This window comes from Oryx dammah, unplaced genomic scaffold (genome assembly GCF_014754425.2).
Source record: "Oryx dammah isolate SB20612 unplaced genomic scaffold, SCBI_Odam_1.1 HiC_scaffold_2, whole genome shotgun sequence".
In the NCBI taxonomy this organism is placed as follows: Eukaryota; Metazoa; Chordata; class Mammalia; order Artiodactyla; family Bovidae; genus Oryx; species Oryx dammah.
The window spans coordinates 59640778-59701725 of NW_024070186.1; the positions used below are offsets into that span (position 1 = coordinate 59640778).

Genomic DNA, 60948 nt, shown 5'->3' on the forward strand with positions numbered 1-60948 from the left:
TTCATGGCTGCAGTCACCATCTGCAGTGATTTTGGAGCCCAAAAAAACAAATTCTGACACTATTTCCACTGTTTCCCCATGAAGTGATGGGACCAGATGCCATGATCTTCGTTTTCTGAATGAGCTTTAAGCCAACTTTTTTACTCTCCTCTTTCACTTTCATCAAGAGGCTTTTTAGTTCCTCTTCACTTTCTGCCCTAAGGGTGGTGTCATCTGCATATCTGAGGTTATTGATATTTCTCCTGGCAATGTTGATTCCAGCTTGTCCTTCTTCCAGCCCAGTGTTTCTCATGATGTACTCTGCATAGAAGTTAAATAAGCAGGGTGACAATATACAGCCTTGACGTTCTCTTTTTCCTATTTGGAACCAGTCTGTTGTTCCATGTCCAGTTCTAACTGTTGCTTCCTGACCTGCATACAGATTTCTCAAGAGCCAGGTTAGGTGGTCCGGTATTCCCATCTCTCTCAGAATTTTCCACAGTTTGTTGTGATTCACACAGTCAAAGGCTTTGGCATAGTCAAGAAAGCAGAAATAGATGTTTTTCTGGAAATCTCTTGCTTTTTCGATGATCTAGCAGATGTTGGCAATTTGATCTCTGGTTCTTCTGCCTTTTCTAAATCCAGCTTGAACATCTGGAAGTTCATGGTTCACATATTGCTGAAGCCTGGCTAGGAGAATTTTGAGCATTACTTTACTAGCATGTGAGATGAATGCAATTGTGCGATAGTTTGAGCATTCTTTGGCATTGCCTTTCTTTGGGATGGGAATGAAAACTGACCTTTTCCAGTCCTGTGGCCACTGCTGAGTTTTCCAAATTTGCTGGCATATTGAGTGCAGCACTTTCACAGGATCATCTTTTAGGATTTGAAATAGCTCGATAGGAACTCCATCACCTCCACTAGCTTTGTTTGTAGTGATGCTTTCTAAGACCCACTTGACTCCACATTCCAAGATGTCTGGCTCTAGGTGAGTAATCACACCATCGTGATTATCTTGGTCGTGAAGATCTTTTTTGTATAATTCTTCTGTGTATTCTTGCCACCTCTTCTTAATATCTTGTGCTTCATATTATACTAATTCTATAGTACTGGATCTATTGCATCTCTGTTCTTATCTGATATTACCTCAAGGGCTTATCTCTACAACCAGCGTGTTAACTTTGCTCCAGGGTCAGAGGACCCCCTCATACCTGTGCATACACAGCACATTGCCAGCACAGTACACTTTGATGATACTGCTGGCGGAGCACATAGTAGGGGTTCAATAAACATTTGTTGACAGTAAAACAATTTACATTTTTGTCAGTTGGTTTGCATATATTTATTTTACATCCACAGTGTGTATTGTTACTTTGTTCTAAATTTAGGAAACAAGCTCCTTTACCCTCCCCTCCCCATTCTTTAGTTACAAAGTGTTGTACCACAAGTTCCAGCAAAGCCCTCAGGAGTAGTATTCCCTACCTATTCATCACATCTGTTGATCACAAATGTTCTGTGCTACATTGCGCTACCCTGACAAGATGAAAGTAAACATGACTGAATGCAAGCAGAAACAATCTGAGTGTGGGAAAGGAGAGATTTTGCCATTAGAACTTTATTCCAGTTTTTAATGTTTTTTTCCCTCACTGAGAAAGTAAGAAATTAACCTCAACAACCAGTGCACAACCAAAGCCTACTGACTTATTGCTCCCTTGTTTATACCTTTTCTGCAGTCACAGTTACCACCAGTTCTCAAATTCTGTGGTGAGGAACAGTAGCATGAACACACAATACCAGGTTTTCACACGTAATTACGTGAAGTTAATCCACTGGTTCAGACATGACTGACTGGACGGCCATATTCTGCCCAAAGTGAAGTTGTTCAGTCGTGTCTGACTCTTTGTGACCCCACGGACTGTAGCCTACCAGGCTCCTCCATCCATGGGATTTTCCAGGCAAGAATACTGGAGTGGGTCGCCATTTCCTTCTCCAGGAGATCGTCCCTACTCAGGGAACCTGAGTCTCCCACATTGTAGGCGGATGCTTTACTGTCTGAGCCACCAGGGAAGTCCAAAAGAACCCTTTAAAGATAATTGTTTACGAAAAGAGTGAAACTGTGCCATTCAAGAAACATGTGGTCCGGGGACTGTCACCTTGGTGACTAATGCAACTCAAGTTAGTGTGTCAATTTTCAGAGTAATTTGGCCATAATAAAATTTTTTAAAGTCCAGTTTTAGATACATTCTTTTAGACTTTGGGGACAAATATTAATTAGATATATGAGCATTCTTTGTAATATCTGGCCTTATATCCATTTTTACCAACGTTACCAAGGCTCCAGCTGTTTTATCTGGTAAATATTTTATAAAACCAGGAATGTTGTTAACTCACTTTAGTGAGGTCTTGTAAAACGGGGTAGTGTCAGCTAGATGCTGTGAGAAGTGTGATCCTAAAGACCTGAGCTCAAGATCACTCCCAGAGAAGAAATTTGGGGTCAATATAAAACCCTCTCAGATCAGTAATTAAGTAATGAATCTCACTAGGGGATTGTAAGTAAAGAAAAAAGTATGAGGAACCCCTGTAAATTAATGATTACTCAAGAAATAAGGCTTGCTTAGCCACAAACCCAAGCAGGCTTGCTTAGCAGCAAAACCACGCCAGAGAAGCATGAGCCATGCCCCAGAACAACAGAACAACAGAGGCATAAGACCCACATCCTGCCCAGTGAGCTCAGCAAGTTAATGACCCTTAAGACATGCTCTGTGTAGACATAAAAGTCAATACTTTCTAGAAAGGTGACATATCAAAGTGGAAGACTCTCATTGTACTGAAACATGAAATAATTTTTCCAGAGTGCCGGGATAGTCCTGGCTTGACCATGTAGGGATAAAACTCCCTCGCCCAACATGGAGGAGGAACTGACGAGGGAAGTATGTCTAGTCAAGAATGAGGAAGAAGGTGGGCTTCTCCCTCTCCCCACCTTTCCTTTGATTTTAAAACTGTATCCCACTAAGTTCTCAAGGTGAGGCACATTCTTGCCTGCCTGCTCATAAGCCTGTCCTAATAAATCTCTTCTTATCTATCACTTTGTCTCACACTGAATTCTTTCTGTGCTGAGACACAAAGAACCAGAGTTCTTTGGAGCCCCCTGAAACACCATGTAACGGTTTCACTTGGAGTAAAAATAATTCTCACTTTTACAGTGCTAAGATTTTTTTTTTCATTTTTAAAACTTTTTATTTTATATTGGAGTATAGCCAACTGGCGATATTGTGATAGTTTAAGGTGAACAGTGAAGGGACTCAGCCATACATACACATGTATCCATTCTCCCCCAACTCCCCTCCCACCCAGCCTGCCACATATCATTGAGCAGGGTTCCCTGTGCTGTAGAGTAGGTCTTTGTTGGTTGTCCATTTTAAATATAGCAGGATGTACATGTCCATCCCAAACTCCCTAACTATCCCTTCCCCCACCCTTCCCCCAGTAACCATACATTCATTCTCTAAGTCTGTGAGTCAGTTTCTGTTTTGTAAATAAGCTGATTTTTATCATTTCTTTTTAGATTACATATATAAGGGTTGTCATACGATATTTCTCCTCTGTCTGACTTACTTTACTCAGTATGACAGTCTCTAGGTCTATCCATGTTGCTAACAATTCTAAGATGTTATTTGCCTTGTTTACTCCTATACTCTCATGACTGGACATGATATGTGAAGTTTTCGAAAGACTATGTGATATGTGATGTCACAACAGATTGAATAAAAAAGGAGAATTCAGCTGCCTTTGTCTAAGCCAGACATTACAGAGGTTGGCAAAATGCAAAACAATGCCATTCTTCTCACTAATTTTTTTTGGAAAATATCTTTTTTGTAAAAATATGTTACTTATATTAACATGCAATGGGTTCATTGTTGTTGTAAATGAATTGATATTTTTGAAATTTTTCTGTAACTTCTAACACGGGAAATATTGACAAACACTCCAATTTGAACAGAAGTTTTTAAAGGCACCCAAAACATTTTGAGAGCAAAATGAATCCTGAGGCCAAAGAAGTTTGAGAATCACTGGTGTAAGGCAAACAGCTTTGAATTGATATATCCTGCCACTTACGACTCAGCTTTCCACACATCCCAGCTTGAAGAGTGTGCACATACGTACACGCACATGCACACAGCCCAGTCAAGCTCTTCACCATCTCATACTTAAGGGGGAAAAATGGCTTAATTCAATAAGTAAACATTAACTGACTCAACAAAGCAATTAAAAGAAAAAATTCCCCAAGTGACTGTTGAAGGTGAAGGAAAACAGAATAGGTTACCCCATATAGGGTTATAAGCTGTTACTCTTGCCCTACCTCCTGAAGTCCTAACACCACTGTTTTACTAATTTTCTAAATATTATTTGTATAAGATTATTCAAGTCCAAGCGCAGTATAGGATGTCCTTCAATGAAATATTAAGCAACGGAAATAAATCGAGTCCTCTATTTATATAGAATAATCTCCAAGACATATTATATGATAATAATAAAGCCTAACATATAATAGGGCTTTCTACATGCTAGACACTGTTCTGAGCATTTAATATACCTTAGAGCATTTATTTATTTATTTATTTACCTTAGAGCATTTAAACCTTAACAAACACTCATATTTTCCTCCATTTTAGAGGTTGGAAAATAGTCTCAGTGACTTTTGCCCCAGGTCACATTGGTGGAAAAATGACAGAGCCAAGATTAGAAAACAGGCTCCAGAATCTCAGCTTTTTTTCCCCCCAGTTTTATCAAGATACAATTGACATACAACACTGTATAAGTTTAAGGTGAACAGCATGATCATTTGACTTATATACCTCGTGAAATAATTACCACAGTATATTCAGTGAACATCCATTATCTCATAAAGATGCAAAAGAAAAGAAAAAATTTTCCTTGTGAGAAATTATTTCCTGTGAGAAAAAAAATATTCCATGAGAATTCTTTGGATTTACTCAACTTTCACATATAACATACAGCTGTATTAATTAGCATGTGGTACATTGTATCCCTAGGACTTAACTAACTTATAGCTGGAATTTTATAACTTTTGACTGCCTTCCTCCAATTCCTCCTCCTCCCACCTCTTGCCCCTGGTTACCACAAATCTAATCTCCTTTTCTATGAGTCTGTTTGTTTCTTAAAATATTGATATAATTGACCTACAACACTATGTTAGTTCCTGGAGATAGTGATTCAGTATTTTATACATTATAAAATGATCACCACAATAAATCTAGTTGCCATCTGTCACCATACAAAAATATTTCATGATTATTGACTATATTCCCCACACTACATTTCATCAGTCACTGTACAAAATGACTCATATTTTGTAACTGGAAGTTTGTATCTCTTAATCTCTCTCATCTATTGACGAGGAAGCCTCATCTTTTAATAGTGAGCTACACCATAGTACCTCTGCATTTCAAGGCACAGAATAGTTACCATGTGTGACTCTAAAAGGGGAGAAAATACCTACACATGTTTACTTATAGATGCACAAAATATATATGAAAAAATATATTAAAAGGCAGTAACATTGATTGCCTTTGAGTAGGAAACTTAGACTTGAAGGACAGGGGAGAAAAGAAGATCTTTGAGATCTTTGGAAATTTTGAAATTTTTTTAACATTGAACTATTGAAAATATTTTTTTATTTAAATAATATAAAATAAATAATAATTTTTTAAAAAACAACCACATGTCCAGCTTTTTCCAAAGTACCTCCCAGAAACTCAATACCAGATCCGTGTTGTGTAACATGGATTTGTGTAACAACTGGCATTTGGTTCTTGATTATTTTTCACGTACTCATCTTTCTCTACCAGACTATAAACACTTCAAATGAAATACCACCTTCATTCTTATAAGTCTTGGAGTTCCCTGAAGTACTCAGCACAGTCCTGGGCATTAGCAAATGCTTAATAAAAACTTGTTGATTAACTGGTAAGCCCGTTACCAAGAAATTGAAATCCTGGCATGAATCCAACTTTATGTGGCAAGTTGTCTTTTGTGATGAAAACCCGTGAGACCAGGTCAACCGAGGAGATGATCAGGCACATGCTGATCAGCAAAAAGAGAAGCACCAAAACTCCTCTCTTTTTTTCAAAAAAAGATACTTTATATTTGAAAAAATTAAAGTGGTCATCACGGGAAATATAAACACTTTGCTGGATTCCCTGTAAGCATGAGTTCGCATACTTGTTTACATAACAGTGCGCTGTTGTCTTTTCAAACCCTGCCTGCCATCTCCAGGCCTTCACGCACTTAATCTAGTTGGGAAATCACAGGGAATGGGAGATTGTTCCGTGATGATGTAGTCTACTCGTCGTCTTTTTGGATAAGTTGGTCATGCTGAACATTTGTAGAAAAGTCATTTAGAATCCCAAGGTATTTTACAAATGAAGCAGTAAGGGTGGTGGGTTACCATCACATAATTGAAGAGCTAGCCAGCCCTCCTAAAGGTCAAGGTGATTGCGACAAAATAAAAGCTCAGGCCTCTTCTAATTCTGAGAACTGAATTTTTGGGACAAATCTCTAGTATAGATGCTAAAATTGGTCAAATTTTATTTTTCAGTAAGAGTGATTGGCATTACAAAAAGAAGGCTTCATTGTTTGTACAGAAAAAGATAAGTAGGTGAAAAAATTTGCCATCATTTGAAGAGACTGTCACACAAAATTTGCAAAATGTCTCTACCTAGGTTCCTCCAATCAATAGGAAATCTGACACACAAAATGTTACACAATATTCACCCACAATATTCTGCTTCCTAGGGACTGCAAGGAGATCCAGCCAGTCCATCCTAAAGGAAATCAGTCCTGAATGTTCATTGGAAGGACCGATGTTGAAGCTGAAACTCCAATACTTTGGCCACCTGATGCGAAGAACTGACTCATTTGAAAAGACCCTGATGCTGGGAAAGATTGAAGGTGGGAGGAGAAGGAGATGGCAGAGGATGAGATGGTTGGGATGGCATCACTGACTCAATGGACATGAGTCTGAGTAAACTCCAGGAGTTGGTGATGGACAGGGAGGCCTGGCAAGCTGCAGTCCATGGGGTCACAAAGAATCGGACATGATGGAGTCAGTGAACTGAACTGAACTGAGGCACATTTGCATTCTTCTAAGGTCAGCAACCCTTAACTTACAGAAATGAATAAGTGAAGTCACTCAGTCATGTCTAATTCTTCACAACCCCAGGGACTGTAAGCCTGCCACACTCCTCTGTCCGTGGGATTTTCCAGGCAAGAATACTGGAGTTGGTTGCCATTTCCTTTTCCAAGAAATGAATAACTCAGGGTAAAATTTCAGGTGGTAAAACATTTAGAAATTTCTGCTTCTTCTTAAAGATGATCTTACTAAGTTCCTTTGCTACTATAGCAAATTATGTATAAAATTCCATGTTTAAATTTAGAAACTGTCAAAGGAGAAATTTTTATTTTATCCAAATTTGCTTTTAAACTTTTACAGAAAAGAGGCAGGGAGGGTGGGCTCCATTTCAAAAGCCAGATGCTGTTCTGAATTTTTTTTATCATTTTGGAGACTAAAAGATTATTTTTGAAGATATCAAAGTTGATTTTATGTTCAGACACATTGAAAATATAGCCACAGTTTCCTTTCATAACCACCATTACTTCCAACACCAGCCTGACCTATTAATGTTTCATAATTTCTAAACATGTTTCAGAGCTATTGACAAGTCTGAAGGTTTGCAATTTAGACCAATATCAAAACAATTTGGTAGTAAGAGAGTCCTCATAAACTGAATATCATAAAAGCACAACAGAGGAAATCTGCTACTTGGGATGGAACAAAATCTTTACTTGAGTCTTTGAGAGTTTATCTCAATCAGATTACTTAAACAAGCCCTCTATTTAGCAGCCTGAGTCATAAATGTATGTTTATTCTTTGGTTTTGTTTATAGGCATTGAAAGGCAATGAAAAAGTACTCTTCAGTAATTTGCTTTATCAGTTCTTTTTAATCAGAGCTCATTTCCTTCTAAAGAAAGTCACACTTTCTAACTTCAAATTTGGCCTTCTTGGAGAAATGGAGAGGATTCTCTTTCTACATTCGTGAAGCCAGCCTGTATGTCTCCTCTCCTGAACATTCACCCAGCTCAGGCCTGCTCACCAGATTGTTGGACATTGAAAGAGCCTGGTCAGGTGCCAGGACACTTTAGGAATCTCAGCTGTGCTCAAGTCCAAACTCTTGGCAGGAAACTGCGCTGAGCTTTCCAGGCCCCAGTATTGGTGGCCAGCAGCCTAGTGTTTTTTATGATGTTTGGCTTTCACCGGGCAAAGGTGGCGCTCTCTGCCATTGCCAAGATTCCTCCCCATCCAGTGCTGTTGTGTTGGCTAAAGAGCTACATCCAGTGATCTCCTAGCTGGCCATCATCTTTAAAACAGTGTTTGTTTCAAATTTATCTCATCATTTTAGATTTCTACTTGGGGTATCTTATTTTACACTGTAAATAACAATGCATGTATATAATTTATAAATAAGCATATCATGGTGATTCATGCTTGAAAGTATTTTCTAACGGGAATTCACAATAAAAAAGTTTGGACACCATTACTTTATGAGAGAAAGTTCTGGAAAGGGTCCCTATGCCCTTTTCCCAAAAGCAATAAGAAATCTTACATGCAAGACTTCAAGCATCAACTTGAAACAGCACCAAGAGGCCAAAGATGGGACAGTGAGCATTAATGCAAACAATGGATTAAGACATTAAAGAAATTTAAAAGTCATGGGTTCATAATAATATTTTTAAATAATCTCATTGGTCACCTGTGGAGGATGTTTGATTTTGAAAAGAAAATCAAGCTTGAATCTGCCTTTCCTGGATGAGCTATACCCTCACACTCAAGGAACAGCAGACTTAAAACATCATCATTTGGCAAATCTCAAATGAAATACAATCTAGGATATGACTATCAGTAGCCACTGACATCACAAGAAGAGAGAGAACTGAACATGACGTGCCTCCTGATGGGAGATCCAACCCCATCTCTGACAAAATTCCAAAGCTAAATCAGATAGGGCATCTAAATTTCATAATGAAATTTTAGGAAATACAGAGGGGGATTTCCCTGGTGGTCCAGTGGTTAAGACTCCTTACAATGCAGGGTTTTCAGGTTTGGTCCCTGGTCAGGGAACTAAGACCCCACATGCCCCAGGGCAGCTAAACTCATGGGTGCCTTGGCAGGAGGATTCTTTTACCACTAGTGCCACCGGGGAAGCTGTACAGTTTCAGGGGCTCCTGCTTATAATCCCAGGTATAAACTCATATCATTATCAGTTTGCATGCAAAAATGCAGTTCTTATTTTACAACACTGTTTGCTTCACCTTGTGAGTCATAGGATTTCATTAGACCCCACGGTGTTGACCAGACCTTCAGGGGCTCAAGAATTCTGAGATCCAGTCCCGTTCTTTACCTAAAGTGCCACCCAACTTGCTGAGCTTGCAAGGTGCAGAATCCCAGCAGCATCCAGGCGGGTCAGAAGCAGGTCAGCAGCCTGCTCTCCTACTTCTGAAGCCTGAACAAGACTTCCTCCATTTTAATTTCCCTAACACCACACCAGAAAAAAAATGTTTCTCTAAAGCAAGAATTTCAAAGGTTCTAGTGGAATTCAACAAAATTACATGAAGTGGACTGATCTCATCTCTAAGGAAAAGCCAAGAAAAAGAAGTCATGATTATCTTGATCATTGTTTCATACAGGATTTCCATTTTAGAAAAGGAAATCCTGCACCATGCTGTGCTCTCAATTAAATATTCCATACAGGAACCATCAGGTGTAGTTGAAAAAAATGAAACCTTGTTGTACATACACATGTGCTGAGTCAATGTTTCTCTCCACCAACACCTGACTTCTGGAGGACTGGCTGGGGCAACATGCTGGAGACAGGCTTCAGTGGATCCGTTCATCAAATTACTTTCAAAAGGAGACACCTGAGTGTTTAACCCAATTTTATTTGTCCTGTTTTTAAAATATTAATGGTTGTTGGGCATATAGTAGCTCCTATAAGTGTTCACTGAATGAATATTTGTGCATATAGTATTTTATAGGATTTACACTTGTTCTTCAGGGAAGAGGTCATTCTAGCCATTCATCAGAACGTGGTATGGACTGAGAACACAGTTGCAGGGGTTTAACCTCATTGTGATGGATTGTGAGAACCACTGTCCCTTTGGTTCCTTGATGTTAATGTTCCAATACCTGGCACTCTGAGGGCTTCACTGGATATATTAGTTTCCTAGAGCTGCCATAACAAAGATTCACAAGCTGGGTGGTTTAAACAACAGAAATTTACTGTCTCACAATTCTGGAGGCTAGATAGCCAAGATCAAGATGTGGGCAAGGCTGGGCTCCTCCTCAGAGCTGTGAGGATGTACTGGTTCCTCGTCTCTCTCCTCACTTGTGGGGGTGTGCTGACAATCTACACTGTGCCTTGGCTGGTAGGAGCATCACTCTGACTTCTGCCTTCATGTCCACATGCTGTTCTCCCTGGGTGCATGTCAGTGTCCCAAACTCCTTTTTCATAATGATGCAAGTCTTGGTTTAGGGCCCACCCTAACAACCTCCTTTTAACTAAAATGATTAGTAGGTCCTATTTCTGGTAAGGTCACTTTCTTAGATTCTGGGGGTTAAGACTTCAACACACAGATTTCGGAAGGACATGATTCAACCTATAACAGGGGGTAACCCTTATCTCCCCAGGCTCCCTGTCCTTGGGGATAATTATACTGCTTTGGACATTTTCCAAGGAAACCACGGAGCTCCAAGACTCCAACCTCCTCCTTTTCCTATTGGCTACAAGGCAGCCTTCCTGGTCTTGCTTTTGATACTTTCTAAACACATGAAGCTGTGGTTCATGTTGCCTGTTCTGGCTCTTAGTGGCCTGGGTTTGTGGCTACTACTTCCCTGTCATCGGAACATGATTCTCAGCTCTCTCCTTTCACTGAAATAATCCTTAAAGCTGTAGAAGAGTTTCTCCCCAGCCAGCAAACACAACTTTGGGGCCTAACTTCCAGTGGCCTGGCCTCAAACTCACTATTAAGTTCCTTGAGCCCCTTTAAAAAGTATCCTGATCATTTGAGGGACTTGGGCTATATTTATCAGATCTAGAGAGATATGAGCAAGTAATAGAGTACTTCTCTTCTGCCCTTGAACTCTTCTCCAGGGATCAATTTTCCTTCCTTCATTCAAGTCATTATACATCCTCTGCTTTTCAGGGCCCCCCAGGCCCCCTAAACCAAGGGCAGCCTTCATCACATCTTTGAGATTCATCCTGATGCTCTAGGGGTCTGTAACTTCCCCCAAATTCACTACCCCACTTGCCAAGACTCTGAGGGATTCATGCAAGCCGGAGTCCTAGTAACCTGCCAGGATACTCAAGATTTCCCATGGCCAGTTTGCAAATCAGGTATCCATCTACCTCTCAATATATGAGAAATATCATCACATAAACATCATTCCTGCTGTTTGGAACCTGTTCCCAGAGCAAGCAAACAAAGGAAAGACTTACTCTTTCAGCTACGTAAAGCAGAGCTCCAATTAGATTGGCTGCATTCTTAATCATAGTGGTTCCAAAATTAGAGCTGGGAAGATGACAGTTATGGACTCAAGTTCCCTTAACCAAAGAATGCCAAGCATCATTACATAAGATGTCAAGAAACTTATGTTCACTTGTGTTTTCTAGGAATAGACAGGTATGCTCCGGTCACCACGCAGTAGTAATAACTGCAAGCTGAGACCTCAATTGCAAGAAAAAATGAGTAACCTCAGGAGACAGGATCAGGAGCTGGAGAACCAATAAAAGGCCCAGAAACCCTGAAGGCTCAGTCTTGGGTGTAGAGATCAGAAGTGGAAGGGGGTGAGATCTGCTTCAATCTGCTCAACTCCCACCTAAGGTTGTGTGTGAGGGTGAGAAGCTTGTGAAGCCAGATAGACCTGGGTTCAAATCCCAGTTCTGTCTCTTACTAGCCTAACTGAATCTTTACCTCAGCATCCTCATCTATAAAGTGAAAGTAATAATAATAATAATCTGCCTCCCAGGTCTGTTGTGATGAATACGTGAGATAATGTGTAGGAAGTACATGGCATAGGGTGTAATACAGAGTAAGCATTCAATAAATGTTAGCTATCATCATCATTATCATACTAAGTCCGAGGTACCCTTGAACCCAAGGCTCTGTTCTGGTGAAGGAACAAAGATCACTCCTCTGGCCCCAGCTGCCTGCATTTATGGACAAAGAATTCCCTCTCTCTCTAAGCTCAGATTGGCCACCTGGAGGTCGGCGTTTTCCTATGAAAAACATGCTGGCATATTTCTCCTGAAGGCCAGAGCAGAACTGCCAAATTTCTTTGGCATTTTATAAGATGGAGGTTGTGTTCTCTAATGTTACATTTCATAGTCACCCTCTCTTCACAGCTCCCACTGTTTGATGGAATATGGCTACCTCATCGATCTTACCAAATAAAACAAAATGTCCACAAAACTGGAACTGTCTCCCAAAATGAGCAGCTCAAATCCAAAGGCGCTTTCTATAATTGAAAACAGGGATATGGACAGCCTTTTCCTCAAGAGTGACAGGGTGAAACTCTAGTAGCAGATGCCCAGGTAGAAAGGCAGTTGCCATGGTTTCTGAGGCAGGAATAGAGAAATATTTTGCATGAAGAGATGGAAAAGATAAGATCTCATCCTTGTTTCTCATAGTACATCTTTAGAAGGGCAACAGCAGGTGAATAGAAAGTAGGAAAAACTAGTGACAAGAAAAAGTGATGCATTAACCCTAGAGTCTAAAGAGCAAAGTTACTTATTTTTCTGTTTTATATGTCATCCCAGAAAATCACTTGACAAGCCAGCAGTTGCTTCTCTTTGCAACTGACTTCTTGTTTTTTTGTGTGTGTGCTCACTCAGTCATATGTGACTCTTTGTGACCCCATGAACTATAGTACTCCAGGCTGCTCTGTCCATGGGATTCTCTAGGCAAGAATACTGGAGTGGGTTCCCATCCCCTCCTCCAGGGGAATCTTCCCAACCCAGGGATGAAACTTGCATCTCCTGCATTGGCAGGTGGCTTCTTTACCAGTGACTGACTGGTTATTGCCCCTGAATCTTTTCTGGGTCCTCTCTCTGTGGATGAACTGGAGGAAGTCTTATTTCGTGGTTGATCCACACGGCAACCAGGTGCAACTTGTTCTCCCTCTGAAGCTCTTTCTTCTTCCAGTTGAGAGAACCTGGGTTTATGATACCAGGATATGGCACGAAGCATTTATCCTTGGTCAGGGTTTGTCCCTGTTACATCAATGGTGATTTTGCTTAGTTAAAAACTGAGAACATAAGATTATTAATGAGTGAATTTCTGCTACATTTTTGACTAGAGACCTGAGAAGGGGACACTACAAAAAAATGAAAACAGAACAGCACTTGTGCAAAATGGTGACTAATGTGTTTAAGTGTTTGGGTGTGTGGGTGGTGGGGGCTGGGGGTAGATGGGTACCTGGAAAGCGGCAGTGGTGCAACACCTTCCAGACACGTTTTCAAGCATTTCATCTCTAATTATTTTCCAAACCTACTCAAAACCACAAAGTATTTAGAACCTCCTTTTAGGTGATGAATTTTAAAACCTCCCTTATGTTGTAGGAAACATAGCTCTGACTCATGGACACGAGGACAGGAGGCATGAACATTGAGCTTGATTCTCCTGGTGTCTGAGCTCCAGTTCTTAGAACTATACCCAACATCAAAGATGTCACTTCATTTTGTGACATTTTGAAATACCCCTAACATCTTGAAGTAGAATTCCTAGATTATATAGCCCAAGATACTGTCCTTATGACAGCTTTAAAACCACATTGTAGGGACTTTGCTGGAGAAGCAGTTAAGACTTTACATTCCAATGCAAGGAGTATAGATTCGATCCCTGATTAGGAGCTAAGATTCCACATCTCTTATGGCCAAAAAGCAAAGCAAAACATAAAACAGAAGCCATATTGCTGTAACAAATTTAATATAGACTCTAAAAATGGTCCACATCAAAAAAAACTTAAGTAAAAAAATTGCATTGTAGATGACGCATAAGGCAAGCTCTCACTTTATTTGCCAAAATTTCTATTGTGCTTTACCCTCAGCATGATTTCTACATCCATTTTATCATGCATGCTACTACCTGACTTCAGAGTGCCTAATGCTCTGATTCAAGAGAACACAGATCCTGTTCCAGGGCTGCAAATACTCTCAAGGAGGGCAGGAGAGTAAGCAAAATCTGTTACACTGAAACAAAGGTTGTAGCAGAAATAAATATACTCTGAGTGATCTCAGGTAAGCCTGGTCTCACCCTCATCAGACCTAAAGACCTGTTCTCATAACAAACATTTTGGAATACCCCTTAACATCTTGAAGTAGAATTCCTAGATTATATAGCCTGCTTACACACTTCCAGAAAACCAGTGTAATGTCCTAACTATAATTATGAAGGAGAAAAGGAAAGAAACTAACCTAAAAAAAATCATATATATTTTAATATGGAAATACTCCAGCACAACTACACTACAAGATATATGAAAAGTCAGCTGCTACTTATACCCACTTATATTGAAAATGTTTGATTTAATTTTTATATGTTTATATTACTTTATTTAATACTTTAACTTATTATATCTAATAATATGTTGTTATTTATAGTAAATGTAATATTTTTGAGTTTTTAAAACATTTGACTTTTTGAAGTCAGGACTAAATTAGTATATTGTCAAGATTAGCATGTTATAAGATTTTATGTAGAGAGATAGATATACAATGACTAAGAAGGAAGAATGATATGATGTATTGCTTTAATGACTCAAATAACATGAAAGGCATTGCTGTGTACGATGTGATTATTTTTGGAAAGATGAGCAACTCCAAAAAATGTGGAACAGAAGAAAGAAATCTTCCCCCAATTTACATCGTAGTTGAATACATGGAAATTTTAGTGTATGCCAAAAATCACATAAGAGAAAGCTTCGCCTGTAAAGTGGACTTCAGTCCTAAGTTCTGCTAAGTATAATTCATCTTCATGAATTCCCAGTGAAACACTTTAAAATTATGCATGAGACAATATAATTCTTTGTTGAGTAGGTCTGTCCACACATTGCAGGATGTCGCCTATTCCTGGAAACACCCAGAAATCCCAAAGCATTCTCTAAAAACCTAACAACCCCAAACCCTCCACTGGGTTCCACAAAGCCCCCAAAGAGACACCATTGTCCCCACTGAGAATCCCTGGTCTAAGATCCCTAACATCCCTACTAGCTCTGAAATTCAGTGATTCTGTTCATATACTTTACCCCCCAAAGTTATTTTAATCCTTAGTATGTGCCTTTTCAGTGAGGTAAACAAAGGTAAACTATGTCTTGTTCCTTTACGTAGACTTTTACAAATTTATCCCTAATGCCTAACAAGCCCCTGACATACAGCAGATGCTCAAAGAATATTTTTGAGTGTATGAATACATATGGGGGGATATCAGAACATTTTAAAACATGAGTCTTTTCCTTGTTTTGTTGGTTGTAGACTTAATAAGGTGATGGCAAAAATGTTAATAATCCAAACAAAAACTTTCCAAGTGTGTCATGTCTCTAAGCCATTGCTTATAGAATAACAGTAAAAACTGAGGAAATATTCTTTCAGAATTTATCATTTTTTCCCATATTATTGAGGTATAATTGGAAAAATTATAAGGTATTTGAAGTGTACAACATGATGACTTGATATATAGGTATTTATTGTGAAAGTATTCCCCCATCAAGTTAAGTACATATACACTATCTCATATATTTACCTTTTTTTAAAAGAATTAAGTTCTTTTTTAGCACGTTTCAATTATAAGTCACAGTGTAACCAACTGTCATCACCATGTTTTATATTAGATTCTCAGACCTTATTCATCTTATAGCTGAAAATTTGTATTCTTTTATCAAACTTTCCTTAATCCTCTCTCGCTCAACCCCAGGCAATCACTTCTCTACTCTCTGTGTCTATGAGTTTGACTTTTTTTTGGCCACATGGCCTGTGGGATCTTAGCTCCCAAATCAGGGATGGAACTCATACCCCTTGTTTGAAAAGCACTGTGGAAGCACAGAGTCTTAACGACTGGACTGCCAGGGTTTAACTTTTTTAAAAAAAGATTCTACATACAAATGATAACCATCAGTATGGGAGAAAATATTTGCAAATCACATATCTGATATGGGCTTAATATCCAGAAAATATAAAGAACTCCTATAGCTCAACCACAAAAAATCCAATCCAATATAAAAAAGGGTGATAGACTTGAACTGACATTTCTCCAAAAGAAGATAGGCAAAGGGCCAATAAACACATGAAAAAATGCTCAACATCACTACTTATTAGAAAAATGCAAGTCAAAAACTACAAGATACCATCTCACACCCAATAAGTTGATAGTATCAACTAAAAAACAAAACAGGAATAACAAGTGTTGGCAAGAATGTGAAGAAATTGGAATCCTTGTGCACTGCTGCTGGGGCTCTAAAATGGTGCAGCTGTTATAAAAAATAATGTGGAGTTTCCTCAAAAAAAGCAAAAGTGGAATTACCATATGATCCAGAAATCCCATTTCTGGGTATACACCCAGAAGAATTGAAAGCAGAGTCTTGAAGAGATATTTGCACACCTGTTTTCATAGCTGCATTATTTGAAACAGTCAAAGGATAGAAATAACCCAAATGTCCCTCAGTGGATGAAGGAATAAACAAAAGATCATATATATATATATATATATATATATAGAGAGAGAGAGAGAGAGAGAGACAGAGACAGAGAAAGAGTGGAATTTTATTCAGCATTAAAAGGAAAGGAATTTCTGATACATGCTGCAACATGGGTGAACTTTGTGGACTTTATGCCAACTGAAATAAGGCAATCACACACACACACAAATCATATGATTCTACTTATATGAGGTACCCACAATAGTCACTATCATGGAGGAGGGGACTGGAGAGTTATTGTTTAATGGGTATAGAGTTTCAGTTTTGCAGGATGAGAAAACTTCTGGTGACTGGTTGCACAACAATGTGAATAAAGTAGCTACTGAACTGTGCACTTGAAAATGGTTAGATGGTGGAATTTATGTTATCTGTATTAAACTACAATTCAGAAAAAGATGTTTCATGCCATGTGGTACTCCTAAAAGTGATTCATTATTTACGTATAAAATACTGACATCCAAGCTTGCTCTGAATCAGGATACTGCTCACACCGGGACTCAGAGCACTGAACTGGAGGAGTCAGGCAGGGAATCCAAGGCCACTTCTGGTTTTATCACCGATCAACCATGAGTGAAATACAGGTGTTGCAGCTCCAAAAAATTGATACTTTCGAATTGTGGTGCTGGAGAAGACTCTTGAGAGTCCCTTGGACAGCAAGGAGATCCAACCAGTCAATCCTAAAGGAAATCAACCCTGAATATTCATTGGAAGGACTGATGAGGAAGCTGAAGCGCCAGTACTTCGGCCACCTGATGCAAAGAGCCGACTCACTGGAAAAGACCCCGATGCTGGGGAAGACTGAAAGCAAAAGGAGAAGGGAGCAGCAGAGGTTGAGATGGTTAGACAGCATCACAGATTCAGCGGACACGAATTTGAGCAAATTCCCGAAGATAGTGAAGGACAAAGGAGCCTGGTGTGCTGCAGTTCATGGGGTCACAGAGAGTCAGACACGACTTAGCGACTGAAAACAAAAATGACAACTTTTTGAGGATTTGATCATTTGTAAAATTACAGAGGCTCTTTACCAAAAAAAAAAAAAGAGAGAGACCTTAAGAGAAAAAAATATATCATTAGTGTTATTTTGCTAATTCCATAAACATTGTTGAAAGAAATCTGTTGATTGAACTGGTCTGTGCTAGGTATCTATTAATGACAGGCCCTTTGTCACAGCAAGAAATATTTAGTTTCCAGAAACCAATCTCTAAAAGCTTGCTTTGTACAAATGTTGAAGTCTATCATTACAAGGATTTATTTTTGGCATTGGATACTGTAGCTTTGGCTAATAGCAGTCAACTGAGGTAATTCTAGCTTAATTTTGCAAGTGTTCTAAAGGTAGTAAAAATATATTACCTATGAATCATGGTGACACTCAGCCCAAGAGCTCAACATTTTATAGGGGTGTAAGAGCACAGTAACTGTAGTTCTCATTTTTCATGGTCATTTTTTGTTGGGAATACTTTTATTATTTAGAGAAATACGAATCATTTGGGGGGATCAAATTCCACTACAATTAATACCCTCATAATAAAAATGTGCTCAGTTTTAGAAGTGTTTGTGTATGGTCAGATAATCTAGATTTAAATTCCCTCAAGGCATTTTTACCCTATGACCTTGGTAGCAAAGGAAATATCACCAGTAACAAACAAATGCTGTAGTTTCATGATCCTTTTAAATTAATTTTCCTGTTTGAAGATGAAATGTCATTTTTTTTCTGTTTGCTAGTCTACTTTCTTTCCTATACCTTGTCAATTAATTCTCATACTTTTTCTTATGCTGTGCCAGGAGTGAAAAATAGGAACAGGGGACTCATGTAGTAAAAACAAGGGTATTTTGCCATTAAAAAAAAAGTCATAGATTAGAAGCTAGAAGCAAGAACCATGCTTTCAGAATACAATTCTCATGGTGCTTGCCATTTTATGGTCATTAAAAATCACTATTTAAGATCAAATGATGTTTTCAAAGTACTTTGTGATACAGGAAATAATTTTTTAGTATTATTTTTATTTTCAGGGTTCATGGCTTTCTAAATCTTGATAAGATTTTATGTGATAAGATAATAATTAATTGTATTTTTGAATGGGATTTTTCTTTTTCCACCCCACAGTATGTGGGATCTTACTTCCCAAGACCAGGGAGTGAACCCATGCCCTCTGCACTGGAAGCACAGAGTCTTTACCACTGGACTGTCAGGAAAGTCCCTGAAATGGAATAATTAAGGAAAATGAGACTTTTTTGAATTAGGGAAATTAAGGAAAATAACAGTAAAACTAGTATCAAAAGAAACAAAAACCTCTGTTGATTGTCTTTCTTATCTTGCCATTTCCAAATTGTTGTCCACTTGTACAATATATATGAGCAAGAGATAAACCAAAATTCACTTGTTCAGTCATGTCCAGCTCTTTGCAACCCCATGGACTGCAGCAGACCAGACTTCCCTGTCCTTTACCATGTCCCAGAGCTTGCTCAGACTCATGTCCTTTGGGTCTATGATGCCGTCCAACCATCTCATCCCCTGTCGTCCCCTTCTCCTCGTGCCTTCTATCAGTTCATGATTCGATGAAATTGCCATTATAATAATAATATACTTTATAGATATAAATATATGCCAACCAACGGAAAATATGTTTGTTATTTCCAACTCAATTATTTCTAGAAGCAAATACTTTTATTTATTCCAAGCTTATACCAAACACAATCTTCTGTTAATTGTTAGAAGCAGTATAAAATAGCATATAACAATTTCAAAAGAAGATCTTTAATGCAATCATATTTTTAACAATGAATCATAATTTCATTAAGCTACAGATTCCAATTTTTTTACAAATTCAGCAGATTTGAAGTTTTTACAGTTTCCTTAGGTCATGAAATAATTACCATTGATGTTCTGGGCAAAGAAAGGGAAGAACAGATGAAGAAGGAATATTTCCTATTCTTTCTTTGGAAGTCTTCTGTTTACATGGAAAAAAATGTTCTTGAAATCAATCCTATTACATTTTCTTTCTATACTTACATGCTTCTATTACAAAAAAAGTTCTCAACACTACAAGATAAAATAATTTCAAGTGCATGGTGGATCAAAAGTGTGTCGGTATCAAAACAAATGAGGATATAAAATAGTTCAAAAGCAATCTTTATTTCTCAGTGTATCCTCACCATACTTAGATAAGTCAATGATAGTCAGTAAGACTTTCAGTGATAAACAAACCCTGAAAGCTAACTTTGTATTTTTTATTCAACTGATGGAGATGATACAAAGATGTAAGGCTAGAAACCAGCAGCCACTTAAGACCACTTGGCTGCAGAATCATAAGGCTCATTGACACAGGAATGGTGTGCATGAGAACTGAACTCCCATCCCCAAAGAATCAGGGGTGGTCTGGTGTTCAGTCCCACACTTTCTGTTTTCATCTGCTTAGTTGAGACATTTGTCCTTAAAACTAGAGTTAGTGGAGAGAGAATGGAGAACTAAAGTCCAGATCTTCTCTGTCAGTTAGCATAACACAAACCAGGACTGGAGGACCCGCTCACAGTTGTACACCAGGGAAATCCCAAGTCAGCAAGAAGGTGGCCTAATTCCAGAAGTGCCCAGAGTATTTCAGAGTGCAGGAGAGGAAAACAGTGTTAGATAAATAGAGGGGAAGCTAAGCATTGGGACCTGCTAGGTGGTATAGTTGGTAAAGAATCCACCTGCCAATGCAGGAGATTCAGGAGATGCAGGTTCAACCCCTGGGTCAGAAAGATCCCCTGGAGTAGGAAATGGCAACCCACTCCAGTATTCTTGCCTGGAAAATTCCATTAACAGAGGAGCTTGTGGGCTACAGTCCATGGGGTCACAGAGTCAGATACAACTGAGCAACTGAGCGCACACACACTAAGCTAAGCACAGAAGCATACTTGACGCACATCTCATGTCGTTTCCTGGACAAAGACTTCCCAGCAAGCTACCCTGAAACAACCTAGGATTGCCAGAAGGCCAAGTAGAGAGGGAGCTTGAGTTAGCTTTCCTTCGAAACCCAGAGTGATGTGGAAGGAGGTGCCTGCATTCCCTTGGGCAACAGAAGAGTAGCAGAGACGGTATAGGGAGCTTGCTAGGCTCGATCACCAAAGACAGTGCAAAAACAACTCTGTGGTCAAGGGCTATAGGAAGAGCAATCTAAACCAGGGGATAAACAGCCAAACCTCAGGGGCTCTGCTGTGTCAGATGTTGAGTCAGCAGGTGAGGGCTCTGGGTGAGAAATCCATAGGATGGTGTCCACATGAGAAATCAGCAGAGCCTCCAGCCTGAGCAGCCTCAGGAGAACCAAAGGACAGTGTGTGGCCCCTCTGTACTCTCCAGGATCCTTCCCCCAATTCCTCCCACAAGGACACAGCAAACCGTCCACCCCCTGACTCCCGTGCCATTTCAAGGAAGAAAGAAAGAAAAAAAATCAGAAGGAGACCATTGTACTTGGAGCAAACTAAGCTACCTAAGAAATGTCTCGTTTACATTTTCATATAGGTGTGAATTTACCAGATTGGACTAAATGTAATTTTCTCTCCTTTTATCCAGATATCAGGACTTTTGAAGGAGACTAGATCAGCTTCAGCAAAATAAAGAGGATTTTCTTTGTACTGAGTGCAGGGTGCAAATTTCCAACATTTCTCAATGATTAACAGATAATCTCTGAGGTCTTGGTGGTCTCTTATCCTCACTTGTTCCTCTCTTCCTGGGGAACTTCCTCTGACTCTTCCCCAAATATCCAGGGCTAGTCTTCCATTCACCTCTCCTGAGCAATTGTTGCTTTCAGAAAACCCACTCCTGAGCACTGCAATCTTTCTCTCTCACTCACTGGCAGTCACCTGCAGTATTGACCAGTCCAGATGGGCACTGGAGCAGGGACCTGGAGGCAGCTTGCTGTATTAGTTGTTGGTAGGGGTGTCTCAGGGGAGACTCTGCAGCAACTGGATCAAGAGAACTCTTAGGGGCTCAGGATGGTGGCTATTTCCTAACCAGAAAAGGAGAATATCAGTATTTTAACAATCAACACAGCTAGACTGGTCAAACAGCCAATTCTAAAAGAAATCAACCCTGAATATTCACTGGAAGGACTGATACTGAAGCTGAAGCTTCAATATTTTAGCCACATGATGCAAAGAGTCAGCTCATTAGAAAAGACCCTGATGATGAGAAAGATTGAAGGCAAAAGGAGAAAGGGGCAGCAGAGGATGAGATGGTTACACAGCATCACCGACCCAGTGGAAATGAATTTGAGCAAACTCCGGCAGATAGTGGACTTCCTCAGTACCTCAGCTGGTAAAGAATCTGCCTGCAATGCAGGAGACCCTGGTTTGATTCCTGGGTCGGGATGATCCCCTGGAGAAGAGATAGGCTGCCCACTCCAGTATTCTTGGGCTTCCTTGGTGGCTCAGATGGTAAAGAAACTCCCTGCAATAATGAGACCTGGGTTTGATCCCTGGGTTAGGAAGATTCCCCTGGAGAAGGGAATGGCTACCCACTCCAGTAGAATTGCCTGGAGAATCCCATGGATAGAGGAGCCTGGTATGCTGCAGCCCACGGAGTCGCAAAAAGTCAAACACAGCTTAGCGACTGAGCATCAGTAACGACAAGAAGACTGGTGTGTATTGACGGGATACCAGAAGCTCCCACTTCCAGTCAGAGCCCCAGACTCTCCAGAGACTACTGTTTCTCCTACTTCCCGCCTTGTCCCTGTCAGGGCTCCAAGCCTTCCTTCCGTCCTACACATAGTCTTGGTCTACCCTCATGGCAGGAGTTGGTACAGAGGAATACGAGGAATACAACAGCAAGTGAGGATCCAGGTACCTCGTCCAGGAATCGGGGGGAAATGCGTCATTCCTGAACCCCGCTGGTACTCTGATCACATTTCCAGAAAAGAAAAGAATTATAAATGATAGCTCCATATTGAAATGAGCACAGCTTATGCCTGGTCTGGGAACCTAATTACCCTCCAGGATGTTGCATATATGGAAACAAAGCATTTTAAGTTCCCACTGAGCAAAATATAAACAAGCCTTTCAGACACAAGCCCTTCTAATTTTAAGACTACTAGACTGATGAAAATCTATATGCATTCATTATTTGTTAACAGAAACTTCAAAACATGCATATAATGCAAGAAATAAGACATGAAGGCAAAAGGAAAATAATATTAGGAAAAAACAAGCCATAGATAATTTCTACTTTAAAAATGCAAACAAAAGCAGGCCACAAATTTGACCCTGAGCTTTCTAGCAGCTAATGAGAAAAAATAAATCACTAGTTACACAATTCTTGAGATTCTGTCTTGGCCGGATTTCTTAGGGAAAAGCCCATTTATTCCTATTTCTATGGGCTGAAAAAAAATGTCTCCTGTGGAATTCAACAGAGGACTTCATGGAATGTACTTATCTAACACATTAACTAACACTCAATAGGAACTATCCAGGTATTAATATTTTGCCTGTATTGTTACCTCACACCAGAAAAACTCTATGAGGCTCTTCTGAGATAAGGAAACTGAAGCTCATAGAAGTTTATAACTTGGGGAGATTGTGCAGCTCAGATACAGCGGGCCTAGGTCTAGACTGGATCTGTTAGTCATTTTAAGTCTTGGCTGTTGAACACTGTTTCATGAACAATCACCATAAAATGAAATCAATACATCCCATATTAAATTTTTTATAATGACCTCAATATCCAATGCTAAAAATGTGTGTCAGCAAAGCAGCAAATTATCTTCACACTAGAAGCCTAAAGCATTACGTGTAACACAACTTTAATTTTTTCATACTGAATTCTTATTTTGTACTGTCCACTGGTAAAACTGTAAGGAATGGTAAAATAAGGATATTCTTTTTCAAGACTTCAGCTGTTTCTTTAATAAAAGAGCAGGTCTATTTCAAAATTCCATATTTTCTCTTTCTATAGACTGCAGCTCTCATACAGATGATGAAAAATTTTTTCACTGTCTATAAGAATTAAAGTACAGTTGTCAGTTCTAGAAGCTTCTTCCTTAAAGAGGCTGCCATCTTTTGTTTAATCTTGCAGGTCTATGGAAAGTAATTTATTTTCCTTACTTGCAGAAGAAACTTTTCCACTCAAAACCTGTTGATGATATAAAGCAGTTCTGCTGCCATCAAAAAAAAGCTTATTATTTATTCACATAGTATTTTACTTTTGTGTCAAATTGAAAAGTAGCATTAACTGAATGCCCACAAAGCATCTTAAAGGCTAAAGAAGGATTAAAGTAAAGGCTAAACTCTGAGACAGGTTTATGTACACTATTGTGCATTTTCCTGGGGCTTAAAGTCTTTTCTCCTATCTGTAGAGGATATAGAGGGCAGCGTTTCTGTCGTGAAATAGGACTAATCAACTTAGTTGAGTTTGTATTTAAAGGAAGGTGAATTAATTGAGCAGCCTGACACCCTTGTCAGATGTGTTTTTCAGCCTGCAGTCAAAGAAGCTTCTGCAACTGAAAGACAGACAGTCTCTCGAAGTTTCTTCCATGAGCAATGTCTAAACCAAGACATCTTCTCAGTGGATGTAAGTACACAGGTCGACACACTGATTAGTCCAAACTGAGGCTAGTTACTTTCAGAAAAAATGTTTGCCTGTAAAATAAATGATCAACTTTTTCTTAAAAGGAATACCAGTTCTATGTTGGTCTAATGAAAAATGAAAACATAAGGAAATATTCTTGTGTTATTTTTTTATAAAAACCATCAACAACATTCCTCCTTGAATCACTGGGTGTACTGTAAAACACAATACGCTTGGGAAAAATAATTTTTTATAAAGAAGTACTTAGATTTATCTATAAATTTTATTGGTTTCATTATTAACAGTATGTTTAGCTAAAAAATTCTTATTTGGCTCAAGTTACTAAAGAGTAAAGTTGCTATACTGCTCCTGCCAAATAAATATTGCTTTGATTTAGTTTGTTTTTGTTTATGTAAAAGTAAAAGGAAGATTATTTGAAATAAAGTCATTTCAAAGTTGCATATAAATTTATTAAGTGTTTTATCATCTTTAAGTAGATTAAGTACCTGCTTCTGTGTGTTACTGCTGTATGTTTACTCCCCATTCTTACTTTAATGACCTCCCATTACTGCAAAACACTGTCATGATGTATGGACCATGAAATGACAGAGTTGAAAATCTGGGGGGAAAAAATCATTGAGGAGCAATCAGTGATAATCATAAAAAAAATCTCTTATGTTAATATTTCTTAACTCTTTTAAAAGATCTAACTAAAATATCTAAAATTCAGTTCAATTATATGAGAACTGCTAGAATTTCACTTTATGTAAAAATTTACATATAGTGGGGTTTGCTTCACAATCTTTTGAAGAAAACAAACATGATGTATATATACTATAGAAAGTGAAGTCGCTCAGTTGTGTCCAACTCTTTGCAACCCCATGGATGGTAGCCTACCAGGCTCCGCCATCCATGGGATTTTCCAGGCAAGAATACTGCAGTGGGCTGCCATTTCCTTCTCCAGGGGATCTGCCCAACCCAGGGATAGAACCCGGGTCTCCTGCATTGCAGACAGATGTTTTACCGTCTGAGCCACCATTCCTCTTCCCCATATAAACTATAGTAGCACTTAAATTATGTGGATTTCAAGAAGAAAAGACATTACATAATTTATACATGCTTAATGATGACAAAAATTTGCCCCTTTCCATTATAACACTTAAAATAGCCCTAAAACTTTTCAGTTCAAGAAGCCATGGATGGATCTGATGACAATGAGCTTCCATAGTGAAAAGAAATAGAAGGTGAGGACAGCATGCCCAAGCCATCTGTCTTCCAACGACTCTTTCTAGGGAAGTGCTGTGACGTGATGCATTTAGAAGAGTGCTAAAGTCTATGCCCTCAGGAGAAGTGAAATATACGTCAGGGCCACTGCCAGCTGCCTCAGTATGAATCGTTTTGTTGTCAGTGATACTTGCCACTATAGTGTTGACTCACTTTCATTTATCCTGTGCCTGTATAACAGAGAAAGTGCTTACGGTTTTTTAAAACCAAAATTAAGCCTATTGCCTTCTAAAGGAAGATGTTAGCAGCATAAATCAAACCAGTGGAAGAGAAATCTCTAAAATTCTCCCCTATCCTCAGCAAAGATGAGGAGGAGAGGAAGATATGAAGAGACCAGAGTCAAAAGCTCATGACAGAAGGCTCAGAGCTGACCAAGAAGCCAGATTTGCATTGTCAAAATTGCCCAAAGGAATGTTTCACGATGGAGAAGTCTAAGGTTCAGTTTTAAGTTGTTTTTGACATCCTCTCCCCAGTTGGCCAAGACCTCGGTAAAGTCAGCAACACATACGTTACCTTGCATGAGTGTTTTGGTGTGGATACTAAGGGAAGGGGACTGCATTCTGAATCAGTGCAGAGCAGATGGGAGAGAAAAGCTAAGGGAGTAGACAGGGAACCCCACAGGGGCATAAACTCAGAATCCGAGCACCCACCAAGATGAAATCTCCAGGACTGGGCAGAGCTTTGGGGAAGAGGTAGGGTGGGGGCTGAAGGTGACATCATCAGCTGCTCAGATTTTATGGAGCAATGTCATTCATCTTGTTATCAGTGAGCATGCTGCATGCTTGGGTTGAAGATATTTTAAATGTATTTCTTCTACTTCAGATAAGTGCTTGGATAATTTCAGAATTCCCATGTAATCTTCTCAGGAAATATGTGTATCTACATTTAAAAACAGTCAAATATTTTATGCCAATTATCCATCTAGTTTTAGCTTAAACTTTATTTCAATTAACAAATGTATTTTGAATAGCAATACAATTATTTTTATTTTATACAATTAAACAAGAATTAAATATTTTTTAAAAATTTTCCTATTTGTTATAAAAACAGACTCATTTCTATTTCTAACTATACTTCTAACTATGTCAATGAATACAGTTATATATATAAATGATATATATAAATATATCAATGCAAAGTTGCTATGATCTCTCTTCTCACAGCTAGGTTTTCTGCTAAAAGTATTTGATCATGAAGTGCTTTGGGGCAGCTCTCTTGGTCTTCTTAATTAAAAAAAAAAAAGACCTCCCATTTATTACTATAAAATACTGAAAATATACTTAAGGACATGTGAATTACACTTTAACATTAACATGCTTTTTAGAACTCACATTAATATAGGACACCTAGAATAGTAAATTTATGAAGCTACCAAGGATTGTTTTTTAACTTGAACAAAAGACCTCTAAGAGTATCTCCCTCTAGTTTTAGTTTGTATTTATTTTTCTCAGAATTGTAGAAATATTTAATTCAACTGATCACCTTTCAAATGTAAAAACTTACCGACTATAGCAGTTATTTAAAATTTAATTTATCTTAATGAGTATAAGTCCAGGACTCATGCATCATACATGCAACAAGTATTCTATATATAATTGTTCAAATTTTCAGTTTCAGTTCAGTCACTCAGTCATGTTTGACTCTTTGCAACACCATGGACTGCAGCACGCCAGGCCTCATTGTCCACCAACTCCCAGAGTTTACTCAAACTCATGTCCATTGAGTTGGTGATGCCATCCAACCATCTCATCTTCTGCTGTCCCCTTCTCCTCCCACCTTCAATCTTTCCCAGCATCAGGGTTTTTTCCAAATGAGTCAGCTCTTTGCATCAGGTGGCCAAAGTATTGGAGTTTCAGCTTCAGCATCAGTCCTTCCAATGATTATTCAGTACTGTTTTCCTTTAGGATGGACTGGTTGGATCTCCTTGCTTGTTCAAATTTAGGGTTGGCCAAACTTAAATTGTACTGACTTTAACAAATGGTCAGAGTAAAGCCATGTAAAGAAATGTAATGAAATTGGCACCTGGTTGCTGTGCACAGGCAAGCATTGTTGGTAGTAGGAGTACTCAAGTCAATATCTGCTGATTCGGCAAGGGCTTTAGTTCATGGAGTTCATGTCTTACTACTATTGCCCTAATCAGTTGAGACAGAATTAGCACTGGCTAAATCGTCTGTGTGCTGCCTGGAGGGGTTTGTTGAGGGTAAGAGTCTGAAGACAGGGATTAAGGAGTCTTCATCCTCCTAAAGTGCTGGGCATCCAGGATTAGAGCTCTAGGTCAAAGAAATCCAGCCCGAATGCAAACCTAAGCATCAGTGCATTCTCACATTGGGGATTATCAGACACGCTCTGCATTCAGAACAGATATCCCAGTCTATACTTTGACTCAAGAGCATTTCATCTGCCACAGCAAAGTGACCTTGGTTCATAAACTGTCTACCTGTAGAAGAAGGTACCCTGAAAATGTGAAAGTTAATGTTTAAAGACTCAGGGGTAGATCCATGACTGAGGAACTCCAAAATGGTGAGTTTGTAGAAACACACATTTGGAGTTTCAAATATTTATCTACCTGGCTGGTAAAGTGAAAGATATGGTCAACCCCAGAATATTTCCTTAGAGGTGTCCAACTCCATTTGCTTTAAAATATAATTTGGTTTAGAGTAGTGAAACTGTTCTATATGAAACTATAATGGTGGATTCTTGTTGTTGCTGTGCAGTCACTCAATCGTGTTTGACTCTGTGACCCCATGGACGGTAGCTTGCCAGGCCCCTCTATCCATGGGATTTCCCAGGCAAGAATACTGGAATGGGTTGCTATTTTCTTCTCCAGGAGGTCTTCCCAATCCAGGGATCGAACTTGCTTGGCAGGTGGATTCTTTACCACTGAGCCACCAGGGAAGCATGTCTATACATTTGTCAAAACCCAAAGAATGTACAACCCAAAAAGTGAGCCAACCCTAAGCTAACCTATGAACTTTTGGTAATAACAATGTGTCAATGTGGGTTCATCACTGTAATGAATGTAAGACTCTGGTGCAGGATATTGATAGTCGGGATGCTATGCATGTGTAGGGGAGAGGTACATGTGAATTCTTTCTACTGTCTACTGAGTTTTGCTGTGAACCCAAAACCGCTCTAAAAAGTAATGTCTATGTAAAAATAAATAGACATATAATCATAAATATATACATATATGAAATTTGGAACATTCAAAAGATAACAGGTACAACATTTAAAGGTCCCTTCATCCATTCAGGATGCTATAACAGAATAGTATAGTCTGGGTGGCTTATAAACACAGAAATTTCTTTTTCTCAGTTCTGGAGGCCAGGAAGTCCAAGATCAAGGCACTAACAGATTCAGTGTCTGGTGTGGGCCTGCTTCCTGGTTCAAAGATGGTCTTCTTCTCACTGTGTACCATGTGGAGGAAATGTTGAGGGAACTCTCTGAAGTCTCTTTTCTAAGGGTACTAATTCCATACACAAGGGCTTCACTCTCATGACCAAAATCACCTCCCAAAGACCTCACCTCAAAATACCATTGTTTTGGGGGGTTAGGTTTCAATCTATGAATTTTGAGGGGAGACATGAGGTCTATAGCACTGGGCAATGGTTTTTTTTTTTTTTTAATTGGGGCATCAAGAGATGTTATAGTTGCATGTAAATGAGCACTTGCTCACAAGTGTAAAGATGAACAGAAAGTAGGGAAGCCAAGCAGAGCCCAGACTGTCGCACTCAGGTGTAGTAGATGCCAATGACTCCTTGTCCTCCCCAGGGATTTTCCTGACATAGAGACATTTCCCAGACTTTGGAATAGTTTACATCTTAATAAAAATTTGGTAGGCCAATTAAAAATAATAAGTTACCATATCAGAAGGGTTACAAAATTTTATAGGTTATATTCAATCCCCCTGGTATTGCACAAAAGGAAAGAAAGCAGACCCAAGCATTGTGGAATCCAGAACAGGTACGGTACCAAGGAGGGCTTTGGATGAGACTTGTCTCTGATGCCTCACTTCTTCAGCTCCATGGGCCTGATACCCTTGAGTTCCTCACTTGTTTCACTGAACACATGAATAACTGAAAAAAATCATGCTGTGTAGTTGCAGACCATGGACCCTACAGAGCCTTGTAGAAATATGCCTCTGCCTGGTGAATCCGGAGGTCCAGAAGAAAGGCATTTGTGTCGATTATCCGGTGGAATGACATTAGAAGGTAATCACCTGGCCTCACAGAGCCACGCATCGTTGCTGCCTTACCCCGTTAACCTTTCTGAATTCACCTGTAACCACAGAGGCCATATCCCATCTCAAGCCCCTGCCTCTCTCTGCTTCAGACTGAAGGCTTCACCCACACTGTAGGAGCTAGTTGGATCTAGCTTAGACATAACCTGGGTGCAAGGGAGAATTGTGCCCTCTAGCAGGGGCTGACAGAAATCAAAGGGTAAATGGCCAACTCTACATCTTTCACTGGGACAGTTATGAGGGGTGTACACAATTTTTTTTTCCTTAGAGTATTCCCAGCAGGGTTGCCCATAGTGGTAACTCACACTTTAACTCACCTCTTGTGGGCTTTCTTCCCTCCCTGGTCTCACTTACCCATTCCATCATATAGGCTTCCTGGGATTCCCCTCCCAAATGAATTGTGTGCATGTGTGTGTGTGTGTGTGTGTGTGTGTGTGTGTGTTTGTGTGTGCTCAGTCATGTCTGACTCTTTGCAACCCCATGGACTGTAGCCCTCCAGGTTCCTATGTCCATGGGATTATTTAGGCAAGAATACTGGAGTGGGTTGCCATGCCCTCCTCCAGGGATCTTCTGGACAGAGGAATCAAACCCTCTTGCATCTCCGGCATTGGCAGGCAGATTCTTTACCACTGCACGCCTTACCTGCATTCAAGTCCTTGGCCCAGCCTGCTTTGGAGGAATCCCAAAGTGAGATGATCTCATCAACTTTTGGTTAACGAATCTCCATGGCACTTCCCTGTGGTAACATGTGTAAGGTAGCAGGGTGGTCAGCCTCTAGGCAATGCTTGCTCTGGAGGGATTTTGTACTGCTCCCTTTCTTCGTTCTCCTTCCTCCAAATTTGTCTCAGGCATCTCATAACATGCAAGATGAGCATGGTACATTATAGTGTCAAAGATTCTGTCTCACTCGTAGGTAAGTTCAAACTTCTACCAGAATCTGTCAATTCATGACACAGATCAATGTTCAGCAATGTTTCAAAAGGAAACATCAAGTTGTGTCCTGTGTCACTGTTGTTGTTGTTGTTGTTTTTTCCCATGGTGAAAGAACAGAGTTCTCAAGCCTTTATTAAAATTACTTTTCCAAAAACTGGAAGAGCCTACTACACCCCGGCCACTTAGCACCAACTGAGCAGCCTGGCCTAGCCTGTTGTTCTTTTGTATAATAAACTACAGGAAAAATGATGGCTGTGCACCAAACCTCAGATATGGAGGAGCCAAGCCATGGAACAGCGTCCTCACCAGAGTTGCAAGCCCACAGGTGATACACCTGGCCTGTGTTCTTTCCTGGCATCTCACCCTGGCTGGCAGGCATCTGGCAGATATTTGTATCCTGAGTCTGACTGGTCACTACCCTGAGGCCACTATCAGAGAAGAAATTATATTGGCCTCCCAGATATACAATAAAAATAAATCCACATAAAGAACTTTTTAAAAAATTTATGAATGTGAAAGCCAATGTTAAGTGACCTATGGACTTGAATTTCCAATTTGATCAGTAGGTTTAGATCTAGAAGAGAAGCTGAAGAAGTGATTGCTTACTTGCATGCAAGCGTGCTAGGTCACTTCAGTCATGTCTGACTCTTTGCAACCCCATGGACTGTAGCCTGCCAGGCTCCTCTGTCCATGGGATCTCCAGGCAAGAACTCTGGAGTGGGTTGCCATGCCCTCCTCCAGGGGATTTTCCCAACCCAGGGATCAAACCCACCTCTCTTATGTCTCCTGCATTGGCAGGCAGATTCTTTACCACTAGCACTAGCCCGACCTGGGAAGCCCCGATTGCCTACTTAAATACCATTATATTTTTAGTTTTGGAATCATATGAATGTATTAACTATTTTAAAACTTAAATATATGCATGAGAAAGAGAAAAAGAAACATTGCTGCTTTGAAGAGTTAGAACCTTTTCTTCCTAATTTCCTTTTTTTTCAAAAACAGTTGTCTATCTCAATTTTTAAAAAAGTAAAAATTGAGGATGAAGAAGCTAAAGTGACTTGTTTGACTAGCACTCTTTTAATATTTTAAATTATTCAAAGAATGTTAATAATTAACAAGAAACTATAAGACAAAATTTTATCTCTTTTACAATGGTCACATTTTCTGATCACTAGGTTCTAGATAAAGTTGTGAAAGCTGTGTTTATGTATTATATGTTTGGATATAACTTGTTTTAGTTAGACACAGTCTCGTGAAATCAGCCTCTATTCACTTTCAGTTCAGTTCAGTTCAGTCGCTCAGACATGTCCGATTCTTTGCAACCCCATGAATCGCAGCACGCCAGGCCTCCCTGTCCATCACCAACTCCTGGAGTTCACTCAGACTCACGTCCATCAAGTCAGTGATGCCATCCAGCCATCTCATCCTCTGTTGTCCCCTTCTCCTCCTGCCCCCAATCCCTCCCAGCATCAGAATCTTTTCCAATGAGTCAACTCTTCGCATGTGGTGGCCAAAGTACTGGAGTTTCAGCTTTAGCATCATTCCTTCCAAAGAAATCCCAGGGCTGATCTCCTTCAGAATGGACTGGTTGGATCTCCTCACAGTCCAAGGGACTCTCAAGAGTCTTCTCCAGCACCACAATTCGAAAGTATCAATTTTTTGGTGCTCAGCCTTCTTCACAGTCCAACTCTCACATCCAGACATGACCACTGGAAAAACCATAGCCTTGACTAGACGGACCTTAGTTGGCAAATTAACGTCTCTGCTTTTTAATATGCTATCTAGGTTGGTCATAACTTTTCTTCCAAGGAGTAAGCGTCTTTTAATTTCATGGCTGCAATCACCATCTGCAGTGATTTTGGAGCCCTCCAAAATAAAGTCTGACACTGTTTCCACTGTTTCCCCATCTATTTCCCATGAAGTGATGGGATCACTTTAATTAGATGTATTTTGGGCCTTTAGGAAGATTTTCCTCCTCTTTTCTGTTTTAATCTTTTCAAATTTAACATATGGGAGTATACATGCATTTGTGCGTCAAGAAGTATAGACATCAAAATGAGTTGTAATAAAAGAAAATGTTATTTCTGGAATCTTGCAAAACTGGTTTAATTTTATTATTGGTTGTCGTGTGGTGTGATATTTGTGGACTCTCCAACAAATTCCAAAGGCACACAGAGTTTAACAATTGTATCTGGGTGCTTACAATGGGGGGGTTTTTGTGTAACTGAAAGCTCGGTGTAGCTAGTCTTCCCAAGTATTGGGAAAATACAAAAGGTGTTCATCATTTCAAGAATTCATTCTGCCAAAAAATGGAGGTATATGTTAACATATCTATCCTTTTTTTTTTAGAACTCCATCAGTGGCGAGAGATATTGATGATTAATCCAATGATGGCCATGAATCCTTTACTGCCAGCATCAGGGCAGCAGAGAATTCCAGTGATGCCCTCACCATTTGAACCTCCAAGTGTGGATAGGTATTCCTCTCCAATGTGATATTCTGGTCTAAGGAGAAAATGGATGTTACTAAGTTTTCAAACGCTTTAACCTCAGTGTTGTCTTATAGTCTAATGTTATCTCAAGGAACTGTGGTGCAGTAAGTCTGGGGGCCACATCTTCAACAAATTTCCTATCACTTCCCCTCTGAAGCCTCTTTGACACCCTCTCTCAGTAAATAGCTAATGAGCACCTGCCATTGCCCAGGCGTGGATGGGTAGTCTGCTAGGGCTGCCATTTCAAAATATCACAGGCTGCGTGGCTTAATTTTATGTCTCACAGTTCTAGAGGCTAAAAGTCCTAGATCAAGGTGCTGGCCCGTTTGGTTTCTCCCAAAGCTTCCCTCCTTGGCTTGCAGACTAGACTGCCTTTTCACTGTGTCCCCACATGCCTTTTTTCCTGAGTGCAAGCACTTCTGGTGTCTCTTCTCTTTCTTGTAAGGACACCAGTCCTATTGGGTAAGGGCTCCACCCTTATGACTTCATTTAACTCTAATTACCTCCTGAAAGGTCCTGTCTCCAAAACAGAGTCACATGGGGTGATTAGGACTTCTAACATGTGGATTTTGGAAGGGGACACAATTCAATCCCTAACAGTGTGATATCCTAGGTTTCCTGTGATAGGAGAATTCTTTCTTTGCAATAAAAGTGAAATTATCAGTATTTTGGTTGTACATTCTGGCACCTTCCTATCTTCTTTTCTTTTGAATATAGATTCTGGAATCTGGGGAGGAAGTAAAATTCATGATTATACTTGTTCAGGGGGTATGAACAATAGAGTTGCACTTCTAGAGACCACTGAAGTTTGGAGAAGTAAACTGTCCATCCTGGTAGTGACTGATTCCAGATGGCAAAACTCAAGTGTTCGTCAAATGAGGAAAGACTGTTATGGTCAAGAACAGTATATAGTCATGAAAAATCAAAGATTGGCATTGATTTGATTCGATCATATTTTCCCTAACATCCCTAAAACTTCCCTGCTTTCTCTGTTATGTTGTCAAGTGGGTCATTCCTTCCCTCCTAGAGTCCTGCCTCCCCATTTTTCTTCTTAAACCAATAGAGATTGCAGAACTTTCATACCTCATTTGGGGAAGAAATGATAGAATCCCATATGGCAATTAAAAAAAAAAAATCTCACTGCCTATGCAATGGAAATTTTGTACAAATCCATTTTCATTTTACCTATTTTGTATCTTTTTCCTTAGAGATTTATTGCCTCCTACTGTAGCACCAGCTGACCCAAGACAGTTTTGTATTCCTTCCCAGTTTGGATCTTCTGCTCTATCAAATGCAAACATGCCAAACTTGCTGTCCAATCGTGTCTACCCAGGTATGAGAAACTGATGTCTCTCATCTCTGGAACCACTGTGAACTGAATTGCTGCATTAAGCTTGCCATGAAATTTATTGCTAAATTTTGGAGGTGAAACTGTATGGTGATAATGCTTATAGTTTCCACAATTACCATCTAGGTTTAAATCTTGGTTCTACCACTGTGTAAGTTGCTTAACTCCTCAAACCATCAATTTACTGATGAATAACATGAAAATCTGCAATTAATATCTGTCTTACCTTACAAGAAACTGATGAAGTCATAAGGAGATGAGATCTGAGAGTAAAAGGCCCTGGGGCAGTTTATATTTGGTCTGATAGGCCAGTAAGAACTTGCCTTCTACTTGGGAGAACAGAGAAAGCTCTTGAGGAGTCTGAGCAAAGGAATGACATGGTCTGACTTACATTTTACCAGGATCACTCTGGCTGCTGTGTTAGGGACAAACTTGATAGGATTCAAGTTCTGGAGTTAAACTGATGGGACTGGTGGGCTATTAGAATAGTCAAAAAGATGATGATGGCTTGGCCTTGGGTGGTTACAGTAGGAATAGTAAGAAATGGTTTGATTCTGTAAATACTTTGGAGGGAGAAACAAAAGGATTTGCTCAGAGTTTAGATATGAGATGTGAGAAGAGGAGAAGTGTTAAGGAAGACATCAAAAATTTTGGCTGAGAAATGGGAGAGGGGAAGTTGCTATTCACTGAGTTGAGGAAGACTGTGAAAGGAAGAGTTTTGGGGTGGGAGAGATAGCACAGGCATTTGCAATGCCTGCCTGACAATCAACAGGAGATGTCCAGAAGGCAGCTGCAGTCCAGAGAGGGCATCTGGAGATAACCTGGAAATATAATTTTGGAAATCATCAGTATATATGAGACTCGATGAGATCATTTATAAAATGAGTTAAAAAGGATGAGTTAGACGTCAAAAGGATGACCCCTAGGACACACCAACAGGATCTAGAAGATGAAGGGAGATATAGAAGGAGCAACCAGTGGGGTGGGAGAAAACCCAGGTGAGGATAGAGGCCTGGAAGCCAAGGGAAGAAAGTGCTTTTAAGGAAAGAGTAAGCAGTTGTGTCAAGCAGGCAGCTCAGAGATCAAGTAAGACGAGGACCAAGAATATATGATTAGACGTAGCTTTGCGGAGGTCATTAATGATCTCAATAGGAGCGATTTCGGCATAGTGTCAACAAAACGTGAATGTGGGGCTCCGGAGAGAATAAGAGGTGAGAATTTCCTCACAATTTTGAAGATGAAACTGATGCATCTTATCTTCTCAAAACTGTATTCAATGAGTCTGTTTGCCCCAGTTCTCCAATTCCAACAACTTTTGATAGGAATGAGTAAAAAGCCTGAGACAAAAAGAAATATGATTGGTGCCAGGGCCACTGAAGACGCTGACCAGCCTGGATTTGAGCATATTGCATACCACAGTGCATGGATCCACTTTGATGAGTCTGAGCAAGGGCCAGATCTGAAACTGGACAGGCCCAACAGCTGAACCTGGATGGTAGCCCACTCTGGTGGCAAAACCCCAGTAAATACATAGCCCAAAGTTATAGGTAACAGCTAAGCAGACCTGTGAAATAGTTGCATTGCTGACCCAGAGAGAGTTTTTTAGTGGTTAAAAATCCAGAAACTGCTAATAGCTGGATACGAAAAGGCAGGCTGACAACCTGTCCCAGGTACAGAGGTCAGTCTCCCACCCCAAGGCTGATGTGTAAGAGAGTAAGCAAGAGCAAGGCAGGGCCTCAGTCCTATAAAAAATGAGTTACTAAGTTAAGTTAGCAAAAGAGAAATTGAGACAGGGATCAATTTCAAAAATTGGGATGTTAGGTAAAGAGTGTATTATTACAACTGGACTTGCACTAAACTTGATGTCAACTATTTAAGAAAGAAAAAGAAACTTGAAATAGATTTGATGAGTCCAGATTTTATGTCTCTGCATCCTTGGGGATTAGCCCATGGGTTGGCAGTTTCATGCTTGCCTGCTATCTCAAGGAGCTTATCTTGAAACCACTGAAGTACAAAAACGTAGAATTTTAGAGTCAGAAGAAGTTTTAGAAGTTATGTCATCTAGCCTCTGAATTTTACAACTGAGAAAGAATCTCATAAAAATAGATAGAGTATGGTATACTTCAAGATAGGTTATTATTAATAGGAGTTTAATGAGCTCTGCTAGCTTGGTGCAAGGCAAATATAAAATCTGTTCTAGCCTTCATGATACTAGCACTCGTGTTGGGGAGAACAGATTTATACATGAAAAACTATCATTGAACAAAACTATGTATAATCAGTGTCATTGGTGTGTCTGTTATTGTTAGAGTGTGGTCTGTAGACCTATGCTGGTCTGAGAAGTGTTTGAACAATAAATGCATAGACAGAAAGGTTTAGAAACTTTTACAGCCATTTGACAGGGTAATTTTATGTCTATTAATCTGATCATTTCAAATTGTGCTTATGTTCATTCTTGTTTTCATTTCAATTTTATAAAACATCATTTATGTATTTTTAAAGAGTCCATGATGGGTTGGAAATTTTAAAAGAAAAAAATAATCCTTCACCATGGATTATTTGAGAAGCACCAGCATAGACTCTAAATGTGTTAGGAATCCAGAGAAAGAAAAAATCAGTGTAAGCATGAAGTTACCAGGCAAGAATAGAGCCTTGAATTCTGATGATGCTGACATTATTTCAAGACATTTTGAAAGGTTGACACAAAGAATGTAATTGCTGTTCAACTCCATTGAAATTGTTTTGTAAAAAAGTATTTGCCTCGGCTGCACCAAAAAGTCAACATAAAGAACTTTGTATTTTATCCCCTTAAATCACTGTGTTTATTTCCAGGGATTTCAGTACATCAGGAATCACTTAGTTACTTTTTTTTAAGGTCAACTAATTCTTCTTGCCCCGCCCACCACCAAAAACAAAACAGTAATCAATTTTTACTTCAAAAGCAAGTAGTCAGGAGATCCACAGTTAATTTCATCTTTTTCCTTTTGAAGTATGGTAGGAAAACATTGCCAGTTATGAGACCCATACTTAAAGAAAAAAATTATCTGGGGGATTTCCTGGCAGTCCAGTGGTTAGGACACAGTGCTTTCACTGCAGGACCCCTGGTTCAGTATCAGGGAAATAAGATCCTGCAAGCCATACAGTACAGCCCCTCCCCCCAAAACTATTTAGTGTTATCATGCCGTCACCAAAGTGACTCTAAGATGCTGACAGTCATGAATTGACGTCATTTCCACCACTGTGCTCAGTTGGTAGTTTTTTTGCAGATACTGTTTTAAATCATTATATTTTCTTTTCATATTTCAAGTGGATATATTTTCTTTTTACTATCTTCAAGTGGATATTTTTAACTTGTTCATTGGGTGGAATGGTGGTTTTCTTGTTTAAGGTTGGGGCATTTTGCCACCTGAATCCGTAAAGGCAATGGCTAGAAGAAATGAAATGATTCAAAGGCAGCATACTGCCAGGTAATATAACAATCTTGTTTTAATTATTTTCTATTCATTCACTTGTCTGTGTATTAATTTAATATAAATACATATATAAGTTATTTATATACTTTTATATATATTTATTATATTGTTGTTTTTGTATATGTTGTTACATTTGTGTATGTGTCGTTGTTGTTTAGTTGCTCAGTTCTGTCTGACTCTTGTGACCCCATGGGCTATAGCCTGCCAAGCTCCTCGGTCCATGGGATTTTCCAGGCAAGAATACTGTTGTGGGTTGCCATTTCCTTCTCTGGGGATTTGTGTTGTATTCACTGATTATATACATATACACATGCATTCTGATTACTTCAAAAAGTATTTCAGGAATACTACCAAAAGAGACATATACAAACATGTACACAGGTTGGTTAAAGATAAAAGCAAGATTAGAGATTACACAGTGAAGCTAAGTTTATAGATCATAATAATCAGTCGATGTCTCATAATTAAACGCCTACCTATGATTCTTTTGAAATTCATATTGGCAATTCTGTCTTAAATGACTTCAATTCTGCCCAAAGATAGGAGTCAAGCTTGCCAATCCCACTTTAAACTATGCCATCAGAGCCCAGACAGCCCCCTCATTAGCCTAAAAGCAGCCTTCAGCAATCAGGAGAAGACAGTAATAATGACCAGGGTATGGCTGTGGGTGAAAAAAGGCATCAGAGTCAGTCAACTTTCTCAAATAAGCAAAGTAAAGTAAGCAAAAATGCCAACAAGCCCTCCACTCCTCCTCCCTTCCCCCATCCTTACCATGTCATTAATTTTAGCAGTTGAGGCCCACTGCGTTTCTTGAGTCTCACTAAAATTGTCCTGCAACGTTTAAAACCTTCTTCCCAGGACTTTAGTTTCTTTGAGGATTAATCTCTGGCAAGAAACTACTCTGTGTTGTGTTCTCCCCATCCCTGCTAAAATTGCCTTATCCAGTAGAGATAATGTTCTAAGGACTGGCCTTGGACTTGCACTGTGAGACTTGGCCAAACCCTTCATCCTCTGATCTTACTCTAAACTCTTCTTCCAATGGCTTTCAGGGATTGTGCTTATGCCCAACAAACTTCAGATAAATGGCCTAAAGACTTACAGGAAAAGCAGAGGTGCCAATTAGGGAAGGCAGAGGGCCATTAAAAGTATTTTTCTAATGGTTTTCTTGGGTTTATAAAATATTTTGTTTTGTTTTTAGGATGGAAATGGAAATGCATGCCATTTACCAGCAAAGGAGAATAGAAAAAGTTAATTCTAAGGGACTAGCAGGCCTAGGGATCCCATTCATTTATGGCTCGAGTATCCCTGTGGGCACAGCCACCTACCATGGCAGGGGCATGCTCCCAGCCAGTGACCTGCACGTTCACAGAAGCACCCTGAGAAACCTTCAGGGAAACCCCATGATAGTGGCGACTGGTCCACGCTTTACAGAGAACTGGGGGCAGAAATGTCGTCGTCTCAGGAGAGGTACCGGGAGTCAGAAAGCTCTAGACAGTGACCCTGGGAGTTCTAAAAGTCAAGTAGAAGAGAAGCCCCTAGGCCAAACCCATGCAGTTCTCTATGAAGAAAACGAGTATACAAAAGACCCAGAAATGGGGGCTCTGGACAATCACACGTTGGGTGAAACCAGTGAAAAGCCAGCTACAGCTCTTGCTGACACCTGTGGAGAGCTGGAGCCCAGCCACAGAAAGCCTTGGGGAGCTCAGGGAACTCCCCTGGAAGAAAAGGCTTGGGACGACAGGAAGGAGAAGCCCTCAGAGCATGGTTTGGCAGCCTGTGGAGAAAAGCACGGGGTGTACCCCCCGGCTCGTCGATCATCTCAACCAGGTAGGTGTCCAGGGGCCAGTCCTCAGGAACCACACATTGTCAGGTCCCTGAAATTATTACACAGTGATCTGTAACCATTGTGTTTCTTTTTATCCATCCTACTTAGAATTCCCCCTTCTTGAAAAACTTATTACATTAGTTCCAATCAGCCATAACAGTGAAACGTACCTCTTTTTATATATTATTATATAGAGAATTTTCAGTGAAGTCTAGAAAGGTATAAATATGGGGAAAGATGGGAAAACCTACCAGGTTTTAATTAAAATTTTAATCTAATTTAGTCTCTTCAGCACAAAATAGAGGGGCTTCTTTCTTAGAAGTATGATTCAATCTCTCTTGTATTTAAGTGTAGTGATAGAAAAAATAGACAAACAGACTCTCTTTCAATGTTCATTATTGTTATGATACAGTTTAATCTAAAAGTATTAACACACTATCCCCTGCCAAACACACTGAATAGTTTTCTAGAACTTTTTTAGATTAAAAAAAAAATAAAACTGGAATTTCTTTAGATAAAAATATTTTAAAACACAGGGATTGGGGTATGTGTAATCTAGCCACCACACCAGCTTGTTTCCCTGACAAAGTATTAATTTGCCATTTTGATGAAGGTGGAGCTAAATTCTTGTATGGCTTAGAGAGCATCATAAATCATGTAACATCATAGAACATGGTGTTAATCTGGAGAATGAAATCCACAGGGTATTTCTATTGAAATCTGAGAGAAGCTGGAACTTTGTTTTTATTTATGATAAGGCGACAGTCATTAAAGATCCTTTAGAGGAAGAAAAGAAAGGAGACAGCTAAGCTTTTTTAGAAATCATCTCTCAGTAACTCAATAGCTTTTAAGGGGGTTACATATAGATCTACATCAAGGAGCCGCTCTTGGTAATAGAATATGCGACAATTAATGTAACTATATACACAACTGTACTCTTAGCTTCACCCTTTCCCACAAAATAATTTCCTTTCCATTTTAAAGGAATACACGTCCTGCTTACAATCAAGGAAAATCTATCTTTGAATGAAGATATTCAGAAATGGACCGTGAATGATGTGTACAACTTCATTAGTGGCCTTCCGGGTTGTTCAGACTATGCTCAGGTGATGTAACATTTAAATATTTTTTTTAAAGTAAAGTGACTTAAAAAAAAAAAAAGACATTTTGAAATATACTTTCTTCATAACGAGTTCTAACTTGGTTTTGACCCCAAAGAGCATTCCTAATAATCTCTTCCTTTTCATGTCATTGGCTCTCCTGGAACAGAAGCCTCCGACTGATGGAGCCTGAGTCATGAGCCCACACCGCAGCTTCAGGGAAAGCTGGGAAAGCCAGTGTCTGGCTTTAGTTTCAGTCTCCTCAAGACTCCTGAGATGCAGAGATTCTCCCCAAAATTAGGAGGTTCAAAGGTCAAACATCCAAGAAGAATGAGAGATATCTACTATATTCCCTATTCATCCATTTAGCAAACATTTTGGAGGCATGTACTTCTGTATCACAAGTTTTAGGCTACTCGTTGTAATAACAGAAATATGTACTTTATTCTAAAAAGGACAAGAAGGAAATACATTTGAAAAGTAGGGAATTAACTATTTTAAAATTCCATTTTTGTGCTAGGGCAATATGTTAAAATGTCTACACATATAATTCAATCTGATAGATAAATACTATTTTTTAAATTATAATGAACTGCTAGGATAGTTTGGAGAAGGCAATGGCCCCCCACTCCAGTACTCTTGCCTGGAAAATCCTATGGGCAGAGGAGCCTGGTAGGCTGCAGTCCATGGGGTCACTAAGAGTCGGACACAACTGAGTGACTTCACTTTCACTTTTCAATTTCATGCATTGGAGAAGGAAATGGCAACCCACTCCAGTGTTCTTGCCTGGAGAATCCCAGGGATGGGGGAGCCTGGTAGGCTGCCGTCTATGGGTCGCACAGAGTCGGACATGACTGAAGTGACTTAGCAGCAGCTAGGATAGTTGGAGACACGACTGAGCAACTTCACTTTCACTTTTCACTCTCATGCATTGGAGAAGGAAATGGCAACCCACTCCAGTGTTCTTGCCTGGAGAATCCCAGGGATGGAAGAGCCTGGTGGGCTGCCATCTCTGGGGTCGCACAGAGTCGGACATGACTGAGGCGACTTAGCAGCAGCAGCAGCAGTATAGTTGGAAAGTAAAACCAGTATCACCTATCAGTGATAAAAATGCAAAAATCAGAGATAAAAATGGTGGGTTGGCAAGTTTTTGAGATTTATGTCAATGTTACATTTTCAAGTATATAGTTTACTTTTTCAAGTGATTTTAATAACACAATTCCAAGCAACAATGTATCAACTAAATCTGACATCATTATCTTTGGTTTATATATTAAAGGAAAAGAAAACAAGAAAAGGACATTATGACTTAACTACATCATAATTAATTGATGTCAGAGATAATTGTTTTCAGATCTTATTTTGTGATATTTTCCTTCAGTGTAATGCTGTTAATTTTTAAATTCTTCTTTTCTTTTCTTTCCTCTTTCTTTCTCCCTTTGTTCTTTTCATGGGATCAATGGAAAAGTCACAGAGTAGTAATTAAGAGTATGGCTTATGAAAGTTCAAGTGCAAGTCCTGGCTTTTCCACTCTCTGGACATGTGACCTAGGACAAGTTGCCTCTCTCCTTGGTGTCTCATTTTTTTCATCTGTAAATGGGGATAATAGTATAATACTTTCTCCAAGGACCATTGTATTAATGAGTGCCTAGCACCTTGTAAGTACTCAATATATTCTAATTTCATCATTATATCTGAGGCTTCTAGAGAAAGCAGAATCTCAAGTTACTTATGAGGCAAGTTATATTCTTCAAGTCACTTTATCTTTTGCATACCTGCTACAAATGTTTGTTCTATTTTTTCCTACTCAAGGAGTATAACCTTATTATTTTATTACTAGTCATTAACTGTAAGTAAGTCACTTTTTAAATTTATCTGTGCCACTTATCAAGTGCCACATCAACCACTGGTACAATGGAGTTACAAAATTCTGATAGCCGGAAACATGAAATCCCATGTATAACGAATGTTACATTGCTGACTTCTGACGGACTGAATCTGTTTGAACTCGCTATTTTTAATCAGTAAGTAATTCACAGTCATAAAAATGAAGTTTATAATAACTACTCTAGTAATAAATAATATCACATGCATTTCATACTTTATAATCCCAAATGTTCCCTTGTGGGTACCACGAAGCCACATAAACTCAAAGACCCCAAACCTTACTGACTCATTATCTCTTACCAACAGGATGTGAGTGCTTCCTTCCCCACCCCTAGGAGTGGCACAATTATTTCTAGGTGTTTCTCAAATGTGTTTAGGATCAAGTCTTGCTCTTGTTTCCTCACTGAAGTTGGTTCCCCTCCCAGCAATTGCTGGTGTTATCAACAGCTCTCACTTGCGTTTTCCTCTCCTCCCTTCACTGCTCATCTAAGGCAGGGCACAGAGGCACCGTGTCTGTAAATGTGAGGGTTTGAAACTGGCCTGAAATGGTTTTTACCCATATCCCTTCACCCAGACTATTTGTTCATTCATTGATTTGTCCAGCAAGGAGGACTGCACATCTGTTTTGTACCAGGCACTGCATTACAGATACATCAGTCAGTAAAACATGGGCCTGCTCTCAAATAAGAACTATTCCATGAAATTAAGTTCTATATTGAGAGAATTGGGTGGTTTAGACAGTAAAGAATCTGCATGCAATGCAGGCGATCCAGGTTCGATCCCTGGGTCAGGAAGATCTCCTGGAGAAGGAAATGACAACCCACTCCCATATTCTTGCCTGGGAAATCCCATGGACAGAGGAGCCTGGTGGACTACAGTTCATGGGGTCACAAAGAGTCAGACACAACTGAGTCACTAACATTTTCATACTTTTCACTTTCATAGAATTGTAATGTACTCCAAGGGTTGTTAAAGAACAAAAACAACAGGCCATTGGAGCACAGAAAAGTAACTGAAAATAAGAAATGTTACAATTTTTGTGTCATCCTCAAGCAGTCCTAATGTTTCCTCCAAAGCAGAAAATCTATACATAAAACCATATTTTTTTTAAAAAAGACATTTAAACAAAGTTGACATCTTTTATGTTTAATAAGGTATTTAAAGATCACGCAATTGATGGAGAAACTTTGCCGTTACTCACAGAGGAGCATCTTCGAAGTGCTATGGGATTAAAGTTGGGACCAGCACTGAAGATTCAATCACAGGTAGGGTGATTTTCATAACTAAACATGCATTCATGTTATGAAGCTTAAGAGAAATATGTTACTTTCTTTGGTTGTAATATTAACAATACCTGTCTAACCTCTTTACTAAACTTTTGCCCTCTGGGTGTGGACATAATAGAATAAGGGAACCTGAAAGCATCGGACGGGGCGTGGTACATGTCTCTAGGTTCAGTTGGGAAGGCAGCAAGCAACGGTGTATTGGGCAGTGTTTAACGACCTGCTCTCTTTAAAAAGAAACCCTGATTCACAGTGTTTGTCAATTTCTGTACTGTAAAACACTCCCAGCATGGCTGACAAACTCCAAATGCAACTGAATACAGGATTGCGAAGAGATGCGCAACAGCACCCTATTTTAGACTCCCTTCACCATGTGGATAGCACAGGTGTAAACAGCCTGCAAAGCAGTGATGATAATAAACAATTATAGTAAAACAAGTAGATAAAATAATTAAGTGATAAGTTTGGAGCATTTAATATTTTGTTGGTCTTTAGTTGCTGAATCAAGTCTGAGTCTTTGGGTGCAACCCCACGGACTACAATGTAGTCTGCCAGGATCCTCTGTCCACGAGATTTCGCAGGAATATCACTGCAGTGGGGTGCCATTTCCTCCTCCAGGGAATCTTCCCAACCTAGGGACTGAACCCACATCTCCGGCATTGCAGGCGGACTCTGTCCCACTGAGCCACCTGGGAAGTCTATTTAATATTAATACTTTAGCTTTCTATATTCAGAGAAGGCAATGGCACCCCACTCCAGTACTCTTGCCTGGAAAATCCTATGAACGAAGGAGCCTGGGAGGCTGCAGTCCATGGGGTCGCTAAGAGTCAGATATGAGTGAGCGACTTCCCTTTCGCTTTTCACTTTCATGCATTGGAGAAGGCAATGGCAACCCACTCCAGTGTTCTTGCCTGGAGAATCCCAGAGACGGGGGAGCCTGGTGGGCTGCCGTCTATGGGGTCGCACAGAGTCGGACACGACTGAAGTGACTTAGCAGCAGCAGTAGCTTTCTATATAATATATCTAATTGTAACTTTATATAATTTAGTTTTTAATAATGGCATTTTTAGGGTTTCCCTGGTGGCTCAGTGGTAAAGAATTCACCTGCCAATGCGGGAGACATGGGTTCAATCCCTGATCCTGGAAGATCCTACATGCTCTGAAGCAACTAGGCCACAACTATTGAGCTTGTGCTCTACATCCCAGGAACCACAACTTCTGAGCCCTTACACGGCAACTATTGAAGCCTGTGGGCCTAGAGCCCATGCTCCACAGTAAGAGAACCCGTCGCAATGAGAAGCCTATGCACCACACCCAGAGAGCAGCCACAAAGACCCAGAGAAGCCAATAAATGTGTAATAATGGTATTTTTAACAATTAGCTGGCAAACTTCTTAAAAGTTTAACAGTTGGTCACAAGAGCTGAAATAAGCCATAGCACCCCTTCTCATCACTGCCTCCACTGCTTCATTCTGGTCTAAGGAACCGCTGTCTCTCATTGGGTCACTGCATTAACCTTCTGACTCTTCTTCCTGCTCTGCCCTGCCCACCCAGAGCCTATTCACACAACAGTAAAGAATGATTCTTCTAATACATGACAGATCACATCACTCTTCTGCTCAAAATCTGCAGTAGCTTCCCATCTCTTTCAAAATCATATATTATTTGTGCTCCTCCCCACCCGTCACCACCCTTGCCTTCCTGACCTCATCTTGACATCTCTCTCCATCAGTTACTGCTTTTGCCATTCACCTCTGGATGCTGTTTGAACATCTAGGCAGGCTCCACCTTAGCACATCTTTCTCTGGCTGTGGTGCCTCCCCCACCCCCCAGACATCCTCATGCTTTGCTCCCTTCATCTTTGCTCCATTTTCCCATCTCAATGAGGTTTGTGTGGTTCATGCTACTTAAAATTGCACAGAGCCCAGCCCCATACATCCTCCTGCCATCCCTTTTTCTGCTCTTCTCTTTTCCCCCATAGCACCTATCACCTTCAATCACACAATATAGTTTACTCATTTATTACCTTTATATTTATTTTTGATTCTTCTCTGACCCCTCTAGAATATAAGCTCAATTAGAGCAGAGATCTTTATCTGTTTTGTTGACTGAATAATCTCAGAATGTGCAAAACCCATAATAGGTCCATAATTATTTGTTGAAAGAACGAGTTTCCTAAAATCGAAACCAAGAAGCCTCAACTAATTCTTTCAGAATTTATATAGCACTCTACCTATTTACAATACATATTTAGACCAGGTACTGAGTTTCTAAAATGTCCTTCAAAAACCATTTTTATTTATCTAAACTTTTTAGGATAAAGAAGTTCTTTACTTTTAATGGAAATGCTTCAAGGTTTCCATTGGTGGTGTTTTTTTCAACTTCTTATTCTGAAATAACTTTAGATACAGAAAAGTTGCGAATCGAATGAAGAGAGTTCACCTAGTTTTTCCCAGTGTTAACATCTTACTTAACATGGCACATTTGTCAAAGCTAAGAAATTAACATTGGTACAATATGATATTCACTTTTAAATGATTTGTTTTTCTTTAGTTAGGATACTATATCTCTTGGAATACTTACAAAAATACTGCACAGTTCTTTTTCTTCAAATCAGATTTTCTTTGCTTTGATATATCACTTTGGTTGTGTTTTGGTTTTGGATTTTTTTTTTTTTGTCTTTATAGTGTGGCCAATCCCAAGTCATCCTTAATCTTCTCCTCAGTTGCTGTTAACATTACCCTCCTATATCATTTTCATGAGGCTGTAGTCATTTCTTCTGCTCCTGATAAATGTAAATGCCTCCATGCAGACCAACTGAGCTGTTACATCCCAGGCTCCATCTGCCAGCATAACAAGGCAGGGCTACCACAGAAACTGTGGGGAAAGGGGAAAGGGAGGGGGAGATCCCACTGATGCCAGATGTTCAACCAAATAGAACAGTTACAGAGTCCTTGGGATTGGGATTACCCAGGGGTCCAACTGGAGCAGGAAAAGTGAAAGGTTATGAGCAACATCTGAAAGTCCCAGAAGGTGAGCAAGCAGGAGTGCATCTCAATCTCCAAAATGGGAATCAAGGGCAAAATTCCATTACAGCGAGAACTGCTAAGAAGGAGGAAACCCACACTTCAGAACAGAAACCTAGGAGATCGACCTGGACTGGGCACACAAGGAGAGGGGTAGGAGAAGACAACACTGGAATTTGAGAACTCAGATAGTATTAGAATGGAGGGAGCCCGGTGTTTGAGCTACAGCAGTGTGAACAGGATAGAAATCTCCTGGGTCCCCCTCAGGGTCAGGTTTGTGCACGAGCACACTGATTAGTACTGGGCACCAAGTCCCAAGGGCTTCCCTGGTAACTCACTGATAAACTACCTGCCTGCAAATGCAGAAGACTTGGGTTTGATCCCTGGGTCAGGAAGATCCCCTAGAAAGGGAAATGGCAGCCCACTCCGATATTCTTGCCTAAAGAATCCCATGGACAGAAGAGTCTGCCTGGCTTCAGTCCATGGGGTCTCAAAAAAGTCAGACACAACTGAGCAACTGAGCACATACTAAGTCCCAGAGCCACCTTATTTATGTCTCAAAACAAAGCCCACTGAAGGCCAGCTGTGTGCTGAGGTTCTAAACAGTTTCAGCCCCAGCCAGAGAAGGATGGGTTGAGTGCTGGTGATGGTGGAGTCTGGTGTCTGTGGGAACTCTTGTGGGACCCCTGGAAAAGGGAAAGCTGGGGGAATGCTGAGTGAAATAATCATGTGTGCTCATGAACCGCAGCAGGACCAAGAACAGGAATTGGTAAGTTCCTACCATCTCTATACCCAGTTTTACATCGCAAACACTATAATTCTGGAAGGAAAAGCCTGCCACATCCTAGAATCATGTCCTCTACAATTGTGTAGATTCCCTATGCCTGGAATTACCTCAGACTCTCTGCCACCTGTGTCTTTGAAGAATATGCTGAGTTATTGAATGGATTCATAGATTTAATTACTATATTTTGTCTTCAAAGGTATCTCAGCATGTGGAAAGTATGTTCTACAAGAAAAGTCTTTCACTTCCTACCCACACGAAACAAGCATGCAATCAACCGACAGATACAAACCCTCTTTTGGATTTTAACTCCTGGAGTGATACATTGGACGTTCCTTGTTCCCAGGATATGATCGTTCTTAAAGGAACTGAGCGAGATAATAGAAATTAAAACCCTCCTGGAGCAAGAACAGTCTTAATTGTTTCTCAAAAAACTCTAGGATATTCTGAAAAGTGTGTAAGAGTTTCCCAGGACCAGATGGAGGCTCAGAGAGAGAGAAAGACTGTCCACCTGAGCTGTCCCAGAGGGGTCCTTGCTCAGGCTTCAAGGAGTGACCTCAGCTTCAAAGTGTGTGCATATGTGCATGTTAAGTCACTTTCAATTCTTTGTGACCTTATGGACTGTAGTCTACCAGGCTCCTTGGTCCATGGGGATTCTCCAGGCAGGAATACTGGAGTGAGTTGCCATGCTCTCCTCCAGGGAATCTTCCCGACCCAAGGATTGAACCCACATCTCATGTCTCTTGCATTGGCAGGTGGGTTCTTTACCACTAGCACCACCCACCTGGGAAGGCCTCAGCACAAAGTAGCTGGTGTGTGTTAATCGCTCAGTCGTGCCCGACTCTTTGCAACCCCATGGACTGCGGCCCACCAAGCTCCTCTGTCCACAGGATTTTCCAAGCAGGGATACTGGGGTGGGTTGCCATTTCCTTCTCCAGGGGATCTTCCCAATCCAGGGATTGAACCTGGGTCTCTTCCACTGCAGGCAGATTCTTTACCATCTGAGCTACAAGGGAAGCCTGACTATGATGAAATCGTTTTTGGTGACCACCAAAACTATGGAAGAGAGGCTTGTATTTGACGTACAACTGTACTTGACATACAAGTCGGAGTTTTCCAGCTGAGAATTAACCCACTAAAAAATGTGTGGCAAAGAACAAAGAAGACAGAAACGTAGATATGAAAGTGCTCAAACTCTAAAGCACCGCTCAATTACCAGCTGTTAGTCAACAATTCAGCCCTATTACTTAGAGTGAAGCTTCTGGTCATCATCTTTGTGTTCAATCAACAAAATCTGACAACCCAAATTTAAAAATTAAAAGGAAATACTAAAATCTATCAAGTTACCTCATAGCAGGCGTCAGAATCTAGACACATGTAAACGTTCTGTAGGATAGTTAATGTCCTGCAGCAACACTCTCCAGTGAGACTCCCTGACAGGAAGCTGCTTTCAAAATGAAGGAGAGACTTTAGAAACATCAAGAAAGCTACAGCTGAGTGTTTCCAGGAGGAAATCTGTGCAACAGCCAGAAGAACTGACTCTGAAAAAAAAAAAGAGCTCCTTTACCGGTTTCCCATCCCCTAACCCAGAGACAGACAAAGGCAACCCAATGGAGCCAGAGGAACCCAGAAGAGCAGGTGTAGAAGTACAAAACAGAGAAACAGAGGAGCTGAGCACAGACTCCCACCTTTCCTCACTGCAGGCATCCAGCCTGAAGGAGGCCAGAGAGAGGGCAGGGCAGAAGCTTTACCTTTAAAATTCAGTCAGTTCAACTGCTATTCAACATTTCCTTCTGATACGAAACCATGTTATGACTAAAAATATCTGGAGGACTGCTTATTATCTAAAAGAGAGAGGAAAAGGCATAGTGACCATCTCACAGTGCACCCAGGAGGTGGGGGAAGAGTTATCTCTGCAAAGCAGGACTGAATTGGCAAGATGGAGGGGAGGCGACGATAGCGGTTTCTGTTCATACCCATGGAGCCCCACTCTTCCAATTTCACATTTAACAGAAAACCTGTGAGAAGAGCCACAGGAAACTGATAAGTGTTTGCTCAATGAGGGGCTTGAGTGTCAGGGAGGTGAGGGAGACTTCTTACTACATACCCTCTGGTATATTTAAAATGTTTAACTATGAGAACGTAGTTTCTGTTTTTAGAATTTATATTTAAAATAAACAAACTGAAGTAGGCAGCCTCTAAGGTGGCCACCCCTGAGCCCTGTTTCCTGGTGTTCATACCTTGTGTGATCCCCTCCCCTTTGGCCTGCACATAGGAATCCTTTCTAAGGGGTAGAATATGGAAGATGTGAAGGGGTGTCTGTAGCCTCTGTCTCAGGTACTCTCTCTTGCTCTCTGGATTGTTCACTCTGGAGGCAACCATCTTCTCTATGTCTCCAGGCTGTCTGTGGAGAGGCCAGTGTGACTGAACTTGGAAATGGATCTTCTGAGGCATGCAAAACAGCCCTGTGAGGGAACTTGAAGGTGGCTCTTTCCCGTGTCAAGCCTTGAGATGACTATCCAGCTCCTGCTCACAGTTTGATGACAGTCTCATGGGTGACCCTGAGCCAGACCCCCCCAGCTAAGCCTGGATTCCTGACCCACAGAAACTGTGGGGTGATAAGTATGTGTTTCCAGCCATCAATGGAATCATTTATATCATAGCAATATTTTCCTAAAACAAACAAATTTAAGTTGCACTGATAACAATATATAGCAGGCTTCCCACATTCACTTTTTGATTTAGAAGGTAGGCTTTTGAATTCATTTCCCCACAAGTCATGCTAATTTAGTCGATCTTTGCTTTCTTTCATTTTTAACATGAAGACAACAGGGTTTTTGACATAAAATTATACTATACTATCAAATATGCATGTGGACCAAAAAGGGACTGTTGGTCCCTTTGAGTGGAGAGAGAGACTCAGAGAAAGAAGTAATTCTTGCAAATTTCAAAATTTTAAGAACTATTTTATCACATGACCTTTCATCTACTGTAATTCCCAGCATGTAGAAGTTTCAGCAAATACCAAATGTGAGTTAACAGGTGTTATGGTAAGGGATAAAATAAAAGCTTAATTAATACTTTAAGTGGCAAAAGGATAGGGATCATGTGATTCAATCCATATGATAGTTTTTGAATTTCTTATCCCTGCTACATGAGTCAGTTGAGTTGGTAAATGATTCACTTGAACAGATGTGTCTCAGTGTTGATCTAATGAAAATGTTCTGATATGCCATCCTGGCATATACTATCACCAAAAAAAGCACTGTGCTTAATTTTAGAACCATGCATAAAAAAAGAAACATGTAAAAGAGGCTCTCCCCAGCTCTCAACACTCTTCTTTGGAAGAAAAGGAGACTGAAATTGCTTGTCCATACCAAGATTGTTTCTTTCCGGATTCATGACTCTAGGGTACTTTTTAAGAAAAGACCCACATTAGTGATAAAAATTATTTTGAAGGGTGAAACTTTTATTCATATTATCATGTAGAAGTAGTTTTTAACTTTTCTGCAAATGCAACTTTAGTCTTGAGTATGTTCTGTACCTTTTGTGAGAATAAAACAAAGAACAGCAAAAACAACAACAAAATTCTCTCTCGTGTTTGAAAACTAATCACAATAAAAATGTGTTTGCTAAATAGGATCTTCTGATTTACAGAACATTCTGTTTAGACAGGTGCAAAACATATCCATACAATGGAGTACTATGCAACTGCTCCTCTCTGGAAGTATTATACCCATTAAAAGCAGTGATAGAATTTAAGTATCACTGTTTTGCACACCGAAAAACTAAAGGATCTAAACGATGGTCATAAATGACTTTTCTTTTAGAGTGCTACTTTATTTATTCTTTTATTTATTTGACTGAGCTGGTCTTCGTTGCTGTGAGAGGACTCTCCTTAGTTCCAGTGAGCAGAGGCCACTCTTTGTTGTGACGTGCAGGCTTCTCATTGCGGTGGCTTCTCTAGTGGAGCACAGGCTCTAGGCTTGGGGCTGCAGTACTTGCCTCTTGTGGGATCAGTAGTTATGGCTCCTGGGCTCTAGGGCACGGGCTCAGTAGTTGTGGTGCACGGGCTTCGTTGCTCCACGGCATGTGGCATCTTCCTGGACCAGGGATCAAACCTGTGTCCCCTGCACTGGCAGGCCAACGCTTATCCACTGTGCCACCAGGGAAGTTTACAAATGACTTTTACCACCACGAAAAGGGAAAGAGATATTATATACCTCTTCATGGAAGCTTATGAAACAGTTATGAAAACAGCAAAATCCAAACTTTGGGAACGTGTGTAGTATAAATAACCTAATTTTATTCAACAAATAAATTTCAAAGGAAAACACAATAGGAAAGGAAAACCAATAGATTAAAAGATACTAAGGATTCAAATCACTGAGAATGTAGATGTTTTAGAAACAGGTGGTGATGGTGGTACGTGGTGGTGACTCATTAATGCCACTGAACTGCACACTTAAAAAAAACTGTACAAATTTTATGCTATATATATATTTATCTAATAAATTTTTAAAAGTTCATATAACTCAATACAATTATGTGTATGGCTATTGAATACACTAAAAAAGAGAGAGCAATAAGTGGGGGAATTTGAACATGATTGGGGATATTCAATGCTATTAAAGAATTATTGTCTGCTTTTTATATGCAATAATAGTGGTAAGAACATTTAATATGAAACTTTTCCTCTTAACAAATTTTGAAGTGCACAATACAATATTCTTAAGGAACAATGTCATGTAGCAGATCTGTAGAATTTAGTCATCTTACCTGGTTTTTGTTTTTGTTTTTTTTTGAGTTCTTATATCTTAGAGCTGTATACTAAAATATGTACAGATAAAATGATACATGTTGGATGTGAGACTAATTTTACCTGAACTACAATCTCCATTTATTATTTTGTGGAGCCTGAGAGAATACTCAGGGCCTTGGGTCAGAGACAAAGGTCTTTATTACTCATGACACAATAACCAACACAAACATCAGCATCTTGCTCTCGGGTGCCACTGGGGTAGCACAGATGGGTCCAGGGGATGCCTGCACAGGTACTGAGTTGCTTCACAGCTGCGGAAAGCTGATCTCGGGAAACTCACTAGTTTTATAGCAAGCAGTAAGAGCAAAAGCAAAAACCTACTCCTTGTCCAGGGCTGAAGTGGTGTGTGGAGGGGTGGGGAGGAGATGTTACCTCATTTCTTAAGGTTCCTGAGTATATAACCAACTTTGAGAAGTGGACCTGGTAAAAGAAGTCAGGACCTTGCCATCTTCATCCACCCAGCAAGAACAGTAGGAACATAAGAGGCCCATGAATTTGCTTCAAAGAATCTGTTGAGAAAAAATGGCTTGGTAAGTCAGTGGGTGTATAGTGAAACAAGTCTGGCTATGAGTCGACCCTTGTTGAAGCTGGCTTATGAGTATATGTGAGTACTTAAGGCTCACTATACTATTCACTTGCAGAAGGAAATGTCAGCCCATTCCAGTATTCTTGCCTGGAAAATTCCATGGACAGAAGAGCCTGGAGGGTACAGTCCATACACACACATACTATTCACACTTCCTTTGTATATGTTTGAAATTTTTCACAATAAAAGTTTTTTTGAAATAAGTTTACCAAATAATTATCTTATACAATATGTATGGATTCCAGTATTTTTAAATGGAATATGGAAAAATATATATTTGCTATTTTAAATTTATGGAATATTTTGTTCTGCCTGATAATACTAAGAATATACTTCAAGCAAATGTCATACCTCATTATGGTAAACAAATGCATTGTTATTTTCTTACAAATATATGAAATGTCTGTTTTATGGAGAGTTATGATCAATTTACAGTACTTTTCCATCTTGACCTTTGCAAAATGAGTCTTCATATAAGCCAACAACATGAGGTGCAAGGTCTTTAATGTATCTCCTAAGAATCTTGAGATGTCTTTGTGCAGTGAAAAGCTAATCTTCCCAGGAAAGATAATAGTTCTCTTAAAAGTCACTGGGTGCCATTTTGAAAAAATATGCATGCTTTTAGGCTGTGTGTATATCTTTAAATTTTTATTTATTTATTTTGGGCTCTCCTGGGTCTCTGTTTCTGCGTGGGCTTTTCTCTTGTGGTGAGTGGGGGCTACTCTTTGTGTCCGTGCATGGACTTCTTACTGCAGTGGCTTCTCTTGTTGTAGAGCACAGACTCTAGAGTACAGGCTCAATAGTTGTGGTGCACAAGCTTAGTTGCTCCTCGGCATGTGGGATCTTCTCCATCCAGATCGTACCCATGTCTCCTACATTGGCAGGTGGATTCTTTACCACTGACCACCAGGGAAACTGCTGCATATTTTTTTAAACTACATTTCTAATGTATTTCACCACCATCACCTCTTTGGCCCACTCCCTAAGGAGTGATTTTATTTTGCTAGCTAGAATGACAAAAAGTTTACTGATTGTTTGTTGTTCAGTTCCTCAGGCATGTCCAACTCTTTGTGACCTCTTGGACTGCAGCATGCCAGGCCTCCTTGTCCATTGCCAACACCTGGAGTTTAATCAAACTTAGGTCCATCCAGTCGGTGATGCCATCCAACCGTCTCATCCTCTGTCGTCCCCTTCTTCTCCTGCCTTCAATCTTTCCCAGCATCAGGGTCTTTTCTAATGAGTCAGTTCTTCGCATCAGGTGGCCAAAATATTGGAGTTTCAGCTTCCACATCAGTCCTTCCAATGAGTATTCAAGCTTGATTTCCTTTAGGATTGACTGATTTGATCTTCTTGCAGTCCAAGGGACTCTCAAGAGTTTTCCAGCACCACAGTTCAAAAGCGTCAATTCTTCAGCGCTAAGCCTTTTTTATTGTCCACCTCTCACATCTGTACATGACTACTGGAAAAACCATAGCTTTGACTCTATGGACCTTTTGTAGGCTAAGTAATGTCTCTGCCTTTTAATATGCTATCTAGATTTGTCATTGCTTTTCTTCCAAGGAGCAAGCATCTTTTAATTTCATGGCTGCAGTCACCATTCACAGTGATTTTAGAGCCCAAGAAAATAAAGTCTGTCACTGTTTCCATTGTTTCCCATCTATTTGCCATGTAGTGATGGGACTGGATGCCTTTTTCTTTGTTTTTAGAATGTTGAGTTTTATGCCAGCTTTTTCACTCTCCTCTTTCACTTTCATCAAGAGGCTCTTTAGTTCCTCTTCACTTTCTGCCACAAAGGTGGTGTCATCTGCATATCTGAGGTTATTGATATTTCTCCTGGCAATCTTGATTGCAGTTTGTGCTTCATCCAGCCTGGAATTTCTGATGAGGTACTCTGCATATAAGTTAAATAAGCAGAATGACAATATGCAGCCTTGGGATACTCCTTCCCAATTTGAACCAGTCCATTGTTTCATGTCTAACTGTTGCTTCTTGACCTGCGTACAGGTTTCACAGGAGGTGGGTAAGGCTGCGTGATATTCCCATCTATAAGAATTTTCCACAGTTTATTATGATCTACACAGTCAAAGGCTTTAGCATAGTCAATAAAGCAGAAGTAGATGTTTTTCTGGAATTCTCTTGCTTTTTCTATGATCCAACAGATGTTGGCAATTTGATCTTTGGTTCCTCTGCCCTTTCTAAATCCAGCTTGTGCATCTGGAAGTTCTCGGTTCACATACTGTTGAAGCCTAGCTGATTGTTTAATTGAATTCAATCAGTATTTTTTTCATTTTGCTAAGAAGTTACTCTCATCAAATAAAACAAAAACAAAAATCTCAAATACCTTGTTACTGTAAACAAGTTTACTTTTGTCTTAGTTCTGGCCACTATAATAAAATAGTATAGACTAGGTGATTTGTAAACAATAGAAATATATTTCTCATAGTTCTGGAAACTGGAAATCTTAGATCAGGGTGCCAGCAATCTCAAGTACTAGTGAGGGTCCTCTTCCAGGTTGTAGACTGACCGCTTACTGTATCCTCAAATGGCAGAACTCAGAAAGTTGAAGCAAATTCCTATGTCCCTTCTTAGAAGGGCATTAATGCCATTCTTGAGGGCTTGACCTTCATGACTTTACCACCTCCCAAAGGCCCTACTTACTTCCTCATACCATCACACTTAGGGTTATGATTCAATATGAATTTTGGAAGAACACAAGTATTCAGTCTATATCACCTTCAGAACCCATTTTCTGTTAGTCTTCTCTCAACATTCTTGGGGTTTTTGTTGTCTAAAAGTTATTCAGCAATCTCAGATGCCATTCTGTGACTTTTGGGGGGTAGGAGAAACAGCAAATTTCTGGACTTTTCTTTTACAATTACATTCTTATATAGAGAATAGCCAATATCTCTTCAAAAAGAATGTTTTCCTCTTAAGGTAGACTGGGCCACTTGAATCACAGACCAGAAAATGCCATTCAACTGCTCCTTGAACACGGCAAAGGGTTCTATGGAAGCTAGAAATTTTGGTGCTTTCCATATGGGCCAAGAAGATAATGTGCTGAACCGTCAACTTGTTTTTTTGACATTTGTGGGACTAATTCAACCAGTTCTGTGAAAGAAGCACAGTATTTGTAGGAGTCATGTCACATGCAGTGCTGTGTTTTGCCTTGATAACAGAACTTTGTTGCAGTTTTCTTTTTCACTTTCAAAACAGGTATTACAAGTGTTTATGAAAAGCACTGGCATTATTTAATAAATAACAGTGGAAAACAGTTCCCTGATATTTTCAAAACTTCAGTTACAGTTGGAGTTGCAATTGGATACTCCACGATGCAAATGGCAGAAAACCCAATTCAAACTGGCTTAACCTACAAGAAGGACTTGTTGGATCTTGTAACTAGAAAGTCTAGAATTCTGACTTCAGGCAAGGTTTATGCAATGGTTCAAATGATGTAACCAAGTATCCAGTTTCTCTTTGAGCTACCTTCCTTTAACTCCACTGTTAGCTTCTATAGATGTAGTCCCAGGGCCTCTTCTCCTGGTAGTAAAATGCTTGTAGCAGTCAAGACCTAATATTATCAAATCAAAGCATAGAAAGTAAGAAGACTCTTTCTCCTAATAGGAGTGACTGGGAGTCAGTCAGTCTCACTGATTCCTTTGGCTCCTGTGCCCAATACCTATGAGCTGGATACACTAATTGGCTCATCCTGAAAGCCTGGATTTGTACGTATATTTTAGCTCCTTAATTTTGTTTTTCATTTCTATTATCTCATTCTTTTGGGTATTAGCCTCTTGAAAGCAGCAACTACGGATTCTAAATTTCTTGCACATTTCAAAGTACCCATGACAATAAACGCTCAACAAAGATTGATGTGTCGTGATGACCATAATGATCATTCTTTTGTTTATGAACTGTCTCTAGTATCCCAAAGTACTTCATTAAAATTATGATAGAGTTATAGGATGATGAACGTTCTCCCACTGGGAGTAGGAAGAGAGAGAAGTTATAGTATTTATTTAATCCTTGAGTTCCTTTTCTGCAAGACTGCTTTCCTCATGAAGGCCACAGCTCCTTCCAGGCAGCCCATTGAAGGAACAATAGCTACCACCCTTCTCAAGTTCTGGATTCTGGAAAACCAGCCCCTCCTCTTGTCATTTCAGGCTCAGGGATGAAAAGCTGTTCTGCTATGGCTAGTTCTCATTGGTTTCCCTTAACTCCATTCACATCTGTGTCAATGGTCCTTCATTAAACTCCCTTCCATTATCTTGTTTAAGTGTGCCATTTGTGTCCTACTAGGACCCTGACACACACACACACACAAAATCAGAAAATCAAACTCAAATTGGTTTAAACCATCAAAGGAATTTACTGAATCATATGGCTAAAAAATATAGACATATACACAATGGAGTATTACTCAGCCATTAAAAAGAAAACATTTGAATCTGTTCTCATGAGGTGGATGAAACTGGAGCCTATTATACAGAGTGAAGTAAGCCAGAAAGAAAAACACCAATACAGTATACTAATGCATATATATGGAATTTAGAAAGATGGTAACGATAACCCTGTGTGCAAGACAGCAAAAGAAACACAGATGTATAGAACAGTCTTTTGGACTCTGTGGGAGAGGGAGAGGGTGGGATGATTTGGGAGAATGGCACTGAAACATGTATAATATCATATATGAAACGAATCACCAGTCCAGGTTCGATGCAGGATACAGAATGCATGGGGCTGGTGCACTGGGATGACCCAGAGGGACGGTACGGGGAGGGAGGAGGGAGAGGGGTTCAGGATGGGGAACACGTGTATACCTGTGGCAGATTCATGTTGATGCATGGCAAAACCAATACAATGTCATAAAGTAATTAACCTCCAATTAAAATAAATAAATTTATATTTAAAAAAATATATATAGACATCTTGCTTCAAGTCAGTGCAGTGGCTCAAATGATGGCATCAAATCAATTAGAACTGGAAGGAACTTTATTAAATAGATTGTTATCTTGATTACAATATAATCTGTGTGCAGGAGGGATGAGAGGAATAAGGAAAATAGTCTACCAATTCAATTGTTTCAGAATCCTATCTTAGCACTCATAAACATTTGAGATAAATAAATGAGACCTTTCAGAGGCCAAAAGCAAAACTAACTCCACAGAAATATATGGAACCTAAAGGAAAAATAATTGTTTCATCATTTCTATTTTTGCACATTATCAATTCCTTTATTCATAGTATCTAACACTGTCCTTACAGGGTAGGTTCAGTAAACTGAAGAATGATGGAAAAGCAACTAGTTCTTTTCTCTCATGTGATTCTGAAGATAGTATGGCAACTTTCCAGGTGGTGCTAGTGATAAAGAACCCATCTGCCAATGCAAGAGACCTAACAGACATGGGTTCAATCCCTGGGTCGGGAAGATACCCTGGAGAAGGGCATGGCAACCCACTCTAATATTCTTGCCTGGAGATCCCACGGACAGTGGAGCCTGGTGGGCTACAGTCCACAAGGTCACAAAGAGTCAGACACAACTGAAGCGACTTAGCACACACAAAGTAACTATACCATGTACCTCTGTTCCCAAGCACTTGTTGGCTATTCCTGCTGATTTCATATAATGGAGAGACTAGAGAAGACCAAGGGCACTGCAAGTAAATGATTTACAGTAACCAAAGACACGGAGAAGGCAATGGCACCCCACTCCAGTACTCTTGCCTGGAAAATCCCATGGACGGAGGAGCGTGGTAGGCTGCAGTCCATGGGGTCGCTAAGAGTCGGACACGACTAAGCGACTTCACTTTCACTTTTCACTTTCATGCATTGGAGAAGGAAATGGCAACCCACTCCAGTGTTCTTGCCTGGAGAATCCCAGGGACGGCGGAGCCTGGTGGGCTGCTGTCTATGGGGTCACACAGAGTCAGACACGACTGAAGAGACTTTGCAGCAGCAGCAGCAACTAAAGACAGCAAAACATACACCAGTTTTACCTTCTTCAAATAAAAAGACTTTCACTCGGTTCACGTCATTTCCAATAACAATATAATTTGAAAGTTAAAGAACAAGATAGCCTAAAGCATGCTCAAAACTTTCCCATTGTTTCAAGCACTTTGTCTTTCCCTATGAACACAGACAATTGCCCCATTAAACTGAAATGCTTGTATGAGATTTAACACAGCTGACCTTCTCTCTCAAAAAAATTCATCTACACTTCTAAGTTAGAAAAAGATTATTTAAATGTTTTTTATTATTTCATTATTTATTTATTTTAGGTAACCAAAGAATGTGTCTCTATTGTTCCATGCCATTGACAGCAGTTTGTCCCTTATTTAGCATGTACAAGCATAACAATCAAGAGAGTAATATGACCATGAGAATTAATGCAAAGCACTCACTGCCCAAGAGGTGGGCTTCCCTGGTGGCTCAGCAGTGAAGAACCCACCTGCCAGTGCAGAAGACGCAGGAGATACGGTTTCATCCCTGGGTCAGGAAGATCCCTTGGAGAAGGGAATGGCAACCCACTCCAGTATTCTTGCTGGGAAAATCCCGGACAGAGGAGCCTGGCAGGCTACAGTCCATGGGATCACAAAGAGTAGGACACAACTGAAGCAAACTGAACACTCCCAAGAGATGGTAGATAGGGTAAGATAGGGCCAATGGAATACATTCACAATCCCCTCCTCACCCCACCCAACCAGGGTTTCCCAAAAGCCAGAGCTTTGGGGGAGGCTCGAGATCACCAAGGACACTTCAACCACAGCCCACTTGGTTCTCTGAAGAACTCACACAGCATGTCTTGGCTAATTTTCTTCATTAAAAATAACTTTTTCCCTTATTCCAAAAGCAATGCATGTTTATTATGCAGAATATAAACATTTAAGATTAACAAAGAAAAAGAAGAAAGTGGGTGAGAGTAGCCTTTAATTTCCCCTTAGAAAGGACCAGGGTTAACATTTTGGTGTATAGTCTAAGCTCACTCACTCCGTCTCCCTCTCTGGGATTTTACTATATAAATAGCCTTTTGAATATCTTTATACACCATTCATTTTATTCATCTTTTATTCCTCAGAGAACCAAACACAGTCCTACGTGAGGAAGTATTCAATAAAAGGATGAATGGCTGAATGTTCAAATCTGCTCTTTTTTTTTACATGCTGCTAAAGCTAATAGAGGAACTTGCTCTATCACTCTGTTGCCATGTGCCTGCCAAAGGAATACCAGGTATTGGGACTTATCTGAAACCAGTAAGAAATCGCAGTATTTGTTAACTCCACCAGAAAACCCTTCTTAAAAGGAGTGCTTCACAGTGAGGAAACCCTTAACTTGCAACTAGAAGATTCAGGTTTGACTTCTTTAAGCCTCCACCTTCTAATCTGTAAAGTGAAGGCACTGACCTATGACCTATGACCTATGACCTAAATAAGATCCTGAGCAGTTCATATTCTATATCTTTATGTGTCTGTCTGTCTATCCATCCAACCAACCAAACATGCATACGTGTGTGTATATATATTTAGAGTTTT

The 60948-nt window shown here is 39.9% G+C and overlaps 1 protein-coding gene across 1 annotated transcript; it reads left to right on the top strand.

Moving 5' to 3' along the window:
* Positions 1-33188: 33188 nt before the first annotated feature.
* Positions 33189-48405, top strand: SAMD7 (sterile alpha motif domain containing 7). The gene is made up of 7 exons (XM_040248670.1): positions 33189-33274; positions 34498-34622; positions 38026-38104; positions 39309-39937; positions 40920-41041; positions 44077-44187; positions 48214-48405. Exons 1-7 carry the CDS (start codon positions 33189-33191, stop codon positions 48403-48405), a joined length of 1344 nt encoding a protein of 447 aa, XP_040104604.1.
* Positions 48406-60948: the final 12543 nt, after the last annotated feature.

Coding starts and splice junctions, on each gene's coding strand:
- SAMD7 (XM_040248670.1), top strand. CDS start 33,189: ATGGCCATGAATCCTTTACTGCCAGCATCAGGGCAGCAGAGAATTCCA. Junction 33,275..34,497: donor GAACCTCCAAGTGTGGATAG/GTATTCCTCTCC, acceptor CTTTTTCCTTAG/AGATTTATTGCCTCCTACTG. Junction 34,623..38,025: donor GTCCAATCGTGTCTACCCAG/GTATGAGAAACT, acceptor TTCTTGTTTAAG/GTTGGGGCATTTTGCCACCT.